Here is a 64,121-nt window from a genome sequence, read left to right as displayed (position 1 = left end):
AAGTTTTGAAAATTTTTGATTTTTTTTTGGCACCTCAAAAAATTTAAATTTCACTCAAAGTGGGTGGCCACATGTGTTTTAAGCTATTCTGTAAAGTTTTGAAATTTTTTATTTTTTTTATTTTTTAAAAAAAAATTCACCAAATTTCATATTTTCCCAAATCGACTTTTTTTATTTTCTGGAAATTTTTATGAATTTTTCTAGAATTTTTCAATTTTATGCATTTTCTAAAAAAAAATTGTGAGAAAATAGGAGAATGCATTCCGGAATCAAGAAGCTACAAAAAGTAGCTTTTCTCTTTCTTCAAAACTCATTCCGGAATCAAAATGCGTTCTGGAATCAAGAATGCATTCGGAATCAAGTATTTTTAACAAACGCATTTTTATTCCGAATGCAAAAATCGCTCCGGTAATGCATTCCGAAATTTTTTAACAAACGCCATTCTATTCGGAATGCATTCGGAACAATTTTATTCGGAATGCATTCCATGCGCACCCTAAGCATCCGACTGCTCATGTCACTTTGATGAAGAAGTTGCAGAAGAACTAGAGAAGGGGTTCATCATTTTCCAAACGGAATAATGGCACAAATGATTCCTGAAATATAATTCGATGTGAAATATGTCCATTAACTTTTAATTTATTCAATGTGAACCCTAAATTTTTGGTACATGTTCAACTTAGTTCCTGAACTATATGAAAATGTTCGATGTTAATATTCAATATGGTCAATGAACTTTTAATTTGTTTAATATGACAACATTGAACATTTTCATATAATTCAGATACTAAGTTGAATCTGTATAAAAAGTCCAGGGACCACATTGAATAAATTAAAAGTTTAGAAACCATATTTTACATTGGGTTACAGTTCATAGACCACAATTAACAAATTAAAAGTTTAAGGACCACATTGCATATTGAATCAAAGCTCATGAGCCATTTATGTCTTGTCCCTTTTCCAATCAAAGAACTTTAGGCGTTTTTTTTTTAATCTCATTTTTCTCTTCTATATACAAATGCATGCGGTGCTCACCACAATCGAACCCTGGACCTGGTACTCTCTGCCCCCTATGCCTATTGACAACTTTAGGCGCTGAGATTTAGTGAATTTTTAGCGAATTTTTAGCTCATGAGTGGACAAAATGAATATCTCAAGAAGGATCATCTAACATTTACCCATGGATGGTCTTTGGACACCACTGGGAAAGAGAGGCAATTGCTTAAGAGGGGCAATATTTTCCTCCAATTCGAATTAAGGAAACTTCCTCCAACCACCCTTGTGACGGGTGGGATACCAATTGCGGACACGACTCTCATGCAAGTGTCACGGGCTGGCAGTTCCTTGGCTGCGAAATAACCCGTACAGCATCTGATGAGTCATTCATACCAGGTCAGCCCTTGTTCTGTAGTTGTTTCAAAGAACAATACGGCAAATAGTTTCCTCGTATCGGATCATACCATGCCCAGTATAGTTCGAGCGTCTAGTTTATCGAGCGAGACATGCAAAATACTTTAGGCACCATAACTGGTTTCGGCTTGCCATGACCTCATTGAGAGAGCGGCATCAGTTTCTGACCAATTTGTGAGCTCCAGAGGGTATATCCGTTCCATTCTAGAACTCCTAACACCAATCGTCCGGACACCACTTCTACGACCCAGTTGTATTCATCCATTTTGCATCACTCACTCTTCACCCTAAGCTCCAAGGAGTATGAGAGAATCACAGTTCGTAACATTCTCCCCCACTCAATTTTGCAACGCCCTAGTTGCAAGCTGTTATGTTGCTTTCTTGCATTGCTTCTTGACCATCAACGCTTCTTTTTCGGGACTTACATGAGTGGTGAACGCTCGCCCAACGAAACAACTTCTCTCCACCGGTGGCTTTTTCTCGATCAAAGCCGTTCGGCACCCTCGGTCACTTGTGCTTTCCCTGACAAGTGTGACATTTGCCAATTGCACCATTTTGGCAGCACCATTCTTCGCCTATTTTCGGTTTCTCATGATCTTAGTAGATCATTGGAGGTTTTTTCTCCATGTTGATAACGTGGTAGCATACCCATCTTAAGATTCACCAAACTAATTCAAAAACGTTTTCCCTATTCATTGAAGAATCGGTTCTTTGTTGCGCCCCCATTGTCATCCAAGAAGCTAGTCGAGAGCTGCACTTTATTAGAGCATTTAGCTTCACGCAATTCAGTCTCCGTCCTCACAGGACCGGGTAAACCACAGGTTTTATCCGACTCAACTCACCCACTGAAGGGATCCTGCTCTAATACCATTTGTCACGGACTTGCAGTTCCTTGGCCACGGAATAGCTCGTGCGACGCCGGTGGGTCGTTCACACCAGACCAGCCTTCGTTCTATAGTTGTTCCAAAGAACAATATGGTGAATAGCTTCCTCGTATCGGATCGTACTATATCCAACATAGCTCAGGTATCTAGTTTATCGAGCGAGACACGCATAATACTTTAGGCACCACAACTGGTTTCAGCCTGTCATTACATCATCAGGAAAGCGGTATCAGCTCCCGACCAGTTTGTGCACGGAAGGCCAACTCCGCCTTTAAAGCTCCCAAGGGCATATTCGTTTCATGCTAGAACTCCTAGCACCAATCGTCCTCACACCACTCTCATGATCCAGTTATGTTAATCCCTTCTGCATTACTCACTATTCGCCTAATATCCCCAGACTCCACTCACAAAGGTACATGAGTATGAAAGAATCACGGTCTATGACATTCTCCCCCACTCAATTCCGCAACGCCCTCATTACAGGCTATTCTGTCGCTTCCATGCATAACTAATCATAAATATAGTTGATGTCTATAATTGCAACCCATTGATCAGAAAGTAGTCGGAGGAGAACATGATCAGTGTGAATAGGAAGATCACAATAATTTGTAGAGTTTTGTCAATGAGCGCACCAAAAACATTGGTTAAGCAACTATTTAAGCAAACTCTACAGTTTTCATTATAGCGGCTGCCTCATGTTACTTGTAATCCATACTAATGAGTCATTCTTGATTTATTGACTCGAGGCAAAATCTGTAAAGGTATTTGGATAGTCGATGAGAGTCATGGCACTTCGTTGTATAAAATTCACGGCGCAATCTAGGAAAACATAATTCGAGAATCATACAAAAAAACCTCTGTGATTTGATAAAGCAGATGAACATGCTTGGAATGACTTTTTATTTTAACTTTCGACTTTCTATAAATTTCGCGGAATTCACACTTTGACTTTTGTTCGGACCGAAACACTGGAATTTCACAATCTTCAAATTTAATATCGATATCTAAAACCGTTCGCTCTATTTTTTTGTCTTTACCATTTCCCCGAAATTTATGATAATTTTTTTTACTTTTTTTAAATAAGCCTCACGTGTGTTAAGCTCGAGGTTCAATTCGACTTAATTTCAAATTTACAAAATTTCCCAAAAATTAAATAAAAAATTAGCACAGAACAGAACCAAGCCGTGAGAGAGAGAGAGAGAGAGCGAGAGAGAGAGAGAGAGAGAGAGAGAGAGAGAGAGAGAGAGAGAGCGTCAGCATGATAGCCGTTATGTAATGAAGAACGCTGAATCGCTTTTAAAAAAGGCACCGCATACTTTCTCACGTGGGCCTCATCATTTGTGATTTTGCCCTCGTATCATCCTCCCCCCTCCCCCTCCGTTTTCCCACTTTTGCCCCTAACGGATTTTCCCCGTGCTTTCTTTGCGAATGATAATAATGCCAGAAACTTTTATTTTAATCGCACTTGCTTTTCGAAACAATAGTGTCATTTTGCTAATTATGATGCACGAGTCACTAAATTAGCGTATTTTTTTTTCTTTTTTGCCTATCCGAAAGTTTTTCTTGCACGTCGATACGATTTTTACGCATTTGCTTCGGTCAATTACGAATCCCCTAACTCATTAATTACTCGAGAGGGGTACTTTCCCGTCGATATTGCGAACCAACTGCGGCTCCTAGAAACATTTAAAATTACTTATTAAGGCGACATCGGAAGTCATAATTACATTTTGGCAAGGCAATAGCCAAACTTGTTAGATTTTTCTTAAGTACGAATTCCTTACTGAAAATGATGTAAGCCCTGCTTAATCCGTAATTAGTTCCAGAATCAGGAGAATCCAAAGGAGGGCAGATTAGTCCATTCACAGAATCCCCAAGTGGAAGCAGAGAGAGACAGAGAGAGAGTAATTTGAATTCGCGAGAGAGAGAGAGCCCCAACTTTGAACGCTTTGACAGCTCTGCACCCGTCCCAAGTTTGTTGGGCCTCCCTCTCTCTCTCTCCCCTTCCTCTCCTCCTCTCCTTCTTTCACTTCACCTCAACCTCACCACCCCACACCAAGAACAAGAAGCAGAAGCAGAAGCAGAAGGAGAAGCAGAAGGAAGAAGGCGATATAGAGATCGAGATAGATCACAAGAGACGGCTCAATCTCCCAGAGAGAAGAGATCGTGCGCGCGCGCGTGTCGCGATCGGAGCACGCACCCGCGCTCCTCTTCCCTTCGCCGGAGGCCCCCTCTCCATCGCCGTCGTACAGCTCCTCCTCCGCCGCGCCAGCCATCGGAACATGTCTGGCTACGTCGGCATCCTGGTGTCCGATCCGTGGCTCCAGAACCAGTTCACTCAGGTCGAGCTCCGCAGCTTGAAGACGCACGTGAGTTTTCCGTCCCCCCCACCCCTTCTCTCCAATGCCGATCCCTTCGCTGCCGGTTTTTTCCCCGTTGCTTCTTCTTCTTCTTCCGATGACCTGCGTTTTCAGCTCCGTTTTTTTTTTTTGTGCTCTCGAGCCTTTTCGTTTGGAATCGGAACGGTTCGTGGTTGTGATGACGACGGCTTGATCGGGTGCAGTTCATGAGCATGAGGAGGGAGAGCGGGAAGCTCACGCTCGGGGACTTGCCTTCCAAGATGTCGAGATTGAAAGTGGTCGGAGAGAGCCTGACCGAGGACGAGAGGGAAGCTTTCATTCAGGACTTGTATCAGAACATGCAGGACGAGGTGGATTTCGAGCTCTTTCTCAGGGTAAGCAAGTTCTCAGCTTTCGTTGCTCGCGAATTCGCGACAACAATTGTGCTTCATCTTGAATCTAACATTCTCGTTACTCTTTCATTTGAATCCTTGGTAAACTTGAGCTGGATGTTTTGCTTTTCACGTTGATCGACTGATTGCTAGTATCATGAATGAAGTTTCTGCTCAATGTTTTGGGTTGCTGCACTATTTGATTGATGAGAAAATTGCCAGAGAATGCAAAGTCGATCTATCCGAAAGGCCGCAAGGCCTTTCTCGCGGCTTTCGAAGTCGAGGAGCTACATACTACTTAAACTTTGCTGGCAATTTGATCCAAGAATTTCACCAGATTTTGGAATAAATGGGCACATTTGATTCCTGAAGATCATCAAGGCTCTGCAAAAATTGGTCCACAAAACAGTGCTGTGTTTGAGTTCAAAATTGCAAGATTTAATTCTTATAATCTTCTCTGCAGGGGTGCTATATGGGATTTACAGTTGATGACGATGTCTTCTTTGATTTCAGGTCTACTCGAAACTGCAAGCACATGCGACTGACAGAAGGGGTAGTGGCGCAAAAAGTTCATCTGCGTTCCTGAAGGCCGCTACTACCACGCTGCTCCACACAATAAGCGAGTCTGAGAAGGCATCTTATGTCGCGCATATTAATAATTACCTCAAGGAAGATGAATTCTTGAAGAAGTATCTGCCTATAGAACCTTCAACCAATGATCTCTTTGAGATTGCAAAGGATGGCGTTCTTCTTTGGTAATTATAGCGGTGCCCTCCGACTCTGCTTTGCTTACTGGTTTTATGCTTGCAATTTTGATATTGGAACCACTTCCTCTACTGCAGCAAGCTTATCAATGTGGCAGTTCCTGGGACAATAGATGAGCGCGCCATCAATACTAAGAGATTGCTCAATCCCTGGGAAAGAAATGAAAATCACACACTTTGCCTAAATTCTGCCAAGGCTATTGGATGTACCGTCGTAAATATAGGCACTCAAGACTTCATTGAAGGAAGGGTATGCATGCTTGCCTTTTCTTACATATAAGAGCTACGTATTTGTTTGAGTTGATGAAGTTAGCTTGGGCATCCAGCTCTCTCTGAGTTCAGCATAAATTGACAATTCTCGTTTCTATGTTCAGCGCCATCTTGTCCTTGGTGTGATTTCACAAATCATAAAGGTAAGATCGCCAATATGATCCTCTAAATGCACATGCTGCGTAAAAAGTTTTTTGAGTTCATATATTTGCTCAGTAATTATGAACATGAAAACTTTCTCCAGATACAATTATTGGCTGATCTCAACTTGAAGAAAACACCTCAGTTGGTGGAGTTGGTCGAAGATAGTAAGGTATAATTTGCTGCTCAGCAAGTAGTTCACATTCTATCTCTATATTTAATTGTTGTCTTATATGCAATGCCTTCCAACTTGAATTACAACAGGATGTGGAAGAGTTGATGAGTCTACCACCAGAGAAAATCTTGTTGAGGTGGATGAATTTTCAGTTGAAGAAAGCAAATTACGAGAAAATAGTAACAAATTTCTCTTCTGATGTAAAGGTATGTGAGGACAAGTCGAAGCTAAAGCCTAAATTCTGCAGAATTTGTTGTGCCTGGCTTTTTACCAAATATAACCTTGGACATATCTGTGTTCCACAATCTCATCTTCTCATTTTGAATGTAGCTGTTTTCTTTCCTTTTTTTCTTTTTTGTTTTTTCCTGATGGATGCTGCGATATTCTCAGTCACTTCCATTTCAGTGTTATCTGTTAAGATGATGCTGTTGTTGATTGTATTGTATGTCTTGGCTGTAGGATGCTGAGGCCTATGCTCACCTCTTAAAAGTTCTTGCTCCGGAGCACTCTGATTCGTCTGTATTCACAGTAAAAAGTCCTCTAGAAAGAGCAAATTTAGTTCTTCAGCATGCAGATAGGATGGGTTGCAAGAGATACCTTACTGCAAAAGATATTGTTGAAGGTTCTCCGAATCTCAATCTCGCTTTTGTTGCACATATTTTCCAACATAGGTAAGAGTAGGCCTTCAGATTTATGAGCTTCTGCTGATATGGTTTGTCTTTGTTGGACTGTCAAGAGTGGTCATCCTCCTTCATTTGGAAGCAAGAAGATTGAAATGTAAAGTAAATTGATACCAATGGGTTCTCAGGGAAAACCTAATCGGAAAAATATTTTCCAACAAGTTTTCATGTAAATATGAGCTAAATGAAGTTTTGAAGCTTCATGAAGCATACGTTTTTTAATATTATAGCAGGTATATATGACTTAGCTTTAGTAATGAAATATATTGCTTCTCCACATAATGCAGTGCCGATAGAAAGGAACATAGAGAGTACCCAAGTTGTATGTTTTACAGTCTCACAATAATGCATTCGACTTCTTCATGGGATATTGATGTGAAATGGACCTGATCACATTTTTTCCACTGATTTACTCTATTTTCTGTAAGGATATTGTCATCTATTAAAGGTTTTGAGCATGCAGAAGTTTACGACGTGTATCAGTCGCAGTAAGGACACAAGTCCATTGGACCTTGCCATTAAAAATTTAAAAGCTTCGTAACAAGAGTCAATCATTCTTTATTAGCAACAGTTTTCTATCTATTGAAAATTGCAATTCAAAGTTCTGCTCCTCTCTTTTGCTGCGAGAAGATCATTGCATGTTAAAGTTGTTTCTCTGACCTGCAGGAATGGACTGTCAACCCAGACAAAACAGATTTCTTTTCTTGAAACTTCTCCAGAGGACACCCAAGTATCTAGAGAAGAAAGAGCATTTCGCTTTTGGATAAACAGTTTTGGAAATTCAACATACATTGACAACGTCTTTGAAGATCTTCGAAATGGGTAAATATTGTTTTTATATTTAATTGACGTTTCCGAAAGGACAGCATATTTGTAATTTGCAGAACCCCCTACCCTCAATGTGGAAGTTCTGCTTGTTAAGAATACTGCTTCTGGTTGACCTTATAATTTGTCAAATGAAGCATGGTGTACTAGCTAGAATTTGTGATGTAGTCAATTTTGACTGGACATTTTCTGAAATGAGTGTGTGTGTGTGTGTGTGTGTGGTCTTGCTTTTTAATGGAGTGGAAAACTTCAATTATATCCAGAGATCAAGTGAATTTGATTTTCCTCTGCAGGTGGGTATTGTTGGAAACACTGGAGAAAGTATCACCAGGAATTGTCAACTGGAAGCATGCAAATAAGCCCCCAATAAAAATGCCATTCAAGAAAGTAGAAAACTGTAACCAAGTTGTCAAATTAGGAAAACAGTTGAAGTTTTCCTTGGTTAATGTTGCTGGCAACGATATAGTTCAGGGGAATAAGAAATTAATATTGGGTGTGTTCTCGATCTCTCCACTAAATTAACTTGATCAAGTACTCTACTATATATTTTCGAAGCATTTTGCAAATCATAATGTTAAGTTCAGAAGGTTATCTTTTCTTCTTTCAGCTTATTTGTGGCAACTGATGCGATACAACATCCTACAACTTCTAAAGAATTTGAGATTTCGTTCTAATGGGAAGGAGATCACTGATGCTGATATCCTAGAATGGGCCAACACCAAAGTGAGGAACACGGGAAGTAAGAGCCGGATGGATAGTTTTAAGGTACTCTACATTCTAACAACTTTTCTCCATATTCGATCATTTGCTTTTGAGGAATGATCTTGCTGGTCCTAGAGTTGAAAGTACACACGTTTAGGTCTTTAGATGTCATCCTGACAAGATCGATGTATACAATTAATGGGTGATCAATTACCAAGCTTCATAGTATATATCATCCTGTGCGAGTGTTGCAATGGAGTGCTAGTTTGTGTTTCCTACTTTTAAGTTCTAACCCAAAATGGTAGCCGTTGATAGACTGCATTTATTGACAACTATGTGAAGTTCTTATTATAATCTCCTGATTTGGTTGCCCACTTAATTTCCAATAAAAATCTCTTATCAATCTCTAGGAAGATAGGTAAGAAGCATTTTTTCAATTTATTTTTGGAAAATAATTAGGAAAAGATTTTCCTTGTAAGAGATTAGCGCACTCTGCATGGTGTCTCCATTGTCATTCAATGTCCAAGTTATATATGGGAGTGTAATTCCTTAATCGCTTCTTCATTGCAGGATCGGAGTTTGTCTGATGGCATATTTTTCCTGGATCTTTTAAGTGCTGTGCAGCCAAGAGCTGTGAACTGGAGTCTGGTTACAAGAGGAGTAACGGGTGAGTTTACTTCTAGGATCTGTTTTCTTTAATTTTTTGTCCAGATACTTTACATACGATTATTTTTTCGACAAAAATAAAAATAAAAATGCTGGCTAAACTAGGTTAGTGTCTGACAGTTCAAGATGCAGCGAGCTTTTGGAATGATTTAAAGTTAGATGGTCAGAACAACTTACAGTCACTCTGCATTTTCTAAGTACATATGATACAAAAGCAAATGAAATTTCTAGGTAAAACCAAGACCGAGCTGATATAAATTCTCTCATCAGCATAACTTTGCCGACTAAAATTTGAAGGACTTAAATTCCAAGCCAATGTGGAGTGTGGTGGTAATTTGCTACATGCACCAAGTATTGTGTATAATAACTGCCTTTCTAAGCGCATATGTCAGTCCACCAAGTCTACTATGTTCCTCTGTCTATGTCCTTTCTATTGCTTAGGAGCATATAGAGGACCAATCACTTTACCACATTGGTTTTGCAAATCTACGTTGTTAATCATAGGTAATCGTTCATTAGTTCCATGAATATCCCCATTCATACTTTCTTAGGGGTAAATACATAGATAGCCTTGTCCAATGAAGCAAATTCTTGACAATCCAGAATTTGTGGTTCTCTTATCTTTTCTTCCATCTTCTTTGCTTTCTGATCTTTATTATCATCATCATCATTTAAAAGTGTCTAATCTTGACCTAATTTACCTGTGTTTATTGGACAAATGTAGATGAAGAGAAAAAGATGAATGCTACCTACATCATAAGCATCGCGAGGAAACTGGGATGCTCGATATTTCTTCTTCCAGAAGATATAACTGAGGTACGGATTAGTAGTTCTATTTAGTAATGTGTATGATTGGTGGGTTATGTCCTCTACTCAGAGTCTACCTTCCATGTCCAGTGCTCGCAAAACATTTTAGGTGCTACTCTACGCAATACTACCATGTCTTACTATTAAATGGCAGATCAAATTTAATTCCACTGCCAGTGGATATTGCTTCCAAAGAACAATCTCGTTGTCGTGGCCCATATTATGCTCTTGAATATGGTTCCGATTGAACCCAGTCATCAAGGTCTTTGCATTGTACGATCTCTTAGGTTCCTAATCTATTAATAGATTGGCTAGGAGGTATATGAACCGTTGCACGCAAACAACTGTGTGAAGACAGAAGCGGGTCATAACTTTATGCAGTTTCAGACTGCACTTGTACATCAAAATTCAACTCCTCTCCTCTCATTTCTGTCTTAGTTATCTCCATACTAATTGCTAATCGACCTGTAATATTATCAGGTGAACCAGAAGATGATGTTGACGTTAACTGCAAGTATCATGCATTGGTTCTTGAATCAACCCGTTGAAGAAAGACCGTCCGCGACTTCCGATTGCGAGACCGGAAGCCAGCTAGATACAACCTCGAATTCAACAATGGATGACTCTGGCTCTGAGTCTTCTACCGAGTGCGGGAGCATTTAACTATGACCGTTCTACAAAGTTTGTGAGGTTCTGGCTGTTATGGCTTTCGATTTGTATATGGTTTTCTGTGTTGTTGATTGCAGAGATCAGTGTATTGCATCTTAGGATGTGGAGTACATAGCGTACACCAAAATTCAATTTTGTATAATCTTATCTATACATGAAGCTTTCCTGTTTAAATACATGATTGTATAACCTAGAATCTTTTGCATTGCTTTTGGCCTTTTCAACCATTTATTTGCGACGGCGGTGGTAGACAGATATTCAGGTTTTTTTTATCAGTTTGATGCAAGCAAAACTCCTCTTTTCTTTACGGTGAAATCTGTAAGTCTCCATGCCGAGCAGACCATAAAGATCCCAAACAAGCCTCTTACAGGGCAGCACTCGACGCGTCCAATCTCGGAAAAAAGGCAGAAATTCGTCGACTAGCAAGGAGGGACCAGAAGAGAGCACTCAAGAGCTCAATGGTTCGGGGAAGGAGACGAGAACGTCAGCGTCCGTCACCATTGTGGGACAGTTACCTGAAGCTCAACGCCCCATCACATCACATTGATCATGTGGGGAACAATAAGAAGAGTACAAAACATTAACGGAGCCCCGGGGTGAAATATCTTGAGTTGTAAAGATGGGAAGGAGCCTGTGCGCCATAGCTTTTACATGTAAATAACAAATTCAAATGGACAAGGAAAATGTCAGCCGCAAACGACGAGAACCAAACAAATTTGGCAAACTTCGTCATCGGTACTTCTGAAAGAATATACCCAAAGCAACGTCCTTCTGTTGCAGCTCATGTCTGAGCTGCATGAATGGACCTGGGTACTCATTGCAGTTTCGTTTCTAAAATTGGAAGAACGGGAAAGGCATAATAACAACCCCCAAAGAACTGCTACATACTCAAGCTCACGTGTGCGAGACAGATGGAGTTTCTGGCCGCTAGAGCAGAGTGAAAACGTAGCAAGCCTGCCACGATATATGTTTGATTTGGCATGAAGTTTTAGCTAAACAAAGAACCCCATATTGGCTATGCAACTCGTCCGGTTTTACCAGGGAACCGGCCATGAAAACAGGTCCATTTCCCGGTTCCAGTGGAAAGAAATCTAATTCCCAGTTATAGATATTTTGAACTGGTACTGCGCAGGTAAGTTCTAGATTTTAGGTGCTAAACCCACCCCTCGCCAGAAAACCGTTTGAAGCTGGAAAATATGATTTATCTTTCTTAAACGAGCTTAACTTTCTATTGCTTCATATTTCTGTATGTTTTGTATCGATATTTTATTTTGAGTCATTTTGTTATTCATATTATTTTGATGTAACTATTATTTGTTTTGAATCAAAATTAAAAAAAGAAGAAAAGAAACCAGTTTCCAGGTACACCTCAGAACTGTATTAGACAAAGAAAGTTGGTTCTGGGACAAGCAGAGTAGATTTCAAGTTCCAAATATTGAAAATCGATTCTAACAAGGTAGGTTTCAAGTTTGAAGTCTAGAACCTACCCACCTTGGAGTCAATCACTCCTATAACAAGAAAAGTTTGAGAGAGAGAGAGGCTATATTGAGCTCCGCCGGCATGTGCTCGATTTAACGAGATGCATACCTCCTGTGTATAACAAGTAATCCCAACGTGCATGTTGACAAAATCATCCTCCTCTAAATCTATAACTCTCTTTGCTAGCTATTGGTTGCTGAGCTGTACAAAGTATTTGCACCTGAACTCGGTACACTCAAGAAGGTACAGGCACATCTTTGGCATTCCTCATGTTAATTACATATTTCCAGGCCGTGACCCATCAGTATCTTCACCAAGTTGCACTGTGCCAGATATGCTGATATGATCTTCGCAAGATTTTTTTTCTGCTATTATTGCAACTCCACGGAAGAACCAACTCGTGGATCAACTAATGATGGTAGGTCCCTAATCCGTGAACCACGGCCCCAGAAAGAGGCAAGGCACAGTCCCATGATAGCCATGGCAACTACTGAACATGCCGGTGGGACGGCCTGACTGCTGCCAAGAAACTGGGATGCAAGAAGGCCGGCGAGAGTGGAACTCTGCATTCCTGTGCATAAAGATATTGTCCGCCCGACTTCTTCTTCTTGCCTACAAGGAAATAAAGAGGACAAGTCTCAGGCAGTTGATCGATGAAGAAAAAAATGGATATATAGGAAATAAATCTATCCAAAAGCCCTCATCTCTATCATTAAACTCTGCCTATATTCCATGCAGGACTAAACTATAAACTCTTAGGACTATTCATGTAGGCTAGTTTCTGCTGATCCAGCTCTTGATGTTACTTGCAGACAGTATGGCAAGGCGTGTGTAAACTAATTAATCACAAGTCAAATATACATTAAACATGCAAAGTCAGATGAAAATCTCTGCCCATTGACAAAAGAAAATGTTTATAGACAAGAACAACTCACACAGAACTGTCATACCACTGCACGAGGCTTCCTATTCGTGGGTCTTCGGAGGTCCTACTGCGTGACTACTACATTAATTCTCATAGTCAATGAATTTTTAATTTCAAGGTTTCACCCCCAATCCCAACAAAGAGATCAAGCCCCACAAGAATTTGTTGTTGTTTTTCTGGTAAACTTCTTGATCTAGTCTTTAATGGTTGCCACATTCAAGTTACAATGAAGTAGCTGAGCCACACAGATAACTGAATTCTAAAGAGAAATCTCTTTCTCGCAAAAAGTAATGCGCTTGATTCTTTCAGACATAAAAGCCCCCAGACAAATCTCAAAATTCCTCCAAGTGATAACATGGTAACAAAGCTACAATAAAGCGCAGTGGACACACCTGTTTCTTCTATATCATCGACCTTAGCTCCAGATATTCAGGGGTATTAAGAACGGAAAAAAAGGTGGCATATATACTACATGAACCGGTCCACGCTCCTAAAGACTCAACTCAATGTCAACAGCTCTCTGATTAGCTAATAAATACAACTACTCCTTTTCTTTTTTCACTGTACAGAAAGCAGAATAGGCGGGTGCAAATTACCCCAGAGCTGGAAGTTTGGAGATCCAGTATCCTAAAGTGAAAGCCACCGCATGGAATGTCAACACTGGAAGAACCAGGTGCAAACCCTCTCTAGACAAAATCTGGCTCCGGTTAATTGCTAGAGGGCTCCCAATACACAATGAAGTGCAAACCATAGCAACTAACGGCATCACTGGTTGAAGAATAGAAACGACCGGTTTTGCGTACGTGTTGAGCAGCAGGCCAAGAGTTACAGGGACAAGAACAACCTGATACGCAAAGGAAAAATCTCCAATCAAGTTTGCGGGCAAGAAAGAAATAATCGATGTAAATTACAGATACTCACCACTCCCAAGCATCTCTTACCTGCAATATTGACTTGGACATGGCAACCGCATCAACTGGTACAACTGATCCAATCAGAAGGCCAGTTAAGATAGGTGTAACAAGAACCGATGCAATGGTGGTGCAGCTGGTGAGCAGAATGCTCAAGGCCACATCGCCCTTACTCAAGAAACTCGCATAGCTAGATAGCTGAGCCCCCGCTACACAAGCTGTGAGGACAAAACCAGCATAAAACATGTGAGACATCCCAAATGCCTGGGCAACTAACACCCCGAGGACCGGTTTCAGAACATACTGAGCGACGAACCCGATAGATAGTGGTAAAGGTCTGCAATAAATAAAGGAACCAGATGAAATCACGACTTCCACCAAAGTTGCAAAAAGAGCTAATAGAGAATGCATCTGAAGCTAATCAAAATACAATCACCTTTTAAAAACAAGAGCAAAATCATCGATCGAGAGCCTGATTCCTATCGACAACATGATTCCGCCAAGAGCGGGGGCGTACAACTCCTTGGATACCCTGTAGAAACTTCATGTTATTATCCATGGTCTGAAATTAAGAAGCACGGCTAGTGATGGTTAACTGCAAGAAACAGATACAATACCACCAAATTTAGCACACTATGAACTGATAAAGCATACAATAAATCAATTAAGAAGAACAGGCATTAAACAACTGGTTCGAATGCACCTTTTATCAAACTCATCCAAAAACCAGATCTTTACAGTAACTCAACCTCCTCGTCTGACAAATTGTATCATGTATGAAATTATCATAGAGAGACGTGACGAACCAGAGTGGGAATCAGTTATGTCTCCACAAACTTGCGAATACAAACTTAATAGTCCCCAGTAAAAATTCGATTTTTAAGATTTTCAGTGAATTTTATAATGGATAGCGAACGATACATATGTGTTGGTGTAAATGCGGTTTTCATATGATAACCCATGAGACGCATTTGTTTATTGTGGTGAGACGAGGAGACGCATGTATAAATATCATATATTCGAAAGTTCAGATACTGCACAGAAGAGCAGGACGACGACTGTTCCCTAGGTTCGAAACGTCTTCAAATGCAAAGCAACTGAACCTGAAAAAGTCAAGCGGTGGTCTCCCGAAAGTTCCTCGCGCGAACGGATTAAAGAAAAGAAAAGACCAATTACCAAGTGAAAGTCGCCGGCTGAGCAAGAGCGGCGACCGCCGTGGCGGCGACGACGAACGGAAGCATCGCGGACAAGACCTGAGACGAATCGGTCCCGTCGGCTTCGGAGATCACCTGCTGCTTGTTCCCGAAAGAGAGCAGCGAGACATTGCCTTCTCGCTTCTGCAGCCCGACTCTCCCGATGAAAAACGAGGTCGAGCACGCGCGCGCGGACAAGCCGCCATTGCCGAGCGCCCTCCGCCGCCCCCACCTGCGTACGGAAGCCGAAACGGAACACGAGCAGGACGGCGAGCAAGAAGCAGCAGCAGCAGCAGAAGCAAAAGAAGGAGGAGGAGGAGAGGCGGAATTCGGCCTCGCGGAGTGAGGAATCGAGGCGCGGATCCTCGACGGAGCAGCGGACGGAGCCGGGGAGAGGACCGGAACCAAGGCCGCCATCGGTGACCGGAGAGGGAGGCGGAGCCACCGGCGGGGCGGTGGTTTCCGGCGAGGCTTGGAGGGAGGGAGTGGACTGGTGGTGGTGGTGGTGGGAAGGACGCGGATGGGAGAGATAGATTGCGTTGCGATTATTATTTGTTTAAACAAATTTTTTTTAAAAATGATTCTTTATTTTATCATTTTGTTTTCCCGGAAATCTGCTGACGTGTTCGCCCCTAGCGCCGTTCGCGCCTTCCCTCGGCTTCGGGCGTTGGAGATCTCGCGGCGGGCTCCGATCGGCCGGCGATGGACGGCGTGGATTGCGCGTTACGAGCGGGCCCCACCCGACGTCGACATGGCTCGTGACCTCCGAACGAATGCCAAAAGGCGAAAAGATCGAGCTGTTGCTTTTGATGATGGCCATTCATGAAAATTCAAATCTATGTGACGATTTCAAAAATTATTTGAAAAAAATTGAATATGATAATACGCATATGGATCTGATATTTTGAAGATTTTAAAAGTTTTGTTATAATGAAAATCGTGTATTAAAAATAAAAATCCATCCGAACGAATTTCGACGTATCGTTTTGGTTCCCTAATTCTTTGTTCGGTTAGGCTAGAAGCCCTTGAAACAAGCCAAAGAGATTTTTGTCCGAATAAAAGTAACACTTTCATTGACCAGATTTAGGGAAAAAAGTTGGAGTGAATTTGATTGTTAATACTTATAATTTTTTTTATATCGATCGAGTTTTGTGTTAAAAAAATCAAATCTTTTTTTTATATTTTCTGTCCTAAATTATCATGACTACTGTGTGTCTTCGTGATATAATACGATTGGACAATCCATTTGTACCCTTTTGAGATGATAGTCCTGGTGAAAGACCACGACGACGAAACATATTAACATTAATTATCTAACAGCACAATGCTAGAGTTACTAAACTTGGCGAAACTAAACTAACATGATTATAAAGCGCTGTGGTTAGTGTCAGTTTTGAATAAGCCTACGAACTTAAATTAATCGACGATAATTTGTCATATCGCTTCGCAAATCAAAAATTTTTGCCCCCCCAAAATATTTACTTGGGCCAAGAAACCATCCTAATCACACTCTAAAATATTTTGGGCCCTCCAAGCAACTCAGGCCCAGGCCCAGGCCCATTTCACACCCCCCTCTGAAAACCCTAATTGACTTCTCCCTCACCCTCTCCGTATAAATAGCCTCCATCGGCCACTCTTCTGTCTAGGCGCTCGCGGAGCTTCTCCTTCGGCTTCAGCCTGCTGGTTCTGCGTTTTCATGTCGAGTTGCTTTGGTCCTGTCGAGTTTCGCAGTTCGTCTTTTGTCTTCTTCTTCTTCTTCTTCTTTTCTCGCAATTTCGTCATTGAATTGAGCGTTCCGTGCGTTCGTCCGTAAGCAAGTCAGCTTCTTGACTGGATCTCGATCTCGTCGATCCAGGCAATTCTTAAGAGAAAGAAAAAACTTGCGACAGCAGAAGACGACCAGTACCACTCGCCTGGATCTGACCCAACTGATTTTCCAGGCCCTTTTACTACTGGCACATGTCTCTCGTTTCACGTCTTCCCATTGCTCTTTGTTTTGCCCCACGAGGGAAGAAGTTTTGCTTTTTCGGTCGTTTGTGAAGCTCGTTCGGCGATTCGGTTCAGGGGTTTTCTTTTTCCTTCTTCTGCAGATCTGTTGGGTGTCAAAGTTTCGTGGTCCTTCTTCTTCTTCTTCTTCTTCTTCTTCTGCGTCTCTTTGGCGCGAAGCGAAAGTGGCTTGAAGAAGAAAAGCAAACGCACTCTGTCCCGAAACCATCGGAAAGATGAATGTTTGGAGGCAATTTCTTCGTTTGCGACATCGTACTCCGACTTACTCGCCCATATGATGTTTGGTTTGAGATGATCATATCGGGCACATGGTCGGTGCACATTTTCACTTTCCCCTGCGATCGAAATTCGCATAATGTGTGCGAAAATGGAAGAAGAAGACAGTACAAAATGAACGAATTTCAGTGAGCCGAGACAACATCGTTTTTGCATTTTGACTGGGACGCTGATGCATATTTGTTTTGCACTATTAGGCTCCTTTTCGCTTGGAAAACGTTTTTGATTTAAATGAATGAATAAACAGAAATTTACGATTAATTATTTTAAGCAAAATCAGTCATAAGTTTCGAAATAATGTTTTTCAAATCAATTTTTTTGAAATAAAAGGAACTTTTTTACAAAAGATCACCAGTTAACAACAAAGTTAAGTGCGATTATTGTTCTCTAAAATATTTATCATAACTTTATTAGAGGTGATATGTTCCCAATTCGATCTGGTCTAGTTCAGAGTGGTTCAATGAAACTGGTTGATATTCTCAAACATAAGAACATAAGAGCCCGTCCAGTGAGCACGGCCATATCCGAGGCATTATATAATTCTCAAACATAAGAACATAAGAGTCTGTCCAGTGAACATGGCCATATCCGAGGCATTATCATAACTGAGCTGCGTTAAGGATGACAAGTAAAATTTTTTATCTTTGAGATTAAATTACGTGTTTCAATTCGATCGCTGTGAACGGTTCTGGACAATTTGGGGAAGAAAAAAAGGAAAGAGGGAAAGCCTACGAATTAGAGGAGCTGTAAGGCAAAGTTCAACTTTGAGTTTTCTTTCACGGGGAGGCAGGGAAGCAGAGAACAAGAATGAGGCTATTGAGCTTTGCTCATAGAAGATGGGGATCAGAAATTGCCAAAGAAATCAGGACTAGGATGAGAGGAGAGACGGGAGTGGGACCCGTGAGAAGGGAAGGGAAATAAATAAAAGATCATTGGTCTAGTTCGGAAATCGGAGACCGAATCGAAAATCGTTGATTCTTATTTTATGGAATAAGGAACCAGACCGATGCTTTGACCGATTCTCAATTCGGTCGGTCAGTGTTTCTCACATTTAGAGTGCGCATGGCAACGATTCTATGCCCGGGAACTGATTCTGTTCATAAATGATTCTTTTTTGTTCTGTGCTCGGGAACTGATTCTGAGCATTTGAAGGCGTTTGGTAACGGCCCAAAATTTCCATTCCTAAAATAGTAAAAGAACAGAAATGCGTTTGGTAACGGCATAAAATTTCTTTTTATTAATAATATTTTTAATATTTTAATATTTCTTTCTTTTTTTCTTTTCTTTTTTTCTTCTCCTCCTTGGTCATGGCCGGTAAAATATTTTTTTTTATTAATAATACTTTTATTAAAAATAAATTTTTAAATTTTTTTGGCCATGGCCGGTAAAATATTTTCTTATAAATGATTTTTTTATTAATCATTTTTTTTAAAAATATTTTACTAAAAAATATTTTTATTGAAAATATTTTTTCTTTTTTTTCGCCATGGCCTGGTCGCTGGCCATGGCCGGTAAAATATTTTTTTATTAATAATATTTTAATAAATAATATTTTTATTTAAATTATTTTTTTATTTTTTTTGCCATGGCCTGGTCGCTAGCCATAGCCAGTAAAATATTTTTTATGAAAATATTTTTTTATTTTTTTTTCCATGGCTTGATCGCTGGCCATGGCCGGTAAAATATTTTTTTATAAATAATATTTTTTATTAAAATATTTTAACAAAAAATATTTTTATTGAAAATATATTTTTTATTTTTTTTGCCATGGCTTGGTCACTGGCCATGGCCGGTAAATTTTTTTTTATTTTTTTCACCATGGCCTGGTCGCTGGCCATGGCCGGTAAATTTTTTTTATTAATAATATTTTTTTATTAAAATATTTTAATCTCGCCAGATACGGCGAGGGTGACCCTTACGCCGGACATTAGAAACTATATTAAAAACCAAGAAAAAGAAGAAGAAAAAAAAATGATTCTCATTTTTGTTCCCGGAATCAAGAAGCTACTTTTTTTTTATTCTTGATTCTGCTCCAAAACTAATTCTGGGCACAAATTTGCAATAATTTGTGCCCAGAATCAAAAAATTAAACAAACGGATTTCTATTCCCAAACTGATTCTGGAAACAAAAAAACATAATCAAACACTATTTGGCAAGTTGCCATGTGCAGCCTTATTATTTACAAACATGTCAAGCCTACAAGAGGAAAAAAAAAGGATGAAAAAAAAGTGTAACGATCCGATTCGACGAGGGTGGAGAGTGTTCGCCAGAGCTAGAGAGCCTGGACAAGGAGCGGTTCTTAGCAGGCTTCTAGGATGGCGAAGGAGGTAGGAATGAACCGAATTATGCACCGAATAGGGGAAAGCGATCCTGAGATATATATGTGAAAACTGGAATTACGGAGGCGTCTTTTAACGTAATAGCAAGTTTTGTTTTGGAATTCCAAAGTTAAGCGAGCCTAGGCCAGAGGCTCCCCCTCTCTTCCCTACGCACGTCTAAGGATCGAGCCATGGACGCACTGCCATCTCTCCTCCCTGCGTACCGCCGCCTGGGCCGTCACACTCTCCATCCTTTACGGGCACAACTCCCTCGCTGTGATCCCACACGCGATCGGGAGTCGGCTCTGATACCATAATGTGACATACTAGATTTAACTCGCGGAGGCGTCTTTTGACATAACGGCAAGCTTTGCTTTGAAACTATAAAGTTAAGCGAGTCCATGCTAGAGCACTATCAGGATGGATGACCTTTTGGGAAAGTGTCTGCCTGTACGCCAAAGGACAAAACCGTAAGGTTTGGTATGAGATGGGTCAAAGTGGACAATACCTTGAGTGAGTTAAATCTAGGGTGTCACAATATGGTATCAGAGCGGGACCCTCTCCAATAGGTGTGTGGTTCAGGGACGAACCACGCGAAAGCTAGTGGGCCTGTAACAACCCGGTCCGATGAGGGCGAGGAGTGGTCACCGGGGCCAGAGGGCCTGGACAAGGAGCGGTTCTTGGCAGGCTTCTAGGATGGCGAATGGGACAAGAATGAATCGAACTATGCACCGAACAGGAGGAGAGCGAACCTAAGAAATATATATGAAAACTGGAATTAACTCACGGAGATACCTTTTGACGTAACGGCAAGTTTTGCTTTGGAACTCCAAAGTTAAGCGAGTCCAACCCAGAGCACTACCAGGATAGGTGACCTCCTGGGAAAGTGTCTGCTTATACGCCAGAGGACAAAACCGCGAGGCTCGGTATGAGATGGGTCAAAGCGGATAATAGCTCAAGTAAGTTAAATCCAGTGTGACACAAAAAGAATAAAGGCACTAGAGGTTTTGAATTATCATTGATACACATTTTCGATCGAGTCGGTCCTTCCTTAAAAGATGAACGGAGATGTTATTCCATGGGGCATTCTACGTGGCATTACAAATTTAAAAGTATGTTTTTCAAGATTTTTGAAAATGAAAATCTGAAAAAATAGAAAAACAAAGAAAGAACGAAGGGTTTGGTCAGCCAAAGGAAAATGGCATGACTTAATCACATCACATAGATATGTTATCGAATCGATGAAGTGCTAGCAAAAGGATTTACAAGGCACGAATTACACTAGTGAACCATACTAAGATTTACCGGATTTTCATGTTTCTATGATCGGGATGTTTGACTAAATCATATCTACTACTTATTTTGAGTGGGCTCGTCAATGGTGCCCAACTGAATGTAAGCAGAATAGACTAAGCTGATTGAATTGAATTGAAATGATATGAATATGAATTCATTCATTTTGGCGAAGAGAAAAACGATCAACGACTTTCTGTCTTAACGCTCCCTCGAAATTCGAGATAATTACACAAATGATCCATAAACTTTAGTCTAACATATAATGTCGTCATTGAACTCTCTATCTATTTAATGTTATCCCTAAATTTTATGCTAATGTGTAATATCATTCTTGAACTTTTAATTTATTCAATATGATACTTAAAAAATTTTGACACATGTTCAATTTAGTCCCAGAACTAAATATTATCTTCAAACTTGAATTAATGGAACGATAGCATTGAACATTTTTGAACATTTTCATATAGTTCAATGACTAAATTGAACATACACAAAAAATTCAAAGATCGTATTGAACAAATTAAAAGTTCAGAGATGACATTACACATTTAACTAAAATTTATAAATAGTACTAATAATATTAAATATTAAGTTAAAATTTGAAGATCATTTGTGTCATTATCCCTAAATATTTTTCGGGAGTAAGCAAGACGGCGGGAGGGCTCCGACGCAAGTCCAGCCCATCAGAGTGGCGGGGGACAGACTCGCTCCCGACTCATGCAGGCAGCGTGCAATCAGAGAAAACGACGAAGGCTGAAGCAGCGAAATCCAGCGTTCTCACGAAGGAGCTGCACTCCTCGTTGAGCCGATCAAACAGGGAAAGCTCATACAGAGAAGACCGAATTCGAGTCTGAAGAGGAAGCGCAAGAATGACGGGCAGGGCCTTCGCCGCCTCTTCAATGGCAGTGGCTGCTCTCTGTAGGAGGCCCCACAGATTCAAGAATCTCCTCCCCATTGCTCTCCCCCATGTCCCTCTGCGCCATTTTCACTCTCCCAGGTCTTTCTCCCTCTCTCTCGCCCGTAATTTGTCGGAGTTTCTGCCGCCTCTTTCGCTTCCGGTTCTCTCGTCTTCCCCGAAATTAAGCGCGTAGTGTCTACAAGATACGACCTTTGCCCGTTCCCGTGCTTTGTTCGGGGCAGCTGTCAATTGGGTTTCTAGCGGAAGCAATGATTGGTCTTGGCTGCGAGTCGTTTTGTTGTGGTTGCCGCAATTTGGGCTCATGTTTTTGGCAGAAGAGTTGAGTATCGTGTGGTTAGACTTCGAGTGGATTCTAAAGATGTTGTTTTACGTCGTAAGATGATTACTTCCTGTTTCGTGTCCGTTCGAGAGCCCGCGAAATGGGTTGCCTTCTGATTGTAGCTAGGCTCTGTTCTAATTCCAGTTTGAGATCCCTTCACAATTCTAATGTGGGTCGCGCAGACTAATTACTACTCAAGTGTTATAAATGGTTTTCCCCGGAATTTTCATCACGTCTTTTGAATTTCTTTTGGCTTCTCCGTCTATCTTGTGATTGCAAAGTCTCTTATGGTAATGTATGTATTGGATTGCATCATTGTGGTGTCTCCGTTTCGATGTTGAAAGTATTTATGCCTGATTGCTAAAATGTTTCTAGCTCCACTCTCCGATTGAACTGAGTTCAATCTAAAAATGAGTATTGCGTGAATGCTATCCCTCACTGCAGTAGCTTGGATGATGTTCTGTTCAAGGTTTTCAGACAGAAACTCGATATTCAGCCTCTCTGTGATGCAAAAAGGCTGTCCTTGGCTGGGTGTCTACAAGCTCATTGGCATCCATTCTCTAATGTGGTGGACAAAGGTGTAGAGCTGCCAAACCATTCTGAAAGCAGCGGCACAGTAGATGAACCTGGTGAAACTAAATCGAGGAGGAAAAAGCTGAAGGGGAAAAGAGCCGTCATCAGGTGGCTTAAATTTTTTAGATGGAAGAAGAAGAAAGAGTATGGAAGGATGACAGCAGAAGAGAAGATTTTATTCAAGCTCAGAAAGGTAGACTATTTACCACTTGTTGATTTGAGAAATCCAGGGAACTTACGAACGAGATTAGCAGGCCAACTTTCCATTGTTTTCTCTTTTCTTCTTACGTATGTTAAGCTTCTAGGTACTTGCTCTTTGATGATCTAGAAAGTGTGTTGTGTACCCTGGGATCTTGAAAAGAATGCTTGCGTGATATGATATAGATAAAGGTTATGGAGTTTGTCAGGAATGATGAATTGTGAATTGAGATATACTGGACATTTCAATTAGTTTTTTAAACTTATTGTTAGGAAAATGGAATTGAAGTTATAAGGTCATGATACTGTTGTGACTCGTCAAAAGTAGAAAGATATATTAGATTGGAGGTCATATAGGGGAGAGAGGACAGAGTTATCACTCATGAATGCATTAGAGAAGTCCATGTATTATGGAACACCAAAAAGAAGTGCTAATAGTTGTCGGTCAGATAAGTTTAGTAGTCTTCTTTAGCTTAACAGAATTTGGAAACCATGTGATTAAGGGATTTTAAGAGCCCATCATTTGCACGTGGATATCCTATCTATTGACCCTTCCTTCCCTTCTTGCAACTGGCTGTCTTATTGGCTGGTTCGGTGTAATAGGAACCTCCAGTGTTATTAACAGCATGATTAAGAGTTGAATTACTAATCACTTGTCGAGAGATAAAGTAGAATTGTTCCAGTTCCTGATCCAGTTTCATGTCCTCTCTCGCCTATCTAAAGATGCATCATCCTCCTTTACAGGCTCGAAAGAAAGAGGAGAGGCTTGTGGAAGCTTTGAAAAAGATTGAACCTGCAGAATCATCCGAACCAACCCATGATCCTGAGATATTGACTCCGGAAGAGCACTTCTTCTTTCTGAAGATGGGCCTTAAGTGCAAGAATTATGTCCCAGTTGGGCGAAGGGGAATTTACCAAGGTGTAATACTTAACATGCACTTGCATTGGAAGAAGCACCAGACGGTGAAAGTGGTGGTGAAAACCTTCTCGCCAGAGGAGGTTAAGGAGATTGCTGCTGAACTCGCTAGATTGACCGGAGGAATAGTTCTTGACATTCATGATGAAGACACTATAATTATGTATCGAGGGAAGAATTATTGTCAGCCGCCAACAGAAATAATGTCGCCTAGGATCACTTTGTCGAGGAGGAAGGTAACCGCCTCCCCCCCTCTCTATTGAACAAAGTGAATCTGTCTATTAAGTTTAAGTTGGGTAAACCGTTGGTTTTAATCAAGTGATCAAATCTGTTACTGCATTTAATTCACCTTTAGGATTTAACAGATATCATGTAGACGAGATTACAATATATTTAAAAAAATTGTGGAGTCTAAATTGTTGCTTTGAATTGATTATTCTTAGCATAACTTGAAAAGAAAATATTTTTGGTACAAGCTAAGTTCATTTTCCAGCATTGATATTGCTTTGTATTCTGGCATTCTTGATCAAGCAAATGTATATTTCAGTTCTCAATTTCCTTTTTCACCAAAAAAGGGTCCTGGCGTTAGGGCTTGTTTACTGTGTTTTCTGTAGTAATTTTGCTATCATGTGCATATGGATAGTTTGATTAGTGTCTGCAAGAAGTGTTCTTCTTTGGTGATTTGCTTTTTTTTAATTGACTTTGCTGATTTGCTTGAATTGCACTATAGTATACAAAATATTCATATTCGAAGCTTCATGGTTGATTTTTTTGGCATTCCAAAGATGCTTATATGTTTGTTCACGCCATAAAGTTATTCCTTTTGTCATCAGGCATTGGATAAATCCAAATACAGGGATGGTTTAAGAGCAGTTAGAAAGTATCTTCCAAGACTTGAACAGGATCTTGAGTTGCTTGAAGCACAGGCTCAAAACAAAGTTGAGGTTAAAAAAGAGGCGGATGGTGAAATCCAGGCAACAGATATTGGAGGCATATCTTCCACGGGAAAATCGAAATTGCAGCTGGCGAATTCCGAGAAGCTGAGAGAAATTTTGGGTGGAAATGATGAATCGGTTGACGATGACTCTAACATGGAGTCGGGTGTAGAATCAGATTCAGAAGATTTATCTGATATTTTCGAGACGGAAACTGAGGCTGATTCTGAGGACAAGAGGGAAGAGGACCTGTTTCTGGACATATTCGATAAGTTTCCTGTGGAAACTGCCAGAGAGCCCGAGGATTTTGAGGATCACTTGCGTCAAATATCTGTGGATACAAGAAACGCGAAAACATTAGGAAAAGATGCCGACTCTCCTGACCTTGATGAGGTCGACAGGTTGTTTCTGCGTGCAGCTTCGCTGTTGAAGAAAAGGAAAAGATAGTATCGCCAATTCAGTAAAGTCTGCAGCATAAACATTGTAGAGCATACTACCCTAGTGCACTTCAAGTCTTAGCTATCTGGTGTGGTCAAAAGATGCATTTCTAAGGTCAGCTGGTAGCTTTGGTTGAGGGGCACTTAAAGTTGGATTAATCTGACATGCTTCTTGTTATTGCTCTGCAAACAGAACTGGTAACGGCATCATATATATATGATAGAAATTCGGCTTTGTTTTGTGAAGCTGCAAATGCCGAGCTTTGTGAGGATTAGGAGAGAATGATACGGGAGGTTTTGCTATTTGGTCCTGCTTTCCTTTGCTCTGCTTTTGCCAAGCCACTTGGGGCAAGCACATGTCGAAATTCAAATGTTCGATGGCAAAACCGAACCATCGTGGTCTCGCCGTTGTATTTCACTGATGATTGTGCAGTCAGACCATATGTATGGGGGAACCGGATTGAAATAAGCCCTTGCTCATTCAACAAATGCAATCGTTTCATTCTCTCCATTTTTCGCCACTTGTATACGTCGCAACGTTGTATTTTGCTGTCAAATTTCTTTGGAAGTTGCTCTCAGTTTCAAGCAGCCCCCATAAGGGTTATCTGAACAAATATTGCTGGAGCAATGGAGCTGCCTCAACCAGCATCTGTTAGAACTTGCGTGCACAAGAATTTAGTGCTGTATAAAATTAGTAATGTTGGGTTTTTGCTTTTGTGGAGGATGAGATATTTCTACTCCTGAGAGGGTTGAAGCTGGACACCCCAGATAAATGATAATATCTCTATTCAATTTTTATTAATAAGTAAAAACTAAGTGCTTGAAAAATCACATTATGTTCCTTGGGGACAATAATAGTTAATAAGGAATGTTTAAATTCATACAAATCGTGTAGACCAAGAAGAAAGATTCATTCTGATTTTATGGAAAAATGGAAGAGTCAAAAAGAATTTGTCCCCCCAGATGAAGATAATCAGAGAAGTTTTCAGTGAATTATATGACCCAAGAAATTTTGAAGTCTTAACCCGTTTCCCCTACTTGATATTTCACTTCAATTGGCCGACAGTAAAAAAAAGATTAAAATAATCCATTACCAAATAGTCTTTTTAATTCGAAATGACGAAAAAAGATCCAATTTGCTCTTTTTTATTTTTCATTGAAAACGTATTAATAATGTGAAGAAAAGCCAAAAACAAGAGACAGGTGGTTGTCAATGCGTTTTCCACTGAAGACGATCGCTTTCTTTTCTGTGCGTCTCCGAGGTCTTGTCCGAACTCCGAACAGAGGAGCTTCGCAAAACTCGCTCTCGCAGTCTCGCAAAGGGGATTGAGGTTCCTTGCGCGTCCATTAATTCGAGTAAAGCTCCTAAATTTGCTTCTGCTTTTCTGGTCTTGAGTTATTGCTCCTGCCCACTTCCTGATTCAGTGCACTTCTAGTGCTTCGTCAGCTTCGAATCTCCTGTTAGGGGCTGTAATTACTTGCGGAAACTCACAAATTACGATGCTTTTGGAGCTCTCTAGGTTCTTTGCTAGTCCTCCTTTATTTTTTTGCTTCTGGGAAAACTTGATGAGTGACATAGCCAAAACTGGAATTGCATACTTGAGAGCTTCTTGTCTATTGTTTCTTTTACCCCGTCACAGAAGTTCCATTTTTGGCTGTGTTTGATGACTATAAGCTAATTTTTCTTATTTAGTTGAATCTTGAATCGACTGTTTTATGGGTTGGCTGTGTACGTAGATTGCATATTTATTGAACTGCCGGAGTTCTGTCCCATGATCGAGTTTTGACTATTTTGGGTGCCAAAAGTATGCGCTCGAGAATCAGGTGTCATTTTGCGTTTCTTTCATTGTCAGTTCGATATTTTCTGCCATGACGGCGCCGTAGATCTTTGTCTAATGCGAATTATCTTGGTATCTTTACCTTATTCATCGGTACCAATTTGAAGAAAACGAGCTTCCTTAGTTCCCTTGTATGAAATTGGAAGTCTCTCTCCTCTCTCTCTCTCTCTCTCTCTGGGTGCTAGTTGTTGGGATATATTATTTTTTTCTTCTAAAAGTATCTTGTTCTTCGATATGTTTGGGGAAAAAGAAGAAGTATAAGGGTTCAGATGGTGATCTTGTTTGCTTTGGTATGGCTTTATCTTATGATGGGTCTGTGGTAATGTTGGCAGTGGATGAGCGGCCATCTGTGGTTGAGGATGGGGATGCAATCGAGTGTTCAAGTGGAAAAGAAACACCAAATGAAGGGTGTTCTGATATGGAGCCATATGTCGGGATGGAGTTTGAATCTGAGGAAGCTGCAAAAGTTTTTTATGACACTTATGCCACACACATGGGTTTCATCATGCGCGTTGATGCGTTTCGGAGATCAATGCGTGATGGGAAGGTTGTATGGCGTCGGCTTGTCTGTAATAAAGAAGGTTTCCGAAAGTCAAGGCCTCGGAGAAGTGAAAATAGAAAGCCAAGAGCTATCACGAGGGAAGGCTGTAAGGCAATGATAGTGGTCAAGAAAGACAAAACCGGAAAATGGGTGGTCACGAAATTTATAAAGGAGCATAACCATCCACTGGTAGCTGCTCCAGCAAATAGCCGCCGGAGTGTTCTTCTCTCTCAAACACCAGTAAGTGCGCTTATTTACCTTCACATTATGAATGCGTGTGTGCACTCATTAGTTGACAAATACGGATTCTATTTTCCTCGTGCTTATAAATCAGTGTACTCTGACATTCTCTCAATCTACTACACTTAGTGGGAGGTTTTTATTGCCCTTTATGCTTCCAAATTGAGGAATCATATTCAATAATTTCAAGAGTCTGCAGATAGCTTCTCGTGTGTGATACTGATGCTGGTGTTTGCATTCTATTTTTAATGAAGTAGCAGTAAGGCTCAGGATAATGGTAAGATCTGTGAACATGTAGACTTGTGACAGAGTTCTATCAATTCTTTTATACCCCCTGTCCTAAAATCCTGGCTACTTGGAAGCCAAGATACACAGTCCTTGTCATATCCAACCATCCCTAGGGTGCATATATCTCAAGGATGAAAGAGTCTGATGCCATTCCCCTTCCCTAGAATAAACAGTAGAAGTGTAGCGTGCCAACAATGATGCTTTTTTCTGTGGCTATTGAAGTAGTTTGGTGTTGCTTTCCCATAGGGTTTAAAAATTGTAAGATGGATGTGAAAAGGCATATCTTCTGGATAGACTGTGTGCTGCCAAATGAGTATCTAGAGAGGGTTCAGGTTCGAATGATGTGAAAAGAGAGCAAATTTAGTTGTCTGATCTGAAGAGCGTTAGCCTGTTGTTAGAAAGTAATTTGCATTCTGATGCAAGAATTACCTTTTTCTCCCGATGATTTATCACACTTACCTGGGCACCGAAGCTTGCTTAGCGATTCTAGAGTAAGGAGTTCACCGGGATCACCCCTTGAAAATGGGTTTGTTGCAGAAGTAACTATCTTCTAGTTTGTTAATCCTTATATCAGGCATCACAATAACACATCTTGACAGGAAGTCAAGTTAATTTAATAGAAGATAGCACAGAAGACAGGATTACATTTGAGAGCAGCCCCATTTTGCTCTGGAGTTATAAGCGCGAGCTGCTGAGGCTTGGCCACTGATGTATTGGTTGCCTCAGAACCATGACAGCATGGTTCTGATTTATTTTGATAAGTAAATGAATTTTACCATGACGATATACTAATATTATTAAGTTCCAGCTCAAGTGAGGATAACTGGTTATATTAAAGGCAACAGCACGTGCTTCATTTGACCATGCTCCCTTGTTTGAGAATCCTTGTGGTGACTTTATCCTTTCTTTGTACTACCGAACATGTGGGGGCTTCTGTCGTTTTGGTATGATAATGATATTCTGGAATTTCAAATCAGCTGAGGTTTGACCTTTTCCGAGTAAATACTTAATGCCATGCCTGGGATTTGTCATTCTGATTTGGCGGTGCATTCTCTGATTGCTAGACAGCTGATTGTCTTGAATCTCTCCGACACTTAATTTGATATACTGTGACACTGCAGGATGAGAAAGATGTTAAAATTCGGGAGTTGACTGCTGAGCTACAGCGTGAGCGGAAGAGATCCGCCGCTTATCTGGCGCAGCTCGAAATGGTTTTGCGGGATATGGAAGAGCATTCAGGCCACCTATCGAAAAACATCGAAGACATAGTTAAAAGCGTGAGAGAAATTGACTCGAGGAGAGCTCCTGTCAGTGGTAGCCAATAATGTGTCTCTTGTAACTGCGGTAGTCATGTTCATGTCTTTTTCCCCTTAGGTTGCAGATTAGCTGCAGGATGGGTTGAACCTTCTAAAAATAAGGGGAATTAATTAATAGTAAGGCTAACATAGCTAACTTAGAAAATGGAAGGGCTATAATCAGCTTGATTGATTGTGCTTGTTTAAGATCTTTTGAATACTTTCTCATAATTTCATCAACCATTCTTAGTTGTCAATAACATCACTCTGCATTGCGAAACTGACTGAGTACCTCATTCAAAAACCTGTTCGAGTCGCTTCTTCAGCATCAAAATTTCCCATGACATGCTCATGCAAAAAATCATATACGAACCAAGCTGCATTTCAGTTGAGAAGCACGAAGGACTCAAAAGAGCTAGAAATTCACTTCAACTTCTCATTATGAACACTAAAGAGTTGTACTTTCAATTGCTTCGAAACACTGGCTCACACTCATCAATGCAGAAAAGCATACACGGCGGTGGAAATATAACCCACCAGAGCCGAGGACACGAGCACGACCAGCGCCGACACCGCACGGACCGCCGACTTGCTCCCGCAGGACAGCATGCCGAGCCTAATCTCGATGACGCTGATCATGGACAGCATCAGGAAGACGCAGCCCATGACCGAGCCGAAGGCCGAGCCGACCATCCCGAACCTGAGGACCTTGATGTTGATGTGGGCCCTGAGGGCCTCGTTCACGTCCTTGCTGTTGAGGAGGTTGATGGCGAGCTTGAGGCCCTGGGCGACGAGGGAGGAGAAGAGGAAGAAGCTGAAGGAGACGACCTCGAAGACCAGGAGCTTCTTGACGACATCGATGCCGGCGTCGCAGGGGCCCGGGTTCTCGAGGCTGTGCTGGGGCGGGGTGGTGAGGGAGAGCCCCACGAAGACGGCGATGGTGAAGAGGGAGTTCACGTTCACGAGGCCGTCGAGGGCGGTCACCTGGACGCTCGTCGTGGTGGTGGCGGCGGAGGAGGAGGAGGACACGGTTCTCGCCGCGTTCTGCGTGTAGTAGTCCTTCGGGTACGCCCCGGATCTGCAAGAAAAGGGGAGAAGGAACGTTAATATGTAGGGGGAGAGAGAGAAAGAGAGAGAGTTACTCGTCCATGGATGGATCTTGAAAATGCTGGTCAAGAAACACGGGCTTAGGCTTTGGACTGTCTGCTACAGAGAGAGAGAGAGAGAGAGAGAGAGAGAGAGAGAGTTACTCGTCCATGGATGATGGATCTTGAAGATGCCGGTGAAGCTACGGAGGGCTAATGCTTCGGACTGTCTGCTACACAGAGAGAGAGAGATCTACTGTTAATGTTAACTTTCTTGGTGATTGCTTGCAGGGTTTTGCATCGATGTTTCTTGGAAGGGAGAGAGGGAGATGCTTTTGCTTTTGGGTCAATTTACTTTTTTGCTTTTTATATAATTCTGGGTGGGTGTGGGTGTGGATGAACGAGAGAAAAGAGAGAAGGACGTTCGGACACGGAAAACAGGTGTTGGAGCTGGAGTACACTCCGTTTCCGAAAGAGTCATTGTCTCTGTACCTGTTCCATGTCTAGCCACCGTATTCGTAGGTTACTGCTGTCGTCCTTACCGATAAGGGGCCGTCAGCCCGGCCCTAACTTGGGTGGGCTGGGTTGGGATGGCCCGTGTCATTGGGCCTAGTGGGCCGGCCCATGAATGGCCCATTCTAATTTAACAGCGTCATGTTCGGCCGCATTAATCAAAATAAAATCAACTTCTAAAGAAATTCAACCCCTCCTCCTCCTCCTCTTACTTTCGCGATCATGCGCTTCCCCTTACTTCTCAGAAAATGGCGATCTCTCTGTAAAGGATATTTCCAAGCTTGGAATTCGCGATCGACCAAAATCAGCGGCAGCGCCTAACCCATTTCCCAGACGGCTCGCCAACTTTCAAAAAACTTTCTTTGGCGAGGGTCGAATGTTTGGAAGATGTTGGACACCGTGGGCTGGGCTTCCCCAATGGTGAGGAGAAGGCCATCTGCACGATATGTTCCTGTGATGATAAAAATGTGTTTTTAATTATTAGGTTGTAATTTTTTTTATGAGAATGTAATGATCTGAGTTTGCTTCTCACGTATTTGTATTTTGACAATGGCAACCTGTATGGTGTTATTTGATTTTATAATGAGATGTATTCGTTCAGGTGCGAGTCTTACGTACTATGTTATGTATTCCATTTTTGTCCGATTATCCCTGCTTGGAACTCACTATAAAAAATAATCGTGAAGTAGGAATAATTTATTCTACTGAAATTTCCTTAATTTTTTCCATCGTTTAATTGAATTTTAAATTAGTTTTAAAAAATATAAAAAAGAAACAAAGAAATTAAAAACCACCCTGGGCATAACGTGCTTGAGCCTAACACGGGGGCTAGCACAGCCCATTGGTGTCATGGGCGTGCCTGCCCGTGCACGGGATTTCCCATGCCATGCTTGGCCCGACACATAAAATTGACGGGAAAATTATCCAAAAAGTCTTAGACCTATTGCATTTTTGCCAATTCAGGCCTAAATCTTTCAATTTTGCCAATTGAGTTCTAAACCTTTTCACTTCTTGCCAATTAAGTCCATTCGGCCAATTTTGGCCGGAAATCGCTAACGTGGACATCGGCGATTAAATATCACATCCCGTTCATCAAGTAAATTATCTCTCCTTCTCTTCTTGACTTGCGGATTCCTCAATCATCATCATTCTTTGAGGAATACCAGCTTCACACATTTGGGTAAACAAATTCCATCTATTAATTGATGTGCCAGTTAGTTATTATTGACCGTTGAATATGACCAGCTAATTGCCCCGTGCCGAACTCGCTCTGCAAGGAATGATGTCGATTCCGGACGTTCCAAACTTCCAACCTCGATTTTTGGCCGCTCGAAAGCCAAGAACCGTCGGTCATCAATCGAGTTCACTGAACATAGCGATCTCAAAGCTGTGAAGCATCCCAAAATAATTGCGCATGCACGACTTTGTGATGTGATACTGAACATGATATTTCAAACAAGTCAAAATTATTTGGCTAATAAGAAGCAAGTTATTTTACTATGAATAGATGCTTGCTTACACGAAAGGAAGAAAGTTTACTGTCATTCTACTCTAACAAAAAGAAAACATTTAGACTATGCATCTTCGAAGTTTTAATACTAATTGACATTTTACTACCGAACACAGAAGCCAGAAAAGGCGAACACAAGACAGTAACTCGATCAACAACTTCACAACCTCCTGAATATGGTCTAAAAGTTCCGGCCATCGAGATCACGGAGTTGTTCGAAGGTGACTCCAAAGAACGGCAAACCGGTGGTGCTTGAACTCGAAGCTTTCGTGAGACTTGTGTCATGGTCAGGTCGGTTGAGGATTGGTCTGCAAGCACGCGAGTGCTAGTGCTGCGACAGACATTATGTGTTGCGCATCCCGGTTCGTTGGAGGCGAGAGCCGTTGGTCCAGCACATCCTTCAATGGTGTTTGCGACTTGGATTGAGTGGATGAAAATACTGACGAGGCATAATCTCCCGGATGCTTTCCATGATTGTCTCCAGTACCACAAAACTCCAAAGCTATATACATCACATTTTTCGGTTGGAATGTTGGAATAAGCTAGCTCTGCAATTGAAGAATTCAAAGTCCATTGATAATCTTGTCATCTATAATTAAAGATTCGGAAATTTGCTTTCAAATAATCAAGGAATTTCCAATGACAACACGAGTTGGGACAGTAAATTAATATGCTTTTGCAAAGAACATCACCTGGAGCGATGTATCCGACGGTGCCAGCAATAGTAGTCCAGTTGGTCGAATCTGGCCTCAATAATCTTGCCGTGCCAAAGTCTGAGACACGAGCCTCATAATCAGCATCCAACAAGATGTTGTTGCTGGTCAAGTCTCGATGGATCAATGGAGGAAAACAGTCGTAATGCATATACGACAATGCATCCGCAACTGCTCGAACCATGTTTATCCTTTTGTCCCAGCCAAACTCTGTTGCTCTTTCATCATCATGCAGAATTGTTCTCAGGCTCCCTCTTTCGACGTACTCGTACACCAGAAAACAATGTCGTGCATGAGAGCAGAACCCGTAAAGCTTCACGATGTTGCGGTGGCGAATATTTCTTAAGGCTTCAATTTCCCTTTCAAAAGGAATGATGTCGACGGTCACATCTTCTTGGGACGATGGAATTTTCTTGACTGCAACAGTTTGACCTGATGGTAGATCAGCTCTGTAAACAACGCCATAGGCCCCTTCTCCCAAATAGTACTTGGAGTCAAATCCTTCCGTGGCCTCCACGATTCGTTCGTAGAAAATTTTGCCATCAAAACTCAGAATCTGCAAGAAATCTAAATCATTCGTCTCTGTTTGTGCATTCCTCTGTCTCTCGATAACCTTTCTTTGACGGCGATTAACAATTACGAGAAAGATCAAGAAGGAAGAGAGAACGAGGAATCCCAAGAACGAGAGAACAAGGATAATTAAAATTCTAGCTCTGCTGTGTCGATTGTGTTTCTTGCTCATGTTAGAAATATTGCATTTTTGTAATCCACTCACGCTCCCACACAACCCTTTGTTATGCTGAACTGCCTCAAATGGAGCCTCCTTAAAAGCTTTGACATTTGGGAGAGGACCTTCCAATTCATTGTAGGACACATCAACAGAAGTTAATGCCAATAAGTCAGCAAAACTATGTGGGATGGTACCAGAGAGGTCATTGTGGGAGATGTTGAAAGTTTCCAGGACTCTCAAATTTCCTAGATCTGGTGGTATTCTTCCGGTCAATAGATTTTGACTCAAATCAAGAACGCTTAGGAATCGTGCGTTGCCTATCTCAGGAGGAATGCTTCTTTCGAATTTATTTTGGCTCAAGTTCAAGCTCAGCAAGTTGGTGCATAGGCTGAGCTGCGGTGGAATGGCTCCGCTCAAATTGTTTGACGCCAGGTTGAGATGTTCCAGTCGAGATAAAAATCCAATTTCACTGGGAATATCACCTGTGATTACATTGTTGTTGAGGATAAGATCTAGCAGTAGTTGCGAGCTTCCCAATTCCCTCGGAATCTTTCCGCTTAAATTATTTGAAGAAAGGTCAAGTACCTGTAACTGCGCCATCCTTCCAAAAATCGGGGGTATCTCACCGGAAATGTTGTTGTTTGATATCCTTAAGCTCGTCAAATTGCGGCAATGCCCCCACTTCCATGAAAGTTTGCCGTGCAAATAATTGTGGCTCAAGTCTATAAAATTCAGCTGTGGATGTATTCCAAAGGCTTCCGTTACACTCCCAGTAAGTTTGTTTCCTTCGAGCCTCGCTCTAACTAATGAAGTGCAATTCCTCAAGCTTTTAGGGATATGACCGGTGAAATGATTATTCTCGACAGTGAATTTTTGCAATGATCCACCGAGGCATATATTTTCCGGCAGTTGCCCTTCGAGGGCATTATCAGCGATTTGAAAATCAGTCAAATGAACGAGCTTATTAATTTCAGGAGGCAAGGAACCGTGAAAGTTGTTATTATTAAGGCCTAACCAAGTTAAATTGGCTAAGGTTCCAATTGATGCAGGGATTGAACCAGTCAAATAATTCATATTCAAATCTAATTCTACAAGAGAAGTTAGTTTCCCTATCTCTTCGGGAATCAAACCTGAAAGATGATTTGAGAATAGGTTCAATAAATTCAGATTGGTCAAATTCTGAATAGATGAAGGGATATGCCCGACCAAATTATTTTCAGAAAAATCTAATTCAATTAGAACGCTTAGCCTCCTGATTTCTAAAGGTATGGATCCTGAAAGTTTGTTCTCCCATAAGTCAAGATACTTCAAACTTATTAGGTTGCCTATCTCTCTTGGAATGGGACCAGAAAGGTCATTTTGTGCTACAATCAATTTTGTTAAGTTGCCTAATTTTCCAAGAGAAGGAGGAATGGACCCTGAAAATTGGTTATGAAAAAGAGAGAGAAAATTTAGGCTGCTTAGGTTTCCTAGTGAAGTAGGGATAGGACCTGTGAGATTGTTTATGCCAAAATGAACTTCCAAAAGAGAATCTAATAATCCAATCTCCCCAGGGATGTGTCCACTCAAATAATTTGCACATAGGCTCAAAAAGCGAAGACTCTTTAGCATGCCTATACATGGAGGTATGTTTCCAGAGAGTCTATTCTCACAAAAATCAAGATAGTCGAGTTTGGAAAGGTTACCGATACTTGAGGTTATAGGGCCATAGATTGAGTTGTTGTTAAAGTCAAGGCCAACCACCTTGGTTAAGCGCGAGAAGTCGAGACCAGTTAAGGTTCCTCTCAGGCCTAGATTAGAAAGATTAAGATGGACGACGAATCCGTAGTCATTGCAAGTGACACCCGAAAAGTGGCAAGAGTTGTGACCATGCCACGAAGATAGGAGAGACTGGCTGTGGTTTTCGAGACTAGATTTCCATTTCAAGAGAGCCTCTGCTTCATCCTCATGGCGAGTCGCATTGGGAGCGAAAGAAGTGGTGGAAGCAGAAACGCCTATGCCCTGAAATGGAGTGGAAACAAAGACGGTGATGTTGTTTAGGATGAAGAGCGAGTAGAGCAAGAAGACGACTCCTAAAGAAGAAGGCTTCCACAGAAATGAGGAAGAAGCCATGATTTTAGGGTGGGTTTTGAGGACGTGAGATTGTCCAGGTCCGCATGTTCTCAGCAACAAGATTGGTGAGATATATATATATAGATGGCAAATCATTATCAGATGGAGCCTCAATCGAGGTCGCTATGTATTTTGTAATCTTTTGTTTCCCTCGTGAAAATCTTTTCTTTAGGAGAAAAGGCGTTGGCAAAATGTTAAAATTAAAATTTTCACTCTACGACATGCGGTTAGTCGAAAATCGTATTAGTGTTGCAATTTGCGTCAATTCCTATCGGCATAGGACATCAAGATTTCGATGAAGTAATTAACTTACGATGTTATCAATTCATGCCAACATGTAGATTATCCGTATCGTGCCATTTCATGTTAGGTCTTTCTTTGGGTAATTCGTATTTCATCTCTCATCTCGTTTTACCATCAATTCGTGTTACCGTAGAATTGTTGGTTGGAGTACAGAAAATGATGACGCTGTTGAGGAAAGACTTGTGCTATGCATTATTACTAGCTGACAAATAATTTCTGGAAACGATCTTATCATCGCAGGGACCAAGAATTAACGGGTGGTTGATTCTGCATACTAAATTCATGACCATGTATATCGGTCTTCTTATCCGGTTTCACCGCATTCTGCTCAGAAGGCCGGCATTATCTCCAGACGACTTCGAAGAGTCTACACTAAACATAGCGACAGATTAGGACCTGTAAATCTTCACATATATATTGGTTGTTAATTGAATATGTAAGGTGTGTGGTTAATCTTGGGTTCTGGATATTGTTAAATTCTTTCAAAATCTCATCGTGAACGAGTTTCTTCACAGATAAAAACTCAAGGTATTTTCGAGATAGAATCTAGTTATACATAAAAAAAAACTTTATTAAAGCATTTATTACCAAAATATTCATAATTCTATCAAAGAATTATGAATAAGAATATATGAAAGTATATACCAATAATAGATCTTTTATCAAAATATGCATAAGACAAGAGATGTGGAGTTAAGATATATCACGATTAAAGAAATGCTTAGGACTGAATTGATATCAATGCGAAAATGTTTAGGACTAAATTGGTCCAATTGAAAAGCTTAGGACTGAATTGATATAAATACAATAGATTTACGACTTTTTTGATACTTTTCCCCATATGTAAGCATGCTATATGGCTCAACTTCGTGGGAGTTTTACCCACTTTTATACTAGGTTGATGCTCTGCTTGCACAAGAATGAATTTTACTTGGATTTTATTTGAACAATGTGCATAAGGCACTTGTTAAGTAACAAAATAACAAAATGTTACAAATTCTAATGCACTGACTATCTCTGTGACATGCACAATTAATCATTCGAAAATCGAATGCTTCTACATTAAACATGTTTAACAAGTGTTTCAAAGGCCACTCATTAGCAGGAGCTATTTTACTTTCACATGTTCACTGTCATCCATGTAGCTAGCGAAAAGTTTCTCCACCTGTGGGCTTCAAGTGCCATCGAATGAAGGGGCAAATGGGGCCTTGTTCTGAACAATTTTTTTCCTCATTGACAATATATTGCGAGATAAATCTTTCCCTTTCTTTTTTATTTTAGCACACATTCAGACGTATGGGGATGATGAGTAAACAGCACAAAATGATGAATCTCAATCGAAGTAGTTATCTTGCTCTTCAGACCGAGAGGGCATTTTATGGGATCTACATCATTTTCAATTCCCATGCTCGACTTACTTTAAAATTGACTGATATAGTCAAGTGAATCTACGGAAAAACCATCGATTTGAGTGTCGGTATGTTCAAACGACAAATTATTGATTTGCTCAGGTCATTGGTCGATGCGATTCTATCAGAGTGTGATAGTCGATGCCATCGGATGAATGATGATGCACGTCTGGGGCCGCACATTTCAGCTTTACCTTTTGTTTCGTTTCCAGACTATAATAGTACCTTCTCTCCCCAACGGCGCGTTACGAATTGAATTCGGTTCAGTCAAAAATTGTGAATTTCAATTGGGTCCCATGTAGGTTCTTTGCACGCATTAGCTGCTTACTTAACATAATCTTTCTTATATAGTAGTTTCATCGAGCAATTGCCAGATTAAATCACCATGATGAATGTCGTACCATAGAGAAGATCACATTTGCTCGTGCATCAAGTAATTTCTCGTCAGGGACCGCACTTTGATTGTTTCTTAATACTAGTATGTGCATATCTATTCCCATATGGTCGATGTTTGCATTGGATGGTCATGGCCATCCGCGATTGATGTATCAATACGAGTAAATCGTGCTAGTGATCAAATTATCAATTACAACCATCCAAGGGATGGAAGAGATAGATATTATATTCCTAGAAAAAGAAAAATGGAAAGCAAGAGATCACTGCAAGATTGCCCCATGTCGAACTTGCCTAGCAAAGATTGATGTCTATTCCGAAGAAAATTATTAGGTGCTCTCCACCCGCATTTCTAAACTTCCAACTTGCTTTTGGCCGCTCAAAAGGCAAGAACCATCCGGTCATCAATCAATAACCATCATGCAAATTCATTGCTGTTGAGCTACTATGCCAAACTACCAAAAACATTATCCTCATGTTACGTGAATTGATCGCTTTCTTTCGTACTCCTATCCTAAACATAATGATGTCATAATCTTTAAATATCCGAGAGTAATTGTAGGCACACAAATTGGTGACATGATATGTAGAAAAACATTTTCAACAAGTTCTACAAGTTATATGTAGAAGCAAAGCCACAGGTAGAAGGAAGCATCTTCGGATGCAGTAACATCTCAAATATTATATAGTGGGTTCCAGTATTTATTTGGACTGTTAGAGCTGGGAGAGTGGAGTAAGCCAGGTGGATAGGCCAAACCAAGACAGGTATGCTTCGCAATTCTTCTATATCTTAGACTCCTTTATATTTCATTGGTATAAGATCACCGTTTTGTATGTGCACTATCTTCTCTACAACACCAATGCACGGTCTTCACTCGAAAATTTTTGAAGTTTCCGTAGATTACGAACTCATCCCCCTCATGGTTGTCTGTGCCTATACAATTTATCGATTTGCTCATATCCTATTGATAGGTGAAAAAAGATAAATAATCCCATATTAGACTACACATTATTGTATCATAGTATTGAGACAAGTTCCATGGAAATTAATTAACGGAAAAATCAAGACAGTATTATGTAAAGAAGAGTCGGATGAAAATGATAGTTCCATAAATATTAGTTCTAAGCGAGAGGACCAAAATCAACGGAAGGATTCAAAGTAGACACTTCAAAGAAAATTTTTCATTGAAACATTATATCTTTTCCTTTTTCAATCAGTTTAGCGTGTATTTTGCTCTCAAGAGAAGCATGCTTGACTTACTTTTCCAAGTCTTCATTGAAATTGACATGTCAAGGGAATCGGTGGAAAATGGCCGATTTGAGTGTCGGTATTCTTGAACCATTAGTTATTTAGGTCCATTCGTGAGTCTTCTCATCTTGCTCAAGTCTTTGAGTTGATGCCAAGTCCATTGATAATGATTCCTACACAGATTTTCGTTCCAAGTAATTTGATTCGTGGAATCGGATTCTCTTTTAATTATTTGAGTGATGAAAAATTTCAAATATTTTAAAAAAAACTCTAAAAATCTTTCATCCATTCATTGGCTTGTTAAAATTGTGATTTCCTGATGGTGATGGGGCAAAAACAAATCTTTGGCTTCCCTTTTTCGGGGGGCTTTGTTATGAACTCTTCAATTTGACAGAAATAAAAGCAAGGGAATCGACACGAACCTTTCCGAAATAGGTCACAGCATGTGAGATCCCACGTGTCATTATGTTTTCACCTTTGATTATATAAATTTATACAAACACATTCAGTTTATATAAAAATCACAAAATTAAAATAATCTTTACAATAAGAAAAGTACTATACAAAAATTTTAATTTTTTCCGCATCAACGCGCGTGCCATTTCCAATTACCTTAGAAAGCGGCCAATCCAATTGGAGTCTTTGTAGGTTTCTTCTTGTGTTATTCACGGTGTAAAAAAAGGGAAGTCTGTGGTCATCCATTCCCTCTCAAACTCAATGAACGCGTTCATGCGAATCTAATGCCTACTTCTAGATAGAAAAAATCAAGCGATAATCGTTACGAGGTATACATAACGAGGGAAAATTGTCCAAAAAGTTCTAAACCTATTGCACTTTTACAAATTCAGTCCTAAACCTTTCAACTTTGCCAATTGAGTCCTAAACCTTTTCATTTCTTGCCAATTAAGTTTATCTAGCCAATTTTGGCCAGAAATCGCTGACGTAGACGCCGGACGGCCACGTGACGCTGACGTGGACATTTTAAATTAATATTTTAATAAATTATGATTTTTGTTCTTCTTTTTTTTTTCTCTCTCTCTCTCTCTCTCTTCTAGTTGAAATTAGGGCTGGTGAGGGTGGCCCCCGACCCTCGCGGCCTCGGGCGAGGGTCGGCCAACCCTTGCGGCTCTGGGCGAGGCATCGCGACCCTCGCCGAATCTCGATGAGGGTCGCGACGCCTCGCCGAGATCTAGCTAGGCGAGGGCTTGGCGGCCTCACCTCATCCGGCAGAGGCGTTGATCTGGCCAGGTGAGGGCTTGGCGGTCCTCGCTGGGCCCAAACAAGATCACCATCTACGACCTCATAAAGGTTTTCAGTTGATGAAGAAATTTAGTTATGTTAATGTATTGAGCCATGAATATCCAATTAATCTCTTTCGTGTGGATTGATCCGGATGATCAAGGTTCAACATAACTTTCTCTTCATCAGTCTGTAGGGCAAAAGAAAAGCAAAAAAGTTTCTCGGAAAAAAACCCCCAAAAGACGGAAAAGATGGTGAATGACTTTCTTCTTCATCAATTGCGGTGAGAAGGACTTGAAAGTCATATCTGATGTAAACGCATGGACAGATGCACACCGTCCATCGCTTTGTGATGTTTTTCTTGCCCGATTCTTACTCTTACAATATTTCCAAGAAAAGAAGACCTCGAAAGTAATATATGATGTAAAGACCTTGAAAGTCTTATATGATGTAACTCTTTATGGTCCGCAAATTTTGATTGACAAGTGGAGCTTTCATAAGAGTTAACCCCAAGAAAATTCAGCTGAATGACACTATAAGCGTCGATTTTTTCCAAGCGAATTCCCACCACATAGCAGTCCTCACCTCATATGGTTTAATCGTTGGCCGTTAAAAGACAAAACTCTCTTAATTCTTTGAAACAAAAAACCAATGCGTGCTAAGCAAGCCACATGTTCCGTAAAGGAAATTGCTTGCATGACCGTCGTCATTTTCCAAGGAGAACAACGACCTTTCATGCACCACAAAGTCCTTTCCAAGAAACCGGATGACTAACTGATCGGGTCACAAAGTTATTCCCAATTCACAAGCATACGCTCAGATAAAAAAATAACAGCATATTCTAAACAAGTCTATTAAAAACTCGATCTAATTGACACGCTCTATGTTATGTGTTAACTATGATTATAATGATAAAAAAAAAATTTAGATTTGCATATGCTTAATTATTTAAGCTTTTATGTGTTAAGTGTAATCGAATTCAATGAAGATTGAATCGAGCTGATGCGTCCTAGAAGGAAAAGCCAATAGCTGCAGTAATTGACAAGGTATCACCCTACGAGATTGGATTTAGTCTAGGTTTAGCACGGTCCGCCAGATGCTCAAAGACAGTCCTCAAGGAACCACCATAGATGATCTAATTGAAGAGCTGTTATTAGAAAAACTATACGTGAATAGCTCAAAGTGTATCATCGCTTTTTGCAATTCGATACTAAAGACACACAACCTTGGCGACCAAACAACAAGATAACCAAAATCGTTCTTTGAAATCCGAATAGCAGATCCATCATCAAGACGATTGAAATTGAAAAGTTCACAGGGACCTGACTCCCGCGTTAAAACAGTTGTATTCATGGAGGTTCCGCTCCCTCGCCATAGATCCCAAGAGCATACAAGACAAGCAAATCCAGGCAATTTGCACAAACAACAGTGATAATACAGATAGGCTCAAAGGTCGGTGCACATCATTCTTCAATCGTTGCAACCTCTAGGACACAAACAAATTCAGAACATTTTTTATGCAACCTAACCATGGCCGACACGGTTTGCATCTGTATAGTTCGATTTGAAGTAAAACTGTTGATTCCTTCATTTGGTTGAATATCTTCTATCCAGAGTCGGTGTAGAACCCATTTCCTCAAATGAAAACCAAAGAATGACTTTCGCTGAAAGATATTTCGTCGCGGAAGAAATTCCGGTGAAACGCACCCCAAACAAGATCACCATCTATCACCATATAAAGGTTTTCAATAGATGAGGAAATTTAGTTCTGTTAATGTATTGAGCTATGAATTTCTAAACTAATATCTTTCGTGTGAATTGATCCGGATGATCGAGGTTCAACCGTGGTCCATAACATTCTCTATATGAGTCTGTACGGGCAAAAGAAAAGCAAAAAGTTGCTCGGAAAAGATGGTGAATGGCTTTCTTCTTCATCAAGCGCGGTGAAGAGAAGAGCTTGAAAGTCACGGACAGATGCACACCGTCCATCGCTTTGTGATTTTCTTCTTGCCCGATTCTTGCTCTTACAATATTTCAAAGAAAAGAAGAGCCCGATTCTTACTCTTACAATATTTCAAAGAAAAGAAGAGCTTGAAAGTCGTATATGATGTAACCCTTTAAGGTCCGCAAGTTTTGATCGACAACTGGAGCTTTCATAAGAGGTTAAATCACGTAATTTCCCACGAAAATTCAGCTGAATGGCACTATAAGCCTCAATTTTTTTGAAACAAAACTCTTAATTCTTTGAAACAAAAACAAATGCTTGCTAACCAAGCCGAATTATTCGTCTCATCTTCTTGACCGCTATCATCATTCCATCAATCAAATAGCCTTCAGTATGAACTCCATCCTTTTGGAAAGAGACTGTAAAAAGAAGAAAAACATAAGCACGTTTTTACTAAAAAAAAATATATGTATTGTTAAATTCCTCCTAAAATCAATATCGAGCATCAGTTATTTTCTTGCGACCAAAATCAAGGGAAACTGAATTTTCTTGTTCTCATGGAGCTTACTTGTATTTCAATTTCTAAACCATTAAAAAAATGTTCTACCGTTGTATATTAATGGTTTACGATATAAAGAATACCCACCATTTACAAGTGGCAGTGCAATTTCTTATGAACTTTTATTGCTCAAATAATATCACTTGAATTTGATATATTTATATTAAACAGAAGGATCTCATCCCTTGGAAACGAGAGCCCATCTCTTATGAATTCAAATGTGCGGCCACAACAGCACCATCAAAAATTAAGATAACTGCACCATTATGCTAGCCAAACTGTTCTGTAAAAAATGAGTATGAGCAATTTTTATTTTTGAGTGGAAATTTCAACAGTTTTTCCCTTTTTAGCTAACGGGTAGTTTATCCATTTAAAAAGTAATGTGTAGTTTTCTAGACCGTTTTATGATTTTAATCTTTGAATAAATTATGGATGACAAAAATATTTAAAGTTTTCATATAGATTACCATAGACACAAAAATCTGACCCAAAAAAAAAGTACACGCTAAAAAGGATATCTCTCCCTTAAAAGATGATATGGATATGAATAGATAAAAATCAATCTTATCAATACATCAGTCGTCTCCCGAACATGAATAATGTAGTAGATCAACTTAGAGAAGATTTGGGTGATGGGCACCGCAAGTAGACTCCACCGAGATAAGCCTGAAAAGAACAAACAGGGAAGAAAAGGACTCAATAGCATAATCAAATTAACCTTGCTCCCTATTTAACTAATGAATTATGTTGCAATATGCCCATAGGCAATAACAATAGAAGACGTGGTTGTCTTCGTCCAACTCTGCTCTTTTTACGCTGTTCTCATTTCAAGAACTAACAAAGTGATTGCTTGCTGGAAATACCTGAAGAACTCGTGAAATGAAAACCACTACTCTGCTGTTTGACTCCAGCAGAAATTGTCGCTGCTTCGTAAATCAGAAACCAAAGCTCCTTCAAGTTCCAAGTTTTTCATTGTGAAAGATGAATAAAAGGAGCATCGTTTAAATATCAAGCTGAAAAATGCAAGAGAGGAACGAATGCCTTAAGCCAGTCAAGAAAAGCCAACATGCATTCATCTCAACAGATACTACTGAAAACCCGTGTGATTGCCAATGGTTTATTTCTACATCATCCATTGTAAAATTTATCCCGTTACGGCATAGACGAAGTATGTCTTCTCTAGACAATCTCATATAAGGTAACCTGGCAACAAAAAAGTTGTATATGAATTGATCCCTAACCAAGCATAACTTGTGCCAAGCTACTTGACCCTTGTTCTGTTCGGAGTTTTTGGACCTCTGGGATTAGTCACACATTTATAGCAGAAGCAAGACTGAAAAGTAATACACTGAAGTTATTGAAGCAACAGAGTGAGATGGAAAAACATGCAGGTGAGCTCCCGAGGATGGAATTACCACAATCATAAATGAACGAAAGAGAAACCAATAAACAGTCTTCAGCACAAACACTATCAAGTGCAATCTAGTCTTTAGCCCTTTTGGGATAGTCTTTTTATGCACAAGTCTCAAGTGCAGTATAGATTAGAAGCCCTTTCAGGTCCTGCACATATTTATGCGAACATAATGTCCAGAAGATAAATTCGATTATAATTGTTGCGACCCGCCAAATTTTTCATCTCAGGAGGGAAAATGGCATAGCCTGATTTACGGTAAGTCTAGGTCTAAGACTTAACTTGAGCTCTCTAAGCCCATACGTGCAAGAAAAAAATCACAAAGCGATGGACGGTGGCGTTGACCCAGGTCAGATCTTTGGATCCGAACCGGTGGAAATAAAAATATCCCAGCCCATAAAAAGGCTGGTCCGGGTCGAGGAGGGCCTGCAGACCGATCGGACCGGCACTGCAAGCCCAGTCCAACTCGGTTCCGCATGACTCAAGCACGCGAGGCCGTCAGCGAGGCTAGATTCGGCATCTTGCCAGCTGACCCAGGCCAACTCTGGCCTGGCTCTTGCTCCTAGAGGTCACCCTAAGGCCTTCTCAGGCTACTTAACTCGCCGTCCGACCATCTGCTCGCCGGCTGGCGACCAAACCCAACACAGCCTCACTGAGGCATTTCATTGAACACTTGGTGCTCATGGCCAAAAACAAGGAACACTGACCTGTTTAGGGGATCCGGCCTGCTCCGACAGCTGCGACTCACCTCCGACGGTGACGTGTGGCCTGAGAGCGAGGTTGGTATGGGCTAGGATTCGCACGGAACGGCTAGCGCGAATCCCGGCCTACGTGCAAGCAAAAATATGGCAGAACAGGGGAAATAGAGAGCCGAGAAAAACTCACCGGTCAAAGCTACTTCTGGGGGGGTTGCCGGTCGCGTGAACTCAACGGGGAGACTTCCTTTGGCTTTGTTCTTCAACCTACAAGCCAAAGTTCAAAACTTATTCACTTAATCTCTCTCTTTTTCTTCTTTCTCTCTCTGCTCCGTTTTCCCTTTTTCTGTGGCCGACCGTCTCTCTCCTCTTTTCTGGTCTTTTATGGTCGATGACCACCACTTGCTTCTGCTCCATTAACTCTTCATTCAATGGCCTACACCGGCCTGCTTCTGCATCCTTGACTTTTGTTGGCCTTTTAGGCCGGTGCATAGAGGGGTGCTCTGCTCCTTTGCCTCTTGGTGTTCACGGCAATGGGGAGGAGAGGAGGAGAGAGGGAGAGGGGCCGGGCTGAGCGGGGAAGGAGTGGTTGGGCCGTGCTGTCGGCTGCGCGAGGGAGAGAGAGAGGAGAGTCGAGTCTGTGGTCGCGTGAGAGAGAGAGAGAGAGGGAAGAGTCGGCTCGCGCGAGGAAGGAGGAGGAAAGGCTGAGCTGGGTCCGGCCGGGCCCAGTCCCGCGGGCGCGAGCGTGGAGAAAAGAAGAAGGGGTCGGGTCGGGCCGGCCTTGGCCCGGCCTGATCTGATTTTTTTAATTAATTTTTTTAATTAAAAGAGGAAAAATATATTCTAATATTGTAAAATGAACCTAATGTATATATGCAATGCAATTGAAACTAAATAATTTTTTTTGGTTTAGGAATTAAGGGCATTAACACCTAAATTTTGTGTAATTAATTTTGGGCAATTAAAAATAGGTGTCAACAATAATCTTTTCCAAATTTGACTCGAAAGACCGACCATTACGTGAACAAAGAAGAGAAGCGACAAAGAACTAAGCCGGCTAAGTGGGATTGGGCATATGAATCATATTTTAAGCCATTGCACTCAATAAGTCAAAGAGCAATAGGATTAAAAAATGTAGAGCATAGCTACAGGTGACTCAAAACCAAACCAACCAATACCATTTTTTTTTCACATATCAGATGCACAACAAATATACCATTCTTTGCATTCAAGCAACCTCAGCTTATTACTTATCCAAAAAAAAAACATCCTCACCTTATGTAATGATGACAATTGCAATTTCAATCTCAAGAAGAAAAGAACTTAAGGAAAACACGTTTGGCAGCAATTTTGGCATAACATCCCAGTTTTTGTGAGTAAACTTTGAAGCTTAATAGCTGTCAATAGAGACATTAGCATTAGGGGTAAAACTAGAGATGCAATGACACCGTAATCCCTTAAAATATATAATCGACAAAAAAACAGCACATATTTACCTCATCTCCAACTCAAGTGGTTGCGCAAGCCAAACATGTCTCTGGAACTCAATATATAGCAATGAAGCAAGTTCGGTCGACTGCATAATCAATTTCATGCTGAAGTGTAGACAATGACTAAAAACAAATATAATGCATAAAGTATTCACATGCCCTGCAAACCATATTTTCCGCAAGAAGCATCCACATCTATAAGTGCACATACGCACAAAAGCAAGGTACGGCAAGTCCAGAATCATCTGTCTTTGATAAAAGCAAAGACCTCATCTTCGAATTCTAACGAGGCTAAGGACTAGTGTTTCTAAAATCAATTTGATATAATAGGAACTGCTTAATAAAGTCAATGAACCAACATCTATCTACGAAGAAATAAAGAGTCCAAAGCACACTATAAAACTTCTATTCAGTAACAAATAAGGACTCTTAATTTCTTCTTGGTTATGATAGGCCATTCTAAACCTTTGTACTTTGACATACTTTAGAAAGTCCAATTTTACTAAGGTTTGCTCTTCGAGACGATAGATCTACGAAAATTTTGGTGTGCATCGCCAGTAATAAAGAAAATGTAATATACGTTCCTAGTAATGACCGATCGTCATGCGGATTTGTAAATGCTCGTGCTGACAATGTAGATTCATTTTTATGAGGTCTTATTCATTGGATATGACGACCTGTCCTAAACCTTCAAAAAACATGGTGCTGCATTCGAAAATCCAAATGCCAATCTGTTTACCTGTGCAAGCTGTAGTAATGGAAAAAGTCTAATTGATGCCATTTTGATGTCGTAAATATAATAGGTGAGTGGCCCGGTGAACAGAGTCTCCATGGGTACGAATTTCTTTATTGACCGTTAAATTACGTATGTATGTACAAGGACCAGTCCATTGGCATGTCCATACAGCAAGGTGTAGTCCAAGGAATCCATTCTGGTTATCTGTGTGGGCGTGTGCTTCTAGTTTTCCAGTTAGATTACAGCAGGTAGAACGTCTCGTCTCGCCATGAGCACGGTTGGCTCGACGGAGCCGTTGCGAGGCCCCTGATATGATTCGTAGGGGAAAGACCAGTGAAGTAGGGGACGGCGACAGGCTTCCCCCTTTCATCCAGTGTTTTATGTTACTAATACACACGCCAACCTCGAATGACCACGCTTGAATAATTTCGTTAATTATAATTTCCGAAAAACATCAGTAATTCATTCTTCAAATATGCAGTAATTCATTTTTCACTATGCTTTGAAAGAAAACAATTAAGTTTCTAGAACATTTTAGTCGCAGAGGTTTCAAAGTCATTATCCTTACTCTTCTTGGGACAAAAAACCTAAAATTCTTAATGGCAGATAGTGTGTGTTGAGAAAAGAACAAGTTTTCTTAATGAATAATGCACGTATAAAAAAATACGGTAGTATAGTTTTGCTATTTCAAGTTTTATTGAATTGGTGTCCATGCCATAGTTCATTCAAATTAATTAATGCAAGGATGACAATAAACATGTGAAAACATATTAGGGGATCTAATTGGACCAACTGAAAGTTCTCGGAAGACATTACACATTAGTCAAAACTGATTTAAATGAAAAAATTGAAAATTCAAGTATGACACTACAAATCGATAAAAGTTCACAAACTGCTAGTACCAATTGACAGGAGCTGTTGACACGGAATTTGATTGTAGAGAAGTCCGATAATGTAAGTCAATTAACTGCGTAACTTAATCGCCGTGTTGGTGTTGGTCAAATATGTGAAAAGGCAAAGAGTTTTATTTCGTAAACGAGCATCTGTATTTGATGGAGACATGCTAGGGCCCTTCGCGTTTTTGGTATAAATATAGATGGGTTGTTTTCTATCTTTCATGCCTTTATATACTCTGCAAGCGTAATATCCGAAATTTTAACACCGAGTGGCACGTTGACGTTTATTTGAGGTCATACGTGGGTATGATGATAAGTGTCCGAGTACATAATTGAATGAGATAGAAATTAATTTTTATCGATGTAAGTCCTAAATAAACTCGTTTGGAAAATTGCATAAGTGGCACATCTCCAATAACGAGGAGTTATGAAATATGTAGTCACCTTCATGAAGCGAACATGCAAAGGCAACGGGGGCGATAATGAGTGCGGAGCCAAAGAGGGATGGTGCTGAAACCAGCTCCAGCCTTTGACAGGTTTGACAACAACGAAAATGGTAAAGATACACTCACAGTCAGGTTAATTTTCTCATTACCCAAGATAATGAAATGGCCTTAAGTAAACCTCAATTTAGAATGGCTCAAAGATTCTAATTTGACGTTTGATGGCTCCATAAGTATGAATGATCAACTTATGTTTATTGAATCTGGAAATTAGGTAGATCCAATTATTGTAAGGAACTGAACCAATTAAAAATTCTGGGATAGCATTGCATATTAGTCAAAAGTGATTTAAGTGAACTAATTAAAAGTTCAAGTATCATACTGCATTTTCATAAAAATTCACAAACAACTAGTATCATTATTTCTTCCAGAAGCAAAAACTACAAGTTCTTTACATTTCGATTAAAAGAAGGCAATAGATGTCGACCCAATGCATTTGCAAATTCACTTCTTGATTGCTCTACAAAATTTTCGAAATAATTGTGAGATGAGATCTCCCGAGAAGCATTCCCATAATTATTTCTAGTTCCACTACTCCAAACAATAAAGATCACACTATTCCTATAACGTTCGAATAGAAGCTTGCTCTGCAGTGAAAATCATAAATCACATGGTTGGGATGAGTGAGAACTAAGAAGATATTCAAAATACCATCGTCATCATTATTATGAACCAAATAAAATAACACATGAAAAGTAAATTCAAAACTTACCATCTCTTAAAAATGCTCCAAATTTCCTGACACTGAGATCGCAAAGTTGCTCTAAGCTAACCGCAGAGAGTGGCATTTCCAAAGGTACTTGAATGCGAAGCTCACGCAAGACTCGTCCCATGGTCGGTCAAAGCCGCGGATCGGCTTGCAAGCACGCAAATGCTAGCTTGGCAATTGAGACCACGTCTTGCGCATCTTAAAGACGAAGTCTAGAAGGCGAGAGACGTTGATCCAACACATCCTTCAACAGCATCGGTGACTCAATTTGGGAAGACGATGAACATTCCCAAGACACATGATCTCCTGGATGCTTTCCCATGATTGTCTCTAATGCGACGACTCCAAAGCTATACACGTCGCACTTTTCGGTAGGAATTGTAGAATAAGCAAGCTCTGCAAGTTGAAAAATCCTATTTTTTTATAACCTCAATCACAAGCTATATTCAAGTTGACAACATTGCTTCCCATTACATGATGATTACAAGTACGAATTTCTACTTAATTTACACTGACAAAACTGATTTGAGCATGGGAGTATATGCTTTGGCAAATTTCAAAGGATTTTGTTTGACGCTTCAAAAACCAGCGTCATTTAGGTAATGCGAACTTAATATCCTTGAAATGGATCAATTATGATGTTTTTCGTCATTAGCCAATTCTTCCTTATTAGGGATATCAGAAGACTTTCCGATCAACATAGAACTTGAAAGCTCTAAATTAGTAAACTAATTTCCGACCAAGAAGAGTGTGAAGAACAAGAAGACACCTGAAGAAGACCGGTTGGACAACAATAAGGAAGAAACCATGATTTGGGGGATGGTTGGTTTTTGGGAGGTGATATTGTTTAGGTCTACATATTATTAACAAGATTGGCGATATACTTACAGATGGAAGATCATTCCTGATGCCTCAATCAAGGTCAATGCCTTTTACAGCAGTACATCGTTTTCCGGCAAATGGGGCCTTCTCATTGACGATATATTGCAAGATAAAATATTTACATTTTTCTATCTGTTCAGCATGCGCCGTGATGCTTGACCTATATGTCAAGCAAATTTGTAGAGAAGGTGGATTTGAGGGTCGATATTTCAGCTGGCGCAAGTTCAAAATTATACATGGAAGACTTGACGTTAAGATGATTTCTCCTTTGTTCTTTTTTTTTTTGTTTCTTCTTTCCCTTCTCTTTTTAATCTTTCTATTCTTGGTCTCCACCCTACGCTTGACCAGGCCGCTGAGCGCGCCCCAACCGCCGCTCGTTATTGTCGAGCTGTCGCCCACCCATCATCGTCATGAGCCTTCTTCGTACGTCAATCCGTTGGCGACATTAACTCCAGCACCGACGTTAACTTTGAAAAATTTGCTTGCCTATTCGAGTGTCTGCTACGGCTTCATCTCTTTTTCTCACTGCACTGAGCTCGGGACCTATGTTGAAGTCGCGATTTGGGGTAAAGTGTTGTTCGGCTAAGTTCGTATATCAGAAATTAAAATCAAACGTTAGGAAAAACTAACCTGAAAGCAGTACAACCAAATAAGCAGAATGTTGATCCGAGCCCAACGAATTAACGTCGTGTCCTTAAGACGAATTTGGCCCCTCAATCAGTACCCGAGGATATTGGACAATCGTCTCCCAGGATAGAACGGATCTCGTTCCTCCGAAGCGGTACGTATTCGGAGGACTCCAACGAACGCAATTTTGCAGAACAATCGCACCAAATGACAATGATGAAGTGAATATGCGTAGAGTGCGTCTGGAAAAAATGAATGCCACGAAGTGATATTTATATTCCGAACTAAACTGTTCGGTCTTATTCAAGTGACGAAAAATGAAGAGTCGCGAGTTTTCGTGAATAGTAGCGAAGGTTCGCTTGAACCGGTTCGGTTCATGAACAGTCGCGAGAAGGGCTTCGGTTTTTCTGTTCGGGCGAACCGAACCTCACGAACATACATGTTTATTTGTCCAAAAATAAATAAATAAATAAATAAATTCTAAACAACGTGTCTGTTCGAAAAAAATAAAAAACCGATAGAGAGTGGACCCGGAACCGAGCCGAGCCGGCCGGACGGACGGCGGCGGCGCGCGCGCTGGAGGTGGACCGACCTAGCTTGACGTAGGGTCCTCTCTCTTCCACAAAAGTGGGGTACCCCTTGGGGCCCAAACCCATTTGTGAGGCTCAACTATTTGAACCCATCTCCCATCTCTCTTCTACCCTATGTGGGACACTTTCACCCACACACTTCTCATTCAATTCTATGGGATTTTGGTTCCAAAATCCCAACAATCCCCACATGAATGAGAAGTTCGAGATATCATGACTCTTTGTGTATGCATGAGATGCAATGTGCGATTATTCCATGAGAAAACGTTGCATCGGGATAAGTAGTCTCGAGACCTTGAACTTTCCTTAGTGAAACCTATCGGACTTACTCGTCAATCGCAGACTTGATGTCTTTGAACCGTCGACCTTTGGTGTAAGCCTAGACAATAGAAATCACACAACCTGTTTCTCGAACAAAATTGGTTCTCACCGTTGTGTTCGTTTTGGCCATGAACACCGCCTCGGTCTCATGAGTGTTTTAGAGAATTCGGCCTTTTCAATTCTCACGAATGGCCCTCACTTCACACTCACATAGGTGATTTCAACATATAGTATATCACATACTCAATTCGTAATCATTAAAAGCTTTTGCTTAACCTTCACATATTAGTATCTTTCTTCATCCTAGGAATGAGTAAAAATTTAACAAGACTTTACACATCGTCTTCATAACTTAGTTGTCCCTTTGAACCTAGATCTTGGGATCTCCAAATAACTAGGTAGGGTTTCCGCTATGATGACTTGTTTATAGGCCTTAAACCCATTCCCCTTGATGTTTTTGCAACCATCTCTCCAGTTAGGCCTTTTGTCAATGGATCCGCAATATTATCTTTTGACTTCACATAGTCAATGGTGATAATTCCACTAGAGAGAAGTTGTCTTACTGTGTCATGTCTTCGACGTATGTGTCGAGACTTACCGTTATACATGACATTCCTTGCTCTTCCTATTGCCGCTTGACTGTCACAATGTATACATACAAATGGGCACCGGGTTTAGGCCAATTAGGAATATCTTCCAAGAAATTTCAAGCCACTCTGCTTCTTCACCGGCTTTATCCAAAGCAATAAATTCTGATTCCATAGTGGATCTAGCAATACAAGTTTGTTTGGATGATTTCCAAGACACTGCCGCTCCCCCAAGTGTGAATACATATCCACTTGTCGATTTTGTGTCTTTAGTGCCGGTTATCCAATTTGCATCACAAGTATCCTTCAAGTACCGCTGGATATTCTCGTGTAATGCAAAGCATAATCTTGAGTATGCTTTAAGTAGCCCAATAAACGCTTTCATTGCTTTCCAATGATTTTCATTTGGACTAACTGTAAATCGACTTAGCTTGCTAACCGCACAAGCTATGTCCGGCCTAGTACAGTTCATGACATACATTAAACTGCCTAGTATACTAGCATACTCATTTTGAGCCTTACTTTCACCAGTATTCTTCGAAAGATGTAAATTAACATCTATAGGAGTCTTTACCGGTACAATATCTAGATTCTTGCACTTTCCAAGAATCGTCTCAATATAATGGGATTGTGATAGAGTTAATCCTCCATATGTTTTATGGATTTTAACTCCTAAAATAACATCTGCAACCCCCATATCTTTCATATCAAATTTACTTGTGAGCATGCGTTTGGTCGCCTTAACAACCTCACTATCGCTGCCCATTATAAGCATGTCATCTACATATAAGCACAAAATGGCAAAACCATTATGAGTGTTCTTAACATATACACATTTATCACACTCATTGATCTTGAAACCATTCGACAACATGACTTGGTCGAATTTAGCATGCCATTGTTTCGGTGCTTGTTTCAATCCATAGAGTGACTTGATAAGCCGACATACTTTCTTCTCTTGACTTGGAACAATGAACCCTTCGGGTTGTTCCAAATATATTTCTTCTTCCAAATCTCCGTTTAAGAAGGCCGTCTTAACATCCATTTGATGGATTTCAAGCTTATACACCGCTGCTATGGCAATTAGCATCCTTATGGATGTAATTCTAGTAACAGGTGAATAAGTATCAAAATAATCAAGACCTTCTCGTTGCTTGTATCCTTTTACTACAAGCCTAGCCTTATATTTATCAATAGCACCATCCGCTTTCATTTTCCTCTTGAAAATCCACTTACATTGTAGTGGTTTATTACCAGGAGGAAGGTCAACCAATTCCCATGTATGGTTTGACAAGATGGATTCAACTTCACTATTGATAGCTTCTTTCCAGAACGGGGCTTCTGGCGAAGTCACAGCTTCTTTGAATGTCCGAGGCTCATTCTCTAATAGATACGTTAAGAAATCAGGTCCAAAAGACGTGGAAGTCCTTTGTCTTTTACTACATCTAGGTTCATCCTCAATTGGATCATTTCTAGATATAGTATCTCGAGACCTCTTATTATTATCAATTGGCTCATATACTATGTTATACGGAAATATATTTTCAAAGAACGAAGCGTCCCTTGATTCAATTATCGTATTAACATGTATATCTGGGATCTCTGACTTGTGAACAAGAAAACGATATGCATTGCTATTCTGAGCATATCCGATAAAAACACAATCAACAGTCTTTGGTCCTATCTTAACCTTTTTAGGCTTAGGAACCGCAACCTTAGCCAAACACCCCCACACTTTGAGATAATTCAAGTTAGGCATTCTGCCTTTCCATTTCTCATAGGGAGTTTGTTGTGTTTTTCTCAGGGCACTCTATTTAAAATAAAATTCGCCGTCAAAACAGCTTCCCCCACAAATTCTGTGGTAAACCGGAACTATTCAACAATGCATTCATTGTTTCCTTTAAAGACCGGTTTTTCCTTTCGCCACTCCATTAGATTGCGGCGTATAAGGAGGAGTCATTTGGTGAACGATACCAAACTCAGTACAAATTTCCTCAAAAGGAAATTCATATTCACCTCCTCTGTCACTTCTTATCATTTTAACTTTCTTATTCAACTGAGTTTCAACTTCGGACTTATAAATTCTAAAAGCATTCACAGCCTCATCTTTGCTACTAAGCAAATAAACATAACAATACCTCGAGCAGTCATCTATAAATGTGATAAAATACTTATTACCACCTCTTGACGGTATTGATTTCATATCGCATATATCTGTGTGTATTAAATCTAAAGGTTCTGAGACTCTATTGTCTACAGAATGAAAAGGAGGCTTAGAAAATTTAGATTCAACACACACTTGGCATTTCTCACTAGAACATTCGAATTTTGGCAATAATCCCATGTTCATTAATTTCTTTATCGACTTATAGTTAACGTGTCCTAATCTATCATGCCATAAATTAGGAGACTCAAGCACATAAGCAGAAACAGCTTTATTCATAACATCATTGGGTACAACAGTCATTACATTTAACTTGAAAAGACCATCACTGAGGTAACCCTTTCCTACATACATCTCATTCTTGGAGAGTACAAACTTATCGGATACAAAAACCAACTTGAAGCCATTCTTGCTAAGAAGAGATCCGGACACTAAATTCTTGCGTATGTCTGGCACATGTAGCACATTATTTAGTGTCACAACTTTCCCAGATGTCATCTTTAGAGCAACCTTTCCAACACCTTCAACCTTAGAGGTCGATGAATTACCCATGTAGAGTTTTTCATCACCTTCCATAGGCATGTAAGATGAGAACATTGATTTATTGGCGCAAATATGACGAGTTGCTCCAAAGATCAATCCACCACTCCTTGGGATTTCCCACCATATTACACTCGGATATCATGGCGCTTAGATTGATATCATCAACACCATTGGAAATTTCTTCCACCACATTAGCCTGAGTTTTCTGTCTTTTCTTGGCTCTGCAGTCTTTGGCTCGATGTCCAGACTTGCCACAGTTGAAGCACTTGCCAACGAACTTCTTCAGGCCTTGGGTGAATCCCTCTCCAGACTTGCTAGTCATTTTTCTCTTCTTGTTGGGTTTTGATCCTTCTTCAACAACATTGACCCTTGAGACCGCCAAATTGCTGCCAACTTTCTTTTCGGAATTTCTATTGTCTTCCTCTATCCTCAACCGAACAATCAAGTCTTCAAGTGACAACTCCTTTCTCTTGTGTTTGAGATAATTCTTGAAATCTCTCCAGGATGGTGGCAATTTTTCAATGAATGCAGCCACTTGAAATGTCTCACTTAGAGTCATTCCTTCAGCATGAATATCATGCATAATCACTTGAAGCTCTTGAACCTGACTTAAGACGGTCTTTGAATCAACCATCTTGAAGTCCAGAAATTTACCGACAATGAATTTCTTCAATCCGGCATCTTCGGTTTTGTATTTCTTGTCCAGACTATCCCATAACTCTTTAGCCGTTTTTAGCGGACTATATACGTTATGTAGAGTATTGTCCGGACCGTTGAGGACATAGTTGCGACACAGGAAGTCAGAATGATTCCATGCGTCCACAGCAGCAAGCTTTTCTTTATTTGTCTCTCCAACGTCCAATTTAGGACCATCCTCATTGAGGAATCTAGCCAAGTTCAAGGTCGTGAGATAGAACAACATCTTTTGTTGCCATCTCTTGAAATCCGTACCATTGAACTTTTCTGGCTTTTCTCCGTGATTCGGAAAGGATTAACCGAAGTCGAAGCGAAGCCATTTCTGAAATATAAACACATACCATATTCACGAATGTAATTGAAAATTTCTAATATGAACAATATTCGAAAAAATTCGTTAACGAACAGAATGTGCAAATAGAATCGTATTCTATACGATATGACAAGGAACATACGAACTATACAAAAGTTCGAATTAAAGAAATGGCAATATGATATTTGATATGAACAACGCATAAGAATATACGAACAGAACCGAAGCAAAATTCGTCTTAAGATTGTTGTTCGGCTAAGTTCGTATATCAGAAATTAAAATCAAACGTTAGGAAAAACTAACCCGAAAGCAAGACAACCAAATAAAGCGGAATGTTGATCCGAGCCCAACGAATTAACGTCGTGTCCTTAAGACGAATTTGGCCCCTCAATCGCACTCCGAGGATATTGGACAATCGTCTCCCAGATAGAACGGATCTCGTTCCTCCGAAGCGGTACGTATTCGGAGGACTCCAACGAACGCAATTTTGCGTAACAATCGCACCAAATGACAATGATGAAGTGAATATGCGTAGAGTGCGTCTGGAAAAAATGAATGCCACGAAGTGATATTTATATTCCGAACTAAACTGTTCGGTCTTATTCAAGTGACGAAAAATGAAGAGTCGCGAGTTTTCGTGAATAGTAGCGAAGGTTCGCTTGAACCGGTTCGGTTCGTGGGGTACCCCTTGGGGCCCAAACCCATTTGTGAGGCTCAACTATTTGAACCCATCTCCCATCTCTCTTCTACCCTATGTGGGACACTTTCACCCACACACTTCTCATTCAATTTTATGGGATTTTGGTTCCAAAATCCCAACATAAAGTGAGGGCCGGCCACCTCCGTGGCCACGGTCTCAAAGCTTTGCTCCGTCGATTCACTCGATTTTTGGAGCGACGAAGACAGACCCGTGGACACATTGCTCCGGCAGAGGTTGTGCTCCTTGCACAACCTCAAATCTGTGGCCGCGCAAAGCCGGCAGACTCCATGGCTGAGGCGATGGGGCTCGGCTCCGTCGTTAACGGTGTTGGTCTGCCATTGGTCCACTGCAGGGGACGTCCTGTTCTGTATGGGTATGTTTTGCTTCCGGTTTTGCTTATTTTCTTTTAATTTGCTAAAATATTTCTAGATTTGTGTTTATAATTTGCGAAAGGGTTGTGCTAGTTTCACAAGTGCAATGACCGGGGATCGAGCCTCTTAACAGTATAGTGCTTAAATTTCTAAACTGCCCTTCTCCCTCGTGAGATCGTTCTTTCTTTCACTCATTGATCCATTGGCTTTTTCAAGAACTCTTCAATTTGACAGTAATGAAAGCATTTGAATAGACACAAACCATTTCCGAAAAATGAAATGGGATGTGTTCTTTTTCTCAAAGAGTTGATGCCAGAGAGCGCAAGATGGGAGGTGGTAAAGGGACTCGAAGATGAAGCTGAGTTTGCAAAAATTGATAGCTTGTGAAGCGGTATTTCCCTCAATTGACGATATTAGGCTGTGTATCCAGCCAAAGTGTATGTGGAAATTGAGTGGCCCTTTGATAAATTTCACTATAATTGGTGGCTGTTGAATCTTAATACTAGACGTTCGACCAAAAAAAAATGTTAATATTAGACGAGCCTAGGTAATCAAATTCCATATCTTTTAAGGAATTCTATTTCTTGAGTAATCTAAATCCAATTGTAAGTTTTTTGGTTCTTAAACAAAAAACCCATAGAAGGGTCATCTCGACAATTACTTGTAATTTCTATTCAATTGTTTCACACAGGATATTTCTTTTTATTTTTTCTTTAAGTATTTGAAGTAATGTTTTAATTACTTCCCTCGATGCGCGTTCACGGGGCAAGTAAAAAAGTAACGGTTAGTTATTTTCTGATTTATCGGTCTGTGTGGCAAAGGGTAAAGAAGCAAAAAGTAGCTCGAAAAAGAAACCTCAAAAGACAAAAAAAGATAGTTAATGGCTTTATTCTCCATCAAGTGCGGAGAAGGGGCCACACCTTATCTCTACCCAACCATGGCTTGTGATTTTCTTCTTGCTCAATTCTTGCTCTTACAATATTTAAAAGAAAAGAAAAACGTGAAAGGTAGACTCGTGTAATTTCCCATAAAGATTCAGCAGATGACACTGTAAGCCTCAAAATCTATTTTGGAGTCCCACGCACATATTCACTAGGAGAATTATCAAAAAAGTTTTAAATCCATTGCATTTGTGCTAATTCAATCTCAAGCCTTTTAATTATACCACTTGAGTCCTCAACTTTTTTTACGTTTAGCCAATTGAGTTCATCCGGCTAATTTTGACTGAAAATCGCTAACGTGGATGTCAACCGTCGTATGTGACACGGTCGGCGCTGATATAGACATTTTTGTTTCGTAAACAAGTATCCGTGTTTGACTGAGAGATGCTAGGGCCCTTCACGTTTTTGGTATAGATATAGATGGGCTGTTTTCTGTCTATATACAATGCAAGTGTAATATCCGAAAATTTAACACCGAATGGCACGTCGATGCTTAATCGAGGTCTTATGTGGTTGTGATGATAAGTGCACGAATGAGATAGAAATTGATTTTTCATCTACGTAGGACCTAAATAAACTCGTTTGGAAATTGCATAAGCGGCCCGGGTATTTTACAACTTGCGGGCCCAAAGTAACAATAATTGTAGCAATTAGAGTCCTAAAGAAAGAAACTGCAAATTGTTTTTAAATCCAAGTTAAAGTGGCCAGCCAATCTATATGGCACGAAAAATTAGTGGAGAAAAGTGACAAGCGGCAATCCATCAAGTCGTCCTCTTCCCCCTTATACGGCCGTTAGAGAAAACAAGGAAGGAAAAGTGAAACCAAATTTGGATCAGGTTAGAGGGGAGAATCGCTGAATTGCTGCATCCGTGATTTTGGGTGCTGACCTTGGAAATTTCTTCATCGATTCTGTCGCAAAATGATGTGTCTTTGTGTAGTAACTTGGTGGTAGAGGTCTCAAGAAGAGCGAGAGTTCTTGATTTTGTTGAATTTAATTGCTTTTGTTGCTGTCCAGATTTTCAAATTTCGGGAGTAAGTGAAATTTCTTAGCTTAAAGTCTACCAGCAGACAATCATTGAGACGGGAAAGAGAGATGCGCAGAATCCCACATGTCCAACGACGAGGAGTTACGAAAAGTTTAGGCACCTTCACGAAGCGAACATGTAGAGGCAATGGTGGCGATAATGAGTGCGGAGCCGAAGAGGGATGATGCTGAAACCAGCTCCAGCTTTTGACAGGTTTGACAACAATTTAAATGGTAAAGATACACACAGTCAGGTTAATCTTCTCATTACCCAATTATCATAATGAAATGGGCTTGAAGTAAACGTCAATTTAGAATGGTTCAAAGACGCTAAAATTTGACGCTTAATGAAGTGAGAATGGATTCTGTATAAGAAATTATAAAATCTGTCCAGTTTTACTTGTTTAACGGCTCCATAAGTTTGAATGTACAACTTATGCTTTTTGAATATGGAAATTAGTTAGATCTAATTGTAGTATGAAATTGAAACAACTGAAAGTTCCGAGATGGTAATGCTCATATAGTCAAAAGTGATTTAATTGAATAAACTAAAAGTTCACATATTGCACTTTGATAAAATTTCACAGATAACTAGTATCATTATCTCTTCCAGAAGCAAAAACTACATGGGCTTTACATCTAGGGCAATAGATGTCGATCCAATGCATTTTGCAAATTTACTTCCTAATTGCTCTGAAAAAATTCTAAATAATTGTGAAATAAGATCTCTCCAGAAGCTTTCCCATTATTATTTATGGTGCCACGACTCTAAACAATAAACATTGCACTTTTTCTGTAACGTTCAAGGAGAAGCTGGCTTTGCAGTGAAAATCATAAATCACATGGTTGGGATGATTGAGAACTAAGAAGATATTTAAAAGGCAATGGTCATCATTATTTCGAACCAAACAAAATAACAGGTGGAAAGTAAATTCAAAACTCACCATCTACTGCGAATGCTCCAAATTTCCTTACACTAAGATCGCGAAGTTGCTCTAAGTTGACTGCAGAGAGTGGTATTTCCAGGGGTACTTGAACGCGAAGCTCACACGAGACTTGTGCCATGGTCGGTCGAAGCCGCGGATCGGTTTGCAAGCACGCAAATGCTAGCTTGGAGATCGAGACCACGTCTTGTGCCTCTTGAAGCTGAAGTCTAGAAGGTGAGAGACGTTGATCCAACACATCCATCAACAGCATCGGCGACTCAGTTTGGGTAAACAATGAACATTCCCGAAAGACATAATCTCCTGGATGCTTTCCCATGATTGTCTCTAATGCAACGATTCCAAAACTATACACATCGCATTTTTCGGTAGGAATTGTAGAATAAGCCAGCTCTGCAAGTGGAGAAATCATATATTTTTTTAAAAGCTCGATCACAAGCTGTATTCATGTTGACAACATTGCTTCCCAAAACGTGATGATTACAAGTACAAATTTCTATTTAGTCTAAACTTACAAAATTGATTTTGTTTGATGCTTAAAGTACAAGCATCATTTAGGTCAAACAAACTTAATATACTTGAAATGGATCGCTTATGATGTTTTTCCGCATTTTTGCCAACTCTTCCTTATCGGGGAAATCGTTGAAGCTTTCTGATCAACTTTGAACTTGAAAGCTCTAAATTAGTAAACTAATTTCCATAAGAAGATTAAATAACTAAAGAACCTAGTGGTAGTTCGATTATAGAATGGATATCCAAAACTAAATGCCCATCGAAATTCAACAAATGACGAAGTACCTGGAGCAATATACCCGATGGTGCCAGCAATATTAGTCCAATTTGATGAATCTGGCCTCAATAGCCTTGCAGTGCCAAAATCAGAAACATGAGCGTCATAATCGCGATCCAATAGAATGTTATTACTGGTCAAGTCTCGATGAATTAATGGAGGTGAACATTCGTGATGCATATAGGACAATGCATCCGCAACTCCTCGGACCACATTTACCCTCTTGTCCCACTGAAATTCTTTTGCTCTTTCATCCTCGTTCAAAGTTGTTCTCAAGCTTCCTCTTTCCATGTACTCATACACCAAAAAACACCGTTGGACATGAGAGCAGAATCCATAAAATTTCACGATGTTGCGATGGCGTAAGTTTGTTAAGGCTTGAATTTCCCTTTCAAATGGTATCAAATCAACAATCTCACTATCTTCCTGGGATGAAGAGATTTGCTTCACAGCAATCGTTTGACCTTCTGATATCTCGGCTTTATAAACGATTCCATATGCTCCTTCACCCACATAGTACTTGGAGTCAAATCCTTCCGTGGCCTTGACGATTCGGTCATAGAAAACTTTGCCATCATAACTCAAAATTCGAAAAAAATCCAATTCATTTGCCTGCTCATCATTGTCTCTCTTGATAATCCCTCTTCGATGATGATTGACAATTACAAGAATGATCAAGGTGCAAGAGAGAAGGAGAAACCCCAAGAACGAGAGAATGAGGATTATTGTGGTTCTAGCTCCAACGTATCGATTGCGTTTCTTGCTCCCGATAGAATTGCATTTCGGTAAGCCATCAATATTTCCACAGAGCCCTTTGTTATGCTGAATTGCCTCAAATGGAGCCTCATTGAAAGCTTTTACATTTGGGAGAGGACCTTCCAGGTTATTGTAGGATAAATCTACGGAAGTTAAGGCTAACATATCACCAAAAGTATGTGGAATAGAACCGGAAAGGCTATTATGGGAGATATTTAGAACTTGCAGCATTCTCAACTGTCCAAGTACTTCCGGTATGTTTCCAATCAACAAATTATGACTCAAGTCAACAATCTCAAGGAATTGTGCGTGGCCTATCTCAGGAGGAATGCTTCTCCACAATTTGTTTCTGCTCAAGTTCAAGCTCAACAAGCTTTTGCATGAGCCTAGCTGTAGTGGTATCGATCCACTCAAATTGTTTGATGCCAAGTTCAGATGTGCTAGATGAGATAAAAGTCCAATCTCAGTCGGTACCTTTCCCATAATTGAGTTGCTGCTTAAATCAAGTTTAAACAGCATTGACAGGCTTCCCAATTCGCTTGGAATCTCTCCGCTTAAATTATTTGAAGAAAGGTTCACTTCTTGTAGCTTAGCCATCCTTCCAAATATTGCAGGTATCTCACCAGAAATGTTGTTGTTTGATATCCTTAAGCTTGTCAAATTACGACAATGCTCCCATTTCCACGAAAGTTCGCCGTTCAAATGATTGTGGCTTAAGTCAATAAAATATAGATGTTGATATACTCCAAAAGCTTCTGTTATGTTTCCGGTAAGTTGATTTCCTTCTAGCCTCAATCTGATCAATGTGCTACAGTTCTCTAAGCTTGCTGGGGTGGGACCCGTGAAATGATTATTGAAGGCAGCGAAATATTGCAGTGATCTCCCACGGCACACATCTTCCGGCAGTTCCCCCTCGAGCTCATTATTAGATAGACCCAAATTAGTCAAACGTGTTAACTTATTAAATTCAAAAGGCAAGAAGCCAAATAGTTTGTTGTCATCAAGTTGTAATACAGTCAAATTGGACAAGCTTCCAACTGATGCAGGGATTGGACCGGTCAAATTATTAAAAGATACTCGTAAAATTGTAAGAGAAGTGAGCTTCCCTATTTCTGAGGGAATGGGTCCTGACAATCTATTTCGCCGCAAGCTAAGATACTTCAAGCTCCTCAAGTCGCATATTTCTTGTGGAATGGAACCAAAAAGAATATTTTTTGAAATGCGTAATCTGGTTAAGTTGCCCAATTTTCCAAGAGATGTAGGGATTGGTCCGGCCAAGCCATTTTCAGACAAAATTAACCGTTCCAAAGATATCATCTTCCCTATTTCTTGAGGGATGTGTCCACTCAGGTTGTTTACACATAGACGCAAAAAATGAAGACTCTCCAGCATACCTATGCTTGGAGGAATGTTCCCAGACAGTTCATTGAAGCAAAGACCAAGAGAGTTGAGTTTGGAAAGGTTACCGATACTCGAGGGAATGGAACCATAGATCGAGTTGTTGCCAAGTTCAAAGCTAACCAAATTGGTTAAGCACGAGAAGTCAAGGTTGTCTAGAGTTCCTCTCAAACCAAGAGAGGAAAGATTTAGATGGATGATGACTCCGAAGTCGTTGCAAGTGACACCAATAAAGCCGCAAGGATTTTCGCCGTGCCATGAAGAGAGGAGAGACTGGCTATGGTTGTCGAGAGTGGATTTCCAATTCAGGAGAGCCTCTGCTCCATCCTTACTCTCGGTCGCGTGGATAGTAGAAAAAGAAGTGGAGGAAGCACAAACGCCTGCCCCATGAAATGAAGTGGTGTCGACCAAGACCAAGAAGAGCGAGAAGAAGAAGCATAAGACTCGTAGAGGAGACGGGTTGGATAGTAGTAAGGAAGAAACCATGATTTTGGGGAGGGGGGGTGGGTTGGGGGAGGGAGGGATGGAAGGTTTTTGGGAGGTGGGAGGTGCGAGATGGTTCAGGTCTACGTAATGTTAACAAGACTGATGACACACTTATAGATGATGGAACATCATCGTTCTTGAAGCTCCTCGGTCGAGGCC

General features: G+C 40.4%; 6 protein-coding genes, 1 long non-coding RNA gene and 1 pseudogene across 11 annotated transcripts; 4 read left to right on the top strand and 4 right to left on the bottom strand.

Annotated features, from left to right (window-relative positions):
• The first annotated feature begins 4,504 nt into the window (after positions 1 to 4,504).
• Positions 4,505 to 10,920, top strand: LOC115690512 (fimbrin-2). Its single transcript, XM_030616867.2, has 14 exons — positions 4,505 to 4,663; positions 4,858 to 5,028; positions 5,539 to 5,780; positions 5,868 to 6,039; positions 6,164 to 6,202; positions 6,304 to 6,372; positions 6,465 to 6,581; positions 6,835 to 7,046; positions 7,722 to 7,877; positions 8,174 to 8,373; positions 8,488 to 8,645; positions 9,153 to 9,249; positions 9,973 to 10,064; positions 10,536 to 10,920. The coding sequence occupies exons 1-14, from the start codon at positions 4,577 to 4,579 to the stop codon at positions 10,716 to 10,718; spliced, it is 1,995 nt and encodes a 664-aa protein (XP_030472727.1). The 5' UTR covers positions 4,505 to 4,576; the 3' UTR covers positions 10,719 to 10,920.
• Positions 10,921 to 12,067: 1,147 nt separating this feature from the next.
• On the bottom strand, positions 12,068 to 15,791 carry LOC115690513 (probable sodium/metabolite cotransporter BASS3, chloroplastic). Its single transcript, XM_030616870.2, has 5 exons — positions 15,216 to 15,791; positions 14,476 to 14,571; positions 14,070 to 14,376; positions 13,725 to 13,972; positions 12,068 to 12,815 (listed from the first exon to the last, which is right to left on the bottom strand). The coding sequence occupies exons 1-5, from the start codon at positions 15,647 to 15,649 to the stop codon at positions 12,575 to 12,577; spliced, it is 1,326 nt and encodes a 441-aa protein (XP_030472730.1). The 5' UTR covers positions 15,650 to 15,791; the 3' UTR covers positions 12,068 to 12,574.
• Positions 15,792 to 16,719: 928 nt separating this feature from the next.
• On the top strand, positions 16,720 to 17,776 carry LOC130138989 (uncharacterized). The gene is made up of 2 exons (XR_008817235.1): positions 16,720 to 16,944; positions 17,088 to 17,776. It is a non-coding gene; the product is annotated as an uncharacterized LOC130138989 (long non-coding RNA).
• A 4,011-nt stretch (positions 17,777 to 21,787) lies between these two features.
• On the top strand, positions 21,788 to 25,938 carry LOC115690537 (uncharacterized CRM domain-containing protein At3g25440, chloroplastic). Of its 3 annotated transcripts, none has more exons than XM_030616902.2 (4): positions 21,788 to 22,127; positions 22,846 to 23,134; positions 23,884 to 24,291; positions 24,889 to 25,938. In XM_030616902.2, exons 1-4 carry the CDS (start codon positions 22,000 to 22,002, stop codon positions 25,435 to 25,437), a joined length of 1,374 nt encoding a protein of 457 aa, XP_030472762.1. In that variant the 5' UTR covers positions 21,788 to 21,999; the 3' UTR covers positions 25,438 to 25,938. The 3 variants fall into 3 exon arrangements, with proteins under 3 accessions (XP_030472762.1, XP_030472761.1, XP_030472764.1); XM_030616901.2 differs by having other exon boundaries at positions 22,813 to 23,134; XM_030616904.2 differs by having other exon boundaries at positions 21,988 to 22,127; positions 22,838 to 23,134.
• A 683-nt stretch (positions 25,939 to 26,621) lies between these two features.
• LOC115690538 (protein FAR1-RELATED SEQUENCE 5) lies at positions 26,622 to 31,044 on the top strand. 2 transcript variants are annotated; one of them, XM_030616905.2, is made up of 4 exons: positions 26,622 to 26,783; positions 27,598 to 28,046; positions 29,456 to 29,678; positions 30,134 to 31,044. In XM_030616905.2, coding segments are annotated over exons 1-3 (654 nt in total). In that variant the 5' UTR covers positions 26,622 to 26,782; the 3' UTR covers positions 29,660 to 29,678; positions 30,134 to 31,044. The 2 variants fall into 2 exon arrangements, with proteins under 2 accessions (XP_030472765.2, XP_056170613.1); XM_056314638.1 differs by lacking the exon at positions 26,622 to 26,783 and adding an exon at positions 26,810 to 26,947.
• Positions 30,046 to 31,010, bottom strand: LOC115690539 (uncharacterized). Of its 2 annotated transcripts, none has more exons than XM_030616907.2 (2): positions 30,880 to 31,010; positions 30,046 to 30,707 (listed from the first exon to the last, which is right to left on the bottom strand). In XM_030616907.2, exons 1-2 carry the CDS (start codon positions 30,885 to 30,887, stop codon positions 30,125 to 30,127), a joined length of 591 nt encoding a protein of 196 aa, XP_030472767.2. In that variant the 5' UTR covers positions 30,888 to 31,010; the 3' UTR covers positions 30,046 to 30,124. The 2 variants fall into 2 exon arrangements, with proteins under 2 accessions (XP_030472767.2, XP_030472768.2); XM_030616908.2 differs by having other exon boundaries at positions 30,772 to 30,901.
• Positions 31,045 to 32,749: 1,705 nt separating the features above from the next.
• Positions 32,750 to 36,354, bottom strand: LOC130138949 (MDIS1-interacting receptor like kinase 2-like; annotated as a pseudogene).
• Positions 36,355 to 60,329: 23,975 nt separating this feature from the next.
• On the bottom strand, positions 60,330 to 63,964 carry LOC115661866 (MDIS1-interacting receptor like kinase 2-like). Its single transcript, XM_056314637.1, has 2 exons — positions 61,331 to 63,964; positions 60,330 to 60,925 (listed from the first exon to the last, which is right to left on the bottom strand). The coding sequence occupies exons 1-2, from the start codon at positions 63,960 to 63,962 to the stop codon at positions 60,522 to 60,524; spliced, it is 3,036 nt and encodes a 1,011-aa protein (XP_056170612.1). The 5' UTR covers positions 63,963 to 63,964; the 3' UTR covers positions 60,330 to 60,521.
• Positions 63,965 to 64,121: the final 157 nt, after the last annotated feature.

The sequence above is a fragment of the Syzygium oleosum genome, unplaced genomic scaffold (assembly GCF_021117445.2).
Source record: "Syzygium oleosum isolate NSW1041296 unplaced genomic scaffold, Sole_v2.1 Sole_v2.09, whole genome shotgun sequence".
NCBI lineage: Eukaryota > Viridiplantae > Streptophyta > Magnoliopsida > Myrtales > Myrtaceae > Syzygium > Syzygium oleosum.
This window is presented reverse-complemented; position numbering and strand designations above follow the sequence as displayed.

Excerpts from the sequence above, each read along its gene's own strand:
- LOC115690538 (XM_030616905.2), top strand. Across the intron at positions 28,047-29,455 it reads TTCTTCTCTCTCAAACACCA|GATGAGAAAGATGTTAAAAT; the intron begins GTAAGTGCGCTT and ends GTGACACTGCAG.
- LOC115690513 (XM_030616870.2), bottom strand. The coding sequence starts at position 15,649 with ATGGCGGCCTTGGTTCCGGTCCTCTCCCCGGCTCCGTCCGCTGCTCCG. Across the intron at positions 14,572-15,215 it reads CAGCCGGCGACTTTCACTTG|GGTATCCAAGGAGTTGTACG; the intron begins GTAATTGGTCTT and ends AAGTTTCTACAG. Across the intron at positions 14,377-14,475 it reads TTTGCTCTTGTTTTTAAAAG|ACCTTTACCACTATCTATCG; the intron begins GTGATTGTATTT and ends TATTTATTGCAG.
- LOC115690537 (XM_030616901.2), top strand. The coding sequence starts at position 22,000 with ATGACGGGCAGGGCCTTCGCCGCCTCTTCAATGGCAGTGGCTGCTCTC. Across the intron at positions 22,128-22,812 it reads CGCCATTTTCACTCTCCCAG|TAGCTTGGATGATGTTCTGT; the intron begins GTCTTTCTCCCT and ends CCCTCACTGCAG. Across the intron at positions 23,135-23,883 it reads TTTTATTCAAGCTCAGAAAG|GCTCGAAAGAAAGAGGAGAG; the intron begins GTAGACTATTTA and ends CCTCCTTTACAG.
- LOC115690512 (XM_030616867.2), top strand. The coding sequence starts at position 4,577 with ATGTCTGGCTACGTCGGCATCCTGGTGTCCGATCCGTGGCTCCAGAAC. Across the intron at positions 6,040-6,163 it reads AAGACTTCATTGAAGGAAGG|CGCCATCTTGTCCTTGGTGT; the intron begins GTATGCATGCTT and ends TTCTATGTTCAG. Across the intron at positions 6,203-6,303 it reads TGATTTCACAAATCATAAAG|ATACAATTATTGGCTGATCT; the intron begins GTAAGATCGCCA and ends AACTTTCTCCAG.
- LOC115661866 (XM_056314637.1), bottom strand. The coding sequence starts at position 63,962 with ATGGTTTCTTCCTTACTACTATCCAACCCGTCTCCTCTACGAGTCTTA. Across the intron at positions 60,926-61,330 it reads CATCGGGTATATTGCTCCAG|AGCTGGCTTATTCTACAATT; the intron begins GTACTTCGTCAT and ends CTCCACTTGCAG.